General features: G+C 38.4%; 1 protein-coding gene across 1 annotated transcript; it reads left to right on the forward strand.

Annotated features, from left to right (window-relative positions):
* The first annotated feature begins 13713 nt into the window (after window positions 1–13713).
* XKR3 (XK related 3) lies at window positions 13714–54409 on the forward strand. The gene is made up of 3 exons (XM_062184643.1): window positions 13714–14048; window positions 19033–19283; window positions 53745–54409. The coding sequence occupies exons 1-3, from the start codon at window positions 13714–13716 to the stop codon at window positions 54407–54409; spliced, it is 1251 nt and encodes a 416-aa protein (XP_062040627.1).
* Window positions 54410–72089: the final 17680 nt, after the last annotated feature.

The raw sequence follows: 72089 nt of genomic DNA on the forward strand, positions 1-72089 counted from the left end.
AGTGAAGGGAGAGGCCTCTGTCCCCCTCCCCCCAATGTCTCGGACTTCTCAGGTCTTTGTCTTACCGTCCTCCGTTCCTGTGCTGGCAAGATTCTGTGGCTCTGGCTCCTCTCCCGCCGCTGCTGCTCGGCTCGTCTCGGTTGGTTTTCCACGCGGTGGGTTCCCTGTAAGTCCTCTGTGTCTCATCCACAAGATCCGGAAGCGTTTCCTCTGCAGTTTTTTTCTTGAGTCTTTTCCTGAGGCTACAGTAATTCCGCTTTTATGAAAGTTTATTTTCTCAAACTAAGGCACACGTCCTCACTATCCGCCATCTTGGCTCCGCCCCAAGTTACATCCCCTGGCACTCTTTTAACTCCATCATTTGGGGCAAGACCGATTGAGCATGTGCCGAATTGTACATCTCCTCCCTCTTATATTCCCAGTCTTATATTTAACAGGGATCACTTTTCAGTTAAATTTAAACACCTAAGAATAATTGTGTGTTAATTAAAGAGTTCAACCAGTGGTATTAAGTAGAACAAAAAAAAAATGCTACAAGGAATAAAGTAGTAAGTTGTTCCTTGATAGCCAGGACAAGGGCTGATCAAGTCACTGTTTCTCATAATGTGCATTTCACTTCAACAGGTTTCCTTTAAGGTGCTCAGTTAGTTGTCACCAATCAGGGACAACATATTATATTTGTCCCTTTGGGACTGGCTTATATCACTCAGCGTGATGCTTTCCAGATTCCTCCATCTTGTTGCAAATGACCGGATTCCATTTTTTTACTGCTGTGTAGTATTCTATGGAGTACATGTCCCATAATTTCCTTATCCAGTCTATTGTTGATGGGCGTTTGGGTTGATTCCAGTGCTTAGCTATTGTGAATTGTGTCGCAATAAATAGTAAAGTGCAGACAGCTTTTTTGTTTGCCAATAATTTCCTTTGGGTAAATTCCAAGGATTGGGATGGCTGGGTCATGTGGTAGGGCTATATTCAGGTTTCCGAGGAATCTTCAAACTCTCTTCCTTAGTGGCTTTAGCAGGCAAATCCCTTTCAACAAACAAAAAACTGGGACCAGATGGCTTCAACCAGCCATTTGAAGAAGAACTATTTCCAGCTCTCTCAAGCTACTCAAAAACAGTTGTAAGGAATGGATAATCCTCTCAAAGACCAATATCCTTGCTGACCATAGATGTAAAACACACAGAAAATCAGCTAATCAAATCCAACAACACATGAGAAAGATTATTCACTCAGACCAAGAGAGATTTAATTCCTGGCATGCAGAGATGATTCAACATTTACAAATCAATCTATGTGATACATGAAATGAACAAATTAAAGAGGGGCAGATGCTGTGCTTACTAGGTTAATCCTACACCTGTGGCACTGGCATCCCATGTGGGCACTGGTTCTAGTCTTGGTTGCTCTTCCAGTCCAGCTCTCTGCTGTGGCCCAGGATAGTGGTGGAGGATGGCTCAGATTCTTAGGCCCCTGCACCAGCATGGGTGACTGGGAGGAAGCACCTGGCTCCTGGCTTTGGATCGCCACAGCCCCTGTTGTAGCCATTTGGAGAGCGAAGCAAGGGAAGGAAAACCTTTCTCTGTCTCTCTCTCTTCACTGTCTGTAACTCTACTTGTCAAATACATGAACAAAAAATAAATATACTTTCCTTATAAAAATGTAATCAAACTGGATAAAGACAGAGCATTCCTCAACACAGTCAAAGCAATCTATAATAAACCTATTTCCAGCACTTTATTGAATCTGGATATTGTTGAAACAATTTCTAGTAAGGTCCAGAACCAGACTAGCATGCCCACTTTTATAACTGCTACTCAATATAGTTCTGAAACTTTTACCTAGAGCCATTAGAATGACAAGAAAAAGTATAAAGGGATACAAATTGGAAAGGAGGAAGTCAAATTATTCCTCAGTGCATATGACACGATTCTATATATTGTAGAACTTAAAGACTCCATTAAGAGACTATTGGAACTTATAAGAATGTTTGGTAAAGTGGCAGGATATAAAATCAACACAAAATCCATAGCCTTTTATTGATTATGCCATGATTGAGAAAGAAGTTCTAAATTCAATCCCATTCACAATAGCTACAAAACTATTAAAAGCCTTGAATAAATTTAACCAAAGTGGTCAAATTATGAAACATTAGAAAGAAAGAAAAGACACAAAACGTGGACATCTTCCATGTTTGTGAATTGAAGAATTAATATCTCTTTTTTTTGACAGGCAGAGTGGACAGTGAGAGAGAGACAGAGAGAAAGGTCTTCCTTTGCCGTTGGTTCACCCTCCAATGGCCGCCGTGGTAGGCGCGCTGCAGCCGGCGCACCGCACTGATCTGATGGCAGGAGCCAGGTGCTTATCCTGGTATCCCTTGGGGTGCAGTGCCCAAGGACTTGGGCCATCCTCCACTGCACTCCCTGGCCACAGCAGAGAGCTGGCCTGGAAGAGGGGCAACTGGGAGAGGATTGGTGCCCCGACCGGGACTAGAACCTGGTGTGCTGGTGCTGCAAGGCAGAGGATTAGCCTAGTGAGCCGCGGCGCCAGCGAATTAATATCTTAAAATATCCATACTACCAGAAGCAATTTACAGATTCAGGGTGATCCCAATCAAAACACTAATGATACTCTTCTCAGATCTACACAAAATGATGCTAAAATTCAGGCAGAAATACAGCATACCCCACATAGATAGTAAAATTGTATACAACAAAATCAAAGCCATAGGCATCACAGTACCAGATTTTAAGACATACTACAGTGCAGTTATAATAAAAACAGCCTAGTACTGGCACAAAAATAGACATGTAGACTGATAGGACAGAATAGAAACACTAGAAGTGAATCTACACTTCAAGACCAATTTTTGACAAATATCTAAAAATCAGTCTCTGGAGAAATTATAGTCTATTCAATAATAGTACAGGGAATTTTGGTTTTCCATGTGTAGAAGAGTGAAATAAGACTCCTGCCATACTCCTTACAGAAAAGTCAACTCAAAATGGGACAAGGATCTAAAACTAAGCACTGATTCTTTCAAATCAGGAGTGGTAAACTTCAGGAAAACTTGGCAAGACATTGGTAAAAATTAAAGGCTTCTTGTTAAAGATCCCAGAAGCATGGACAAGCAAAGCAAAAATAGACAAATGGAATTACATCAAGCTAAAAAACCTCTGCCACTGCAAAGGAAATAGTCAACAAAGTGAAGTGGCAACAAACAGAGTAGGAGAAAATATTTACAAACTATTCAACAGATAAAGCATTGATACCTAAAATCTATAAAGAGCTCAAGAATTCATTATCAAGAAAATCAGCAATCCAGGTAATAAATGGACAAAGGACTTGAATGAGCAGTTTCAAAACAAGAAGATCAAAAGGCAAATAGACACATGAAAAAATGCTGAGGATCATTATCCATCAGGGAAATGCAAATCAAAACCACAATGAGGTTTCCCTTCACCTCAGGTAGAATGGCTCTCAACTAACACACAGTAAACATTGGTGAGGATTTGAGGAAAATAGGTACCCTATTCCACTGCTGGTGGGAATGTAAACTAGTACAGGCATTATGGAATGGCAATGCCTCAGAAAGCTGAAAACAGATCTATCATATGACCCACAGCTCACTTCTGCAATTTAACCAAGTGCAATGAAATCAACCTTTGAGAGATATGTGCACCCCACATTTATTGCAGTTAAATTCACAGAAGCTGAGATATGGCATCAACTCAGATGTTCATCAACCATTGCCCGAATAAATATGGAATATTATGCAGCTATAAAAATGAATAAAATATTTTCTTTTGCAACAAAATCATGGCAACTGAAAACCATTATACTTAATGAAGTAAGCAGGTTCCACAAAGATAAATGCCATATGTTTCCCTTGTTCTGTCATAACTAATAAAGCACCAAAAATAATGTGTAGGAGGGAAATTGGCATTTTTAGATTCACTGATTATTTATAGCTCTTGTGTGTACTGTTGAGGAGAAGTATTTTTTTCTTCTCTTTGTGAAACTCATTGCTTAATATAGGGTTTATCTTTTGAGTATAAAGTAAATGGAAAGTAGACCATTGTAAAAATTAAGAGAGCAAACAAAACAGGAATTAAGCAGAAGTGTGGGATCAGTGGCTTGAGGGAGAGAAGAGTGGGAAATATTACTATGTTCCTAAATCTCTATATATGAATATATGAAATGTGTTTTCCTTAAATAAAAAAAATAAAATGTAATATATGGCTGCAAGTAACAGTACATTTTAATAGCATTTGTAATACTACATTTTGTTTAAACAAAACATATTCACCTTGAAGTCCAACCAATTTATTATTATTTCAATTATTATTTTATGGAAAAAGAATCTCTAGTTTTCCTAGATATCCTCCACGTACTAAGTTAGAATGTAATTCTCTCAGTTATTATTGTCATTACCAGAACTTTTGAAATTCTAAATTCTGAATGACATGTCTAACCTCTGTCTTGTAGTAGCAACTATGATGAGAGGAAAATAGGGTAAAACTGCTATAGTGTTCATTTTCTATTAAGTCTTGATTTTATGAATGTTTAACAGATGAAAAAAACTACTCTTTTACTCAATAACTATAATCTTTCTAATTTAGATATATTTTAAGATGTTTCATTATCTACTATAGTATTCTTTAAATGATCTCTTGGAAATGTTAAAGACTCTTTCTTCTGATATATTTCTGTAATTTTATATTAGTATAAATGTGGGGTATAGAAGGTTTAATAGGGTTATTCATTTCTTAACTTATGTTAACATACTACATAGAACTATACTTTATCTCCTAATTTAGAAGAAGACTAATCTATGATTGTTAGTAATCTTAAATCATGGTAATATCATTTATCAATATTACTCGCAAACTCTAAAATTATGGATTATTTTACTTTTTATTCTACTTTCATATTTTTGTTTTACTGGTAATAATTATTTTATAAAAATAATAATGATGTTTTATTGTTAAAATAAAAAAAGGACGTTGGTTAACAAGAGGTAAATATTCATGAATATTGTGTAATATAATAGATTATGAAACAGAAATCTTATTTTTAGAATTTGTTCCCTTTATTTTGTAATATATATCTGTGATACTTCAGGGTAGACTTTGATTTTTAAAGATTTATTTATTTGAAGCTCAGAGTTATACATAGAGAGGGAGAGATGGAAATTTCTTCCACTGATTGAATCATTCCTTAGATGGCTACAATGACCAGGGCTGGGCCACTCTGAAGCCAGGATCCAGGAGCTTCATCTGGGCCTCCCATATGGGGTGGCACTGACACTTTGACTGTTTTCTGCTGCTTTTTACAAGCAATTATCAGAGAGCTGCATCAAAAGTAGAGCAGACAGCAGGATCAAAAGTAGAGCTGGATCATATAGGAAGCTGGTGGCAGCAGGTGGCAGCATTACCCAAGGCTGTTAGATTAACTTAAATCTATTTTAATAGATTATTATTTCCATATTGTCATTATTTATCCTTTTCTGATTAATGTGACTTGGGAAAGCAGTCAAGCATGGTCTGTATGTGTGGGCCCTGGCTACTCAGTTGTGGGACCTGGAACAGCTTCTTGCACCTGGTTTCAGCCCAGGCCAGCCCTGGCCTCACCTCTATTTGGAGAGTAAACCAGATGAACATCTCTTTTTCTATTGCTCCCTCTCATTGGAGCTCCACTTTCAGAAACAAAGTAACTGTTGCACAAATTAAAAATAACTGTTATAACTGTTATAAAAGGAAACCATGAGCTTAAATAAAACACAAACAAAAATGTAATACATGAACAAAATGAGAATAACTACAAACAAAATATAATGTATTTTTAAAAATAATTGAAAAGTGTCAATGAGTTTAACTATAAATTTGATTAGGCTGAATCAGAAAACTTGAAACAGAAGGCAAGACTTGGGTTTTGTGATTAAGATACTTATTGAGACAAATGCATCCAATATTGAAGTATTTGATTTGAATCTCAGCTTTGCTCCTGATTCCAGTTTCCTGCTTTTGTGCATACTGGAATGCAGCAGGTGATGGCTCAAGTACTTGGGACCTTGCTACTCACAAATTGGCTTCAGTCTATCCCAGCTTGTATTTGGGTATGGGTCAGTAGAAGGGAATATGATACTGCATTCCAAATATGATGAATAAAAGCAAATAAAAGTTAATTAAAAACATATCATCAACTCAAAAACTAAAAGTGAATAAAACAGAGACCAAAATCTGATGAGACTTTTTTTTTCTTTGATGAGACACTTTCTTTCTATTTTATTTTATTTTATTTTATTTTATGTATTTTATTTTATTTTATTTTATTTTATTTTATTTTATTTTATTTTATTTTATTTTATTTTATTTTATTTTTTGACAGGCAAAGTAGACAGTGAGAGAGAGAGGGAGAGACAGAGAGAAAGGTCTTCCTTTGCCATTGGTTCACCCTCAATGGCAGCAGCGGCCAGTGCCCCGTGCTGATCCGAAGCCAGGAGCCAGGTACTTCCTCCTGGTCTCCCATGGGGTGCAGGGCCCAAGCATGTGGGCCATCCTCCACTGCACTCCCTGGCCACAGCAGAGAACTGGCCTGGAAGAGGGGCAACCGGGACAGAATCCGGCGCCCCGAACAGGACTAGAACCTGGTATGCTGGTGCTGTAGGCGGAAGATTAGCCTAGTGAGCCGCTGCACCGGTCCTTGATGAGACACTTTTTTTTTTTCTCTTTTTTAAATTTTATTGATTTTATTTTATTTTGTTTTATTTATGAATATAAATTTCCAAAGTACAGCTTATGGATTACAAAGACTTCTCTCCCCACAACTTCCCTCCCACCCGCAACCCTCCCCTTTCCCACTCACTCTGCCCTTCCATTCACATCAAGATTCATTTTCAATTCTCTTTATATACAGAAAATCAGTTTAGTATATATAAAGATTTCAACAGTTTGCCCTCACATAGCAACACAAAGTGAAAAACTACTGTTGGAGTACTATAGCATTAAATAACAGTGTACATCACATTAATGACAGAGATCCTGCATGATATTTTTTTAAAAAAAGATTGATTATTTTTCTATGTAATTTCCAATTTAACAACAAGGTTTTTTTTTATTTTCAATTATCTTTATATACAGAAGATCGCTTTAGTATATAGTAAGTAAAGATTTCATCAGTTTGAACCCACACAGAAATACAAAGTGTAAAAATACTGTTTCAGTACTAGCTATATCATTACTTCACATTGGACAACCTATTAAGGACAGATCCCACATGGGACGTAAGTACACAGTGACTCTTGATGTTGATTTAACAATTTAACACTCTTATTTAAGGTGTCAGTAATCTCCCTAGGCTCTAGCCATGAGTTGCTGAGGCTATGGAAGCCTTTAGGGTTCGCCGACTTTGATCCTATTCCAACAGGGCCATAGTCAAAGTGGAAGTTCTCTCCTCCCTTCAGAGAAAGGTACCTCCTACTTTGATGGCCCTGTTCCTTCCATTGGGATCACACTCGCTGAGATCCTTCATTTAGGTCTTCTTCTTCATCTTTTTTTTTCCCAGAGTGTCTTGGCTTTCCATGCCTAAAATACTCTCATAGGCTCTTCAGCCCAATCCAAATGCCTTAAGGGCTGATTCTGAGGCCAGAGTGCTATTTAGGACATCTGTCATTCTATGAGTCTGCTGTGTCTTCCCCTTTCCATGTTGGATCCTTCTCTCCCTTTTTTTTATCAGTTAGTATTAGCAGACATTAATCTTGTTTGTGTGATCTTAGATTTATCAGTGTGACCAGTTGTGAACTGAAATTGATCACCTGGACTGGTGAGATGGCATTGGTACATGCCACCTTGATGGGATTGTATTGGAATCCCCTGGAACTTTTCTAACTCCATCATTTGGGGCAAGTCCAATTGAGCATGTCCCCAAATGTACATCTTCTCCCTCTCTTTTTCCCATTCTTATATTTAACAGGGGTCACTTTTCAGTTAAGATTTAGACACCTAAGAAGAATTGTGTGTTAATTACAGAGTTCACAAAAAAATTCTCAAATAGATAAAGTATTACATTGTACCTCAACAGTCAGCACCATAGCTGATCAACTCACTATTTCTTATAGTGTCCATTACACTTCCACAGGTTTCCCTTTGGTGCTCAGTTAGTTGTTGCCGATCAGGGAAAACAAATGATATTTGTCTCTTTGGGACTGGCTTAATTCACTCAGCATGATGCTTTCCAGATTCCTCCATCCTGTTGCAAATGACCGGGCTTCATTGTTTTTGACTGCTGTATAGTATTCTATAGAGTACATGTCCCATAATTTCTTTATCCAGTCTACTGTTGATGGGCATTTGGGTTGGTTCCAGGTCTTAGCTATTGTGAATTGAGCTGCAATAAACATTAATGTGCAGCTGGCTTTTTTTGTTTGCCAATTTAATTTCCTTTGTGTAAATTCCAAGGAGTGGGATGGCAGAGTTGTATGGTAGGGTTATATTCAGGTTTCTGAGGAATCTCCAGACTGACTTCCATAGTGGCTTAACCAGTTTGCATTCCCACCAACAATGGGTTAGTGTCCCTTTTCCCCATATCCTCTCCAGCATCTGTTGTTGGTAAATTTCTGAATGTGATCCTTTCCAACCGGGGTGAGGTGAAACCTCATTGTGGTTTTGATTTGCATTTCCCTGATTGCTAGTGATCTTGACCATTTTTCATGTGTCTGTTGGCCATTTGGATTTCCACTTTGAAAAGATGTCTGTTGAGGTCTTTGGCCCATCTCTTAAGTCGCTTGTTTGTTTTAATGTTGTGGAGTTTCTTGATTTCTTTGTAGATTCTGGTGATCAATCCCTTATCTGTTGCATAGTGTGCAAATATTTTTTCCTATTCTGTCAGTTTTCTATTCACTTTCCTGACTGTTTCTTTTGCAGTACAGAAACTTCTCAATTTCATGCAATCCTAATAGTTAATTTTGGCTTTGACTGCCTGTGCTCCTGGGGTATTTTCCAAGAAGTCTTTACCTGTGCCTATATCTTGCAGGGTTTCTCCAATGCTCTCTAATAATTTGATGGTGTCGGGTCGAAGATATAAGTCTTAGTCCATGTTGAGTGAATTTTTGTGTTTTGGGTTTCTCCAGGGTTCTCTAATAATTTGATGTTTTGGGGTCATAGATTTAAGTCTTTAATCCATGTTGAGTGAATTTTTGTGTAAGGTTAAAGGTAGGGGTCTTGCTTGATGATTCTGCACATGGAAATCCAGTTTTCCCAGCACCATTTATTGAATAGACTGTCGTTACTCCAGGGATTGGTTTTGGATCCTTGATCGAATATGAGTTGGCTGTAGGTGTTTGGGTTGATTTCTGATATTTCTATTCTGTTCTATTGGTCTGTTCACCTGTTTCTGTATCAGTACCATGCTGTTTTGATAACTACTGCCCTGTAGTATGTCCTGAAATCTGGTATTGTGATGCCTCTGGCTTTGTTTTTGTTGTACAAGATTGCTTTAGCTATTCGAGGTCTCCTGTGTCTCCCTATGGATTTCAGCATCATTTTTTCCAGATCTGAGAATGCCTTTGGTAATTTGATTGGTATTGCATTGAATCTGTAAATTGCTTTTGGGAGAATGAACATTATGATGATGTTGATTCTTCTAATCCATGAGCATGGAAGATTTCTCCATTTTTTGGTATCCTCTTCTATTTCTTTCTTTAAGGCTTTGTAATTTTCATCATAGAGGTCTTTAATGCCCTTGTTTAAGTTTATTCCAAGGTATTTGATTGTTTTTGTAGCTATTGTGAATGGGATTGAACTTAGAAGTTCTTCCTCAGCCGTGGCATTGCCTGTGTATACAAAGGCTGTTGATTTTTGTGCATTGATTTTATATCCTGCTACTTTGCCAAACTCTTCGATGAGTTCCAGTAGGCTCTTAGTAGAGTTCTTTGGATCCTCTAAATAAAGAATCACATCATCTGCAAAGAGGGGTAGTTTGAGTTCTTCCTTCCCAATTTGTATCCCTTTAATTTCTTTTTCTTGCCTAATAGCTCTGGCTAAATCTTCCAGAACTATATTGAATATCAGTGGTGAGAGTGGGCATCCCTGTCTGGTACCAGATCTCAGTGGAAATGCTTCCAACTTTTCCCCGTTCAATAGGACACTGGCCATAGGTTTTTCATTAAATTGCTTTGATTGTATTAAGGAATGTTCCTTTTATACCCAGTTTGCTTAGGGTTTTCATCATGAAAGGGTGTTGCATTTTATCAAATGCTTTCTCAGCGTCTATTGAGATAATCATATGGTTTTTCTTCTGCAGTTTGTTAATGTGGTGTATCACGTTGATTGTTTTGCGAACATTGAACCATCCCTTCATACCAGGGATAAATCCTACTTGGTCTGTGTGGATAATCTTTCTAATGTGATGTTGAATTCTATTGGCCAGAATCTTATTGTGGATTTTTGCATCTATGTTCATCAGGGATATTGGTCTGTAATTCTCTTTCAATGCTGCATATTTTTCTGACTTAGGAATTAAGGTGATGCTGGCTTCATAGAAAGAATTTGGGAGGGTTCCCTCTTTTTCGATTGTTCTGAATAGTTTGAGGAGAATTGGGGTTAATTCTTCTTTAACTGTCTGGTAGAATTCAGCAGTGAATCCATCTGGTCCTGAGCTTTTCTTTGTTAGGAGGGCCTTTATTACTGTTTCAGTTTTTGTCTCTGTTATGGGTCTGTTTAGGTTTTCTATGTCTTCCTGGTTCAATTTAGGTAGGTTATATGTGTCCAGGAATCTATCCATTTCTGATAGATTTCCCTGTTTTCTGGCATACAAGTCCTTGTAGTAATTTCTGATGATTCTTTTTATTTCTGTGCTGTCTGTTTTGTTTCCTTTTTCATCTCTGATCCTATTGATTTGGGTCTTTTCTCTTCTTTTTTAGCTAGTTTGTCCAATGGGGTGTCAATTTTGTTTATTTTTTCAAAAAACCAGCTCCTCGTTTGGCTGATTTTTTGTAATTTTTTTTTTTTTGGATTCAATCCTGTTGATTTTCTCTGATTTTAATTATTTCTCTTCTACTAGGTTTGGGTCTTGGGTTACCTTTCCTTCCAGCGTGGGGGCTCAAATTCTGCGGCTGGGCTTTTGTAGCTGGGCTCGCTGTTTTCCCTACTCTCACGCCTCCCGTGTCTGCGGCGCGGCTCAGTTTGGGTCGGCACAGCTCAGCGCAGCTGGGCGCTGCTCGGCGCGGCTCGGCGCAGCTCGGTGCAGCAGTGGGCCACCTTGTTCTCCTCGTAGGTCCTCCATGTCACATCTACTAGATCCGGAGGAGTTTCCTCTGCAGTTCTTTCCTCTGAGTCTCTTCCTGAGGGTACAGTAACTCCACCCTTGTTAAACTTACTTTTCCCGAACTGTTGTGTGCACCCTCACTCTTCCACCATCTTGGCTCTGCCCCCTAATTCTCTACCTGAGCCAGTAAAACTTCATTGGTGTTACTGATCCAGTAAAATTGATTAATTGATTAAATTTTTATCATGCAAAATTAGAGGTTGATAATTGACCTATAAATTAAGACACATGTTATGGAATGCATGAACATACTTGAACCCTTACGTTTTTTGTTAATAATTAATCAATTAATGTTAGTTGTTCATGAATCAGGATGGAGACTTGGTCAAATATGGCATATGACAATTGGGGCCTCCAGGAAGTGATTATAATAAATTAAATTGATAAAGAGGAACTCTGATCAAATGACTTCAAATAGAAGAGAAGCTTGTTCTCCAGGTCTCTGCTATGCACCTCACCATAGAGTCATTCCTCCATTTCACCTTTGCCAGCATTCACAACAAATCACCCTGATGGGATTACTCTAGCTTGGTTTGTGAATTCCCACACTGCAAACTAAAATATTTTTTTTTCCTTCCCAAGAAATACCTATTAGGTATTTTACTTAATGTAAGAAGAATAACTATAACAGAAACTTGACTAACAACAATGCAAGTTAATATGCCCTTTCTCCTATAAAAAACCTGGATTTGTATCTTGACTTCCTGATTCCACCTTCCTGATAATGTGGGTACTAGGAGACCTACAAAGTGTAGGTATACTCAGTTCTGGTGATAATAGGGGAGTCAGTGAAAAATAATTAAATTGCAGATATATTTTGAAAGTAGAGCATGTAGAATTGGAGAATACATAGAAAAAATAAATTAAATTAAAACATCATCAAGTATGACTTCCTACTTTAAGGTCGTAGACAAGAAGTAATCACTATCATGTTAAAAGGAAAAAATGTGGAAAAAATGAGAATTCAGTTTATTTTGACTTAATATTTCCTATTAAACATGAGTATAAGTTATACATCGATACAAAATGTCTATGCTTTAGTGAGAGACCAAATGGGAGAAAGTGTGAGTTTAATGACTTAGCTTCATTTATTCTTTTTTTAACTCATATGATTTTCTTTTAATATATAACAAAAAATCTTATAAACTAAGAAAAATAATGTATTTCTTTACCCATTTTTGTTACTAATAATTTTACTTTTCAAATGAACCTCTTTTAATAACATATCACTTGGAGAGAAATGTATTTTTAAAAGATTTATTTATTTGTTTGAAAGTCAAAGTTACATAGAGAGAAGAGGCAGAGGGAGAGGGAGAGGGAGAGGGAGAGGGAGAGATAGAGAGAGAGAGAGAGAGAGAGAGAGAGAGAGAGAGAGAGAGAGAGAAGAGAGGTCCTCCATCCTTGATTCACTTCCCAACTGGCTTCAACAGCTAGAGCTGTGCTGTTCTGAAGCTAGGAGTCAGAAGCTGCCTCAGGGTCTCCCACACAGGTGCAGGGGCCCAAGGACTTGGGCCATCTTCTACTGTTTTCCCAGGCCATAGCAGAGAGCTGGATTGGAAGTGGAAATGTATCTTTTTGTTTTAGGGAATTTAATTTGAATTTGCATTTATAGTCACTTGATAGGTTTTCACTTCAGTAATCAGCACTTTGAGTTAGAATAAACACTTCTAAAATTTTTCTCCTGATATTCACTTGATATTGTGGATTTTAATTTTCCAACATCATTTTGTTTAGTATCATATCTCAAGCTTAGTGAGTTTTCAAAGAATGTCAGTATTATTTCTTCTGCATTTTCTGTAGATTGAAGCTAAATAAAATATTTTTTAGAAACTACATTTAGATCTACTAGTATTACTTTGGATTTTATTTCTACTAATAATATTCTACAGTATTAAATCAAAGAGGCATTTCAAATGCAAAATAACAAAAATTTAACAAATATGGGACATAAAAATCTCACTATTTTATATCCGTTTTTGTGATCCTGAATATCTAATGTATAATTTTGTAAGTATCAATATCAGTAGTCTCGTAACAGAGAGTATTCTAAATTGTTTGGAGAATGTCAGTAGCAAAAATTAGCTGAAAGGCACAAAAAGAGAAAATGTTATGACAAATGAGTATCTCATTAATATGAAAAAAATAAAATGATCATCTAAATCATTGTCTTTTTGATGATAACACTGTTTTCTGAGGAAATAACATATCCAATTAGATATGTTTCAATATATATTTAACCAAATGTAGAATTAAATTGTAACCAGTGATGGATATTTACCTGTTAACATTTTCCATGAATATTGAATTGTACAGTCTTCTTTCTTGCTATTTGGAATAAATACCAAACTTCATTGGATTAAATCATAAGAAGAATTTGAGATAACAATGCGAACAGAGTTTGAAGAGCCTGATGGAGAAATTACAAGTGGTGTTGCATCTTTAGAAAAAGTAATAATGCAGGGGTATAAACCCCACATAAACTTTCCATTTAGCATTTTATTCTCAACTGTTGTCTATTGTGGTGAAGCCGCCTCTGCTTTGTATATGTTTGAAATGTATCGAAAGAATAATGACAAATTCTGGATGTCATTTACCATTGGCATAATTATTGTGGGAGCAATTTTGGATCAAGTTGCCTTGATGTTTTTCAACAAAGACTCAACCAGAAGTAAGGCTGTGTTCCTTTTTTTGCACATTCTTCTTTTAGGACCTATTGTGAGGTAAGTGACACTAAGAAATGATTTCCTTTGCTCTTTATAAGAGATAAACATAAATAGAAGATTAATGAGATTAACATGTAAACAATTTTTGTTTCTCTAATTAAATGTTTCCTTTTTAGTTTTGTTATTTACATTCTTCCATAGCTTCAGTATGATTGTCATTGGTAATAAGATAATGGTAGGTTTTAAAAGTACAATAGGAACAATTATTTAATTATTTGTTTATCTTCTTTATATACTTTTTATTCAATTGAAAGGCAGAGTTACATCCTTGAAATAGTAGCTGAAATTTGGAGTACTAATATGAAGTTAAAAAATCACTTTATTTCATCTGTTAATAAGCTGTTTTTTTAAAAACTTTTATTTAATAAATATAAATTTCCAAAGTACAACTTTTGGATTATAGTGGCTTCCCCCCACCCCCAAAACCTCCCTCCCACCAGCAACTATCCCATATCCTGCTCCCTCTCACATTCCACTCACATCAAGATTCATTTTCAATTATCTTTATATACAGAAGATCAATTTAGTATATACTAAGTAAAGATTTCATCACTTTGCACCCACACAGAAACACAAAGTATAAAGTACTATTTGAGTACTAGTTATACCATTAATTCACATAGTACAACACATTAAGGACAAAGATCCTACATGAGGAGTAAGTACACAGTGACTCCTGTTGTTGATTTAACAATTGACACTCTTGTTTATGGCGTCAGTAATCACCCTAGGCTCTTGTCATGAGCTGCCAAGGCTACAGAAGCCTCTTGAGTTCACCAACTCCAATCTTATCTAGACAAGGCCGTAGTCGAAGTGGAAATTCTCTCCTCCCTTCAGAGAAAGGTACCTCCTTCTCTGATGGCCCGTTCTTTCTACTGGGCTCTCACTCACAGAGATCTTTCATTTACATCCTCTTTTTCTTTTTTTTCCAGAGTGTTTTGGCTTTCCATGCCTGAGAAACTCCTATGGGCTTTTAGCCAGGTCCAAATTCCTTAGGGGCTTATTCTGAGGCCAGAGTGCTGTTTAGGACATCTGCTATTTAATGAGTCTGCTGTGTATCCCACTTCCCCTGTTGGATTGATCTCTTCTTTTTAATTCTATCAGTCAGTGTTAGCAGACACTTGTCTTGTTTATGTGATCCCTTTGACACTTAACCCATCATTATGATCAATTATGAACATATCCTGATCACTTTAACTAGTGAGAAGGCATTGGTACATGCCACCTTGATGAGATTGAATTGGAATCCCTCGGCACATAACATGTGCTGAACTGTACATCTCCTACCTCTCTTATTCCCACTCATATTTAACAGGGATCACTTTTGAGTTAAACTGTAAACACCTAAGAATAATTGTGTGTTAATTAAAGAGTTCAACCACCAGTACTAAATAGCACAAAAAATACTAAAATTGATAAAGCAATATATTGTACATCAACAGTCAGGACAAGGGCTGATCAAGTCACTGTTTCTCATAGTGTGCCTTTCACTTTAACAGGTTTCCCTTTGGTGCTCAGTTAGTTGTCACCAATCAGGGAGAACATATGCTATTTGTCTCTTTGGGACTGGCTTAGATCACTCAGCATGATGTTTTCCAGATTCCTCCATTTTGTTGTCAATGACTGGATTTCATTATTTATTTATTTATTTTTTTGACAGGCAGAGTGGACAGTGAGAGAGAGAGACAGAGAGAAAGGTCTTCCTTTGCCGTTGGTTCACCCTCCAATGGCTGCCGCGGTAGCGCGCTGTGGCCGGCGCACCGTGCTGATCCGATGGCAGGAGCCAGGTGCTTATCCTGGTATCCCATGGGGTGCAGGGCCCAAGGACTTGGGCCATCCTCCACTGCACTCCCTGGCCACAGCAGAGAGCTGGCCTGGAAGAGGGGTAACCGGGACAGGATCGGTGCCCCGACCGGGACTAGAACCTGGTGTGCTGGCGCCGCAAGGCGGAGGATTAGCCTAGTGAGCCACAGCTCCGGCCTTGGATTTCATTATTTTTGACTGCTGTATTCTATGGAGTTCAAGTCCCATAATTTCTTTATCCAGTCTACTGTTGGTGGGCATTTGGGTTGGTTCCAGGTCTTAGCTATTGTGAATTGGACTGCAATAAACCTTAAGGTGCTGACAGCTCTTTTATTTGCCAAATTAATTTCCTTTGGGTAAATTCCAAGGAGTGGGATGGCTGGGTTGTATGGTAGGGTTATATTCAGGTTTCTGAGGAATCTCCAGACAGACTTCCATAGTGGCTTTCCCAGTTTGCATTCCCACCAACAGTGGGTTAGTGTCCCTTTTTCCCTACATCCTCGCCAGCATCTGTGGTTGGTAGATTTCTGAATGTGAGCCATTCTAACTGTGGAGAGGTAAAACATTGTAGATTTATATTTCCCTGATTGCTAGTGATCTTGAACATTTTTTCATGTGTCTGTTGGGCATTTGGATTTCCTCTTTAGAAAGATGTCTGTTGAGGTCCTTGGCCCATCTCTTAAGTTTTTTGTTTTGCTGTGGAGTTTCTTTCTTTTTTTTTTTTTAACTTTTATTCAATGAATATAAATTTCCAAAGTACAGCTTATGGATTACAATGGCTTCCCCACCCCCAAACTTCCCTCCCACCTGCAACCCTCCCCTTTTCCACTCCTCTCCCTTCCATTCACATCAAGACTCATTTTCAATGCTCTTTATATACAGAAGACCATTTTAGTATATATTAAGTAAAGATTTCATCAGTTTGCCCCCAAATAGTAACACAAAGTGAAAAATTCTGTTGGAGTACTAGATATAGCATTAAATCACTATGTACAGCACATTAAGGACAGAGATCCTACATGATATTTTTTAAAAATTGATTAATTTTCTATGCAATTTCTAATTTAAAACCAAGTTTTTTTTTTCATTTTCAATTATCTTTATATACAGAAGATTGATTCAGCATATACTAAGTAAGGATTTCATCAGTTTGTACCCACACATAAACACAAAGTGTAAAAATACTGTTTCAGTACTAGTTATAGCATTAATTTACATTGGATAACACATTAAGGACAGATCCCACATGAGATGAAAGTACACAATGACTCCTGTTTTTGATTTAACAATTTGACATTCTTGTTTATGGCGTCAGTAATCTCCCTAGGCTCTAGTCATGATTTTCCAATGCTATGGAAGCCTTTAGTGTTCACCAATTTTTATCTTATTTTGATAGGGTCATAGTCAAAGTGGAAGTTCTCTCCTGCCTTCAGAGAAAGGTACCTCGTTGTTTGATGGCCCTGTTCTTTCCACTGGGATCTCACTCACAGAGATCTTTCATTTAGGTATTCTTCTTTTTTTTTTCCCAGAGTGTCTTGGCTTTCCATGCCTAAAATACTCTCATAGGCTCTTGAGCCAGATCCGAATGCCTTAAGGGCTGATTCTGAGGCCAGAGTGCTATTAGGACATCTGCTATTCTATGGGTCTGATGTGTCTCCCACTTCCCATGTTGGATCCTTCTCTCCCTTTTTGATTCTACCAGTTAGTATTAGCAGACACTAGTTTTGTTTGTGTGATCCTTTAACTCTTAGACCTATCAGTGTGATCAATTGTGAACTGAAATTGATCACCTAGATTGGTGAGATGGCATTGGTACATGCCACCTTGATTGATTGGAATCCCCTGGCACATTTCTAACTCCGCCACTTGGGGCAAGTCCAATTGAGCATGTCCCAAATTGTACATCTCCTCCCTCTCTTATTCCCACTCTTATATTTAAGAGGGATCACTTTTCAGTTAAAATGTAAACACCTAATTATAATTGTGTGTTAACTACAGAGTTCAACCACCAGTACTAGAACAAAAAAAATACTAAAATGGATAAAGTATTACATTGTATATCAACAGTCATGACAAGAGCTGATCAAGTCACTGTTTCTCATAGTGTCCATTTCACCTCAACAGGTTTCCCTTTGGTGCTCAGTTGTCACTGATCAGGGAAAATAAATGCTATTTGTCCCTTTGGGACTGGCTTAATTCACTCAGCATGATGTTTTCCAGATTCCTCGATCTTGTTGCAAATGACCAGATTTCATTGTTTTTGACTGCTGTATAGTATTCTTATGAGTTCCTTGATCTCTTTGTAGATTCTGGTTATTAATGCTTTATCAGTTGCATAGTTTGCACATATTTTTTCCCATTCTGTTGGTTGCCTCTTCATTTTCCTGACTGCTTCTTTTGCAATACAGAAATTTCCCAATTTGATGCAATTCCAGTTGTTAATTTTGGTTTGACTGTCTGTGCCTCTGAGGTCTTTTCCAAGAATCTTTGCCGTTGCCAATATCTTTTAGGGTTTCTCCAATGTTCTCTAATAATTTGATGGTGTCACATCATAAATTTAGGTCTTTATTCCATGTTGAGTGGATTTTTGTGTAAGGTGTAAGGTAGGGGTCTTGCTTTATAAGTAAGCTGTTTTTATAGATTATTAATCTAAAAAGAGTTAATTTGAATTAATTCTACATTTAGATTTCAAGGATATATTGATAATTACAGAAAAATGAATACTGCAATATAAGGCCAATTTAAGTATCATTAATGGAAAAAATAAAATTCAGTGAAAAGGGATTTTTCAGAGTCACCTGAGATAATTTAGGTTTGATTCACTATTTATCCTACGTGGAGGAAAGGCTTACAGATAAATGACAAGAAAAAAGACAACCAAAGAACAACTAAGCAAAGCCACTGACAATTTTTGAAAACATAATCTGTGAGTAGTGAAAATAAATTCTGAAAAAGTTTATATAAAAAACAAATAATGGAAAAACATGCAAAATTTTAAGAGTTTTGCACAAAAATAAACTTATCTTCAACTTAAATAACCTCAGGAAAAAATGATATTAAAAGGTAAGTTTTTTTTATTCAAAGAAATTTAAAATCAATGCATATTTTTGTCACATAGAGAATTCTCATGAAATTTTTAAAAGAAATGTTAAAATTATATGTTTCTTTATTCTAACAGGTGTTTACAGATCATTGTAAGTTATCATAAACTGGCAAAGAAAATTAACCAAGAGAAGAAAGAGACTCAGTTTAATAATGGAAGAAATATAATGCTGGAAAAAGAGACAGTTCTCTCTATGTACAGTATCTTTATGCAGTGCAAAGCTTTCAAATGCATGGCAGTGATCCAGGCCTTTTTTGGTTCTGTTCCACAATTAATTGCCCAGTCATATATCACCTTCACTATAAGAGAATGGCCTATTGGTAGAGGTAAGTTGAATTATTTGATGTTGAAAGCCTTTCTTCTTCTTTTTTTTTTGACAGGCAGAGTGGACAGTGGGAGAGAGAGACAGAGAGAAAGGTCTTCCTTTTCCATTGGTTCACTCCCCAATGGCCGCTGCAGCTGGCGTACCACACTGATCCGAAGCCAGGAACCAGGTGCTTCTCCTGGTCTCCCATGGGGTGCAGTGCCCAAGCACTTGGACCATCCTCCACTGCACTCCCAGGTCATAGCAGAGAGCTGGACAGGAAGAGGAACAACTGGAACAGAATCCAGCGCCCCAACCAGGACTAGAACCCAGTGTGCTGGAACTGCAGGCGGAGGATTAGCCTATTGACCCATGGCGCCAGCTGAAAGCCATTCTTACAAGAGTAATTAGACAATAATAATATGAAAATACAATTTGGAATGTTTGCAATTGAGTCAATAGATGAATAAAATTTCCATGAAAATTAAATACGTATATATGGATTTAAAATAAGTACATAGTTGTGAACTCCATATGTAGACTTTGATTTTTAACTTTCAATTATTTTATTCATTTTTTGCTATTATTTTAAATTTTACTTTAAACTAATTCTTTCTATGGTATTAGAATTAGCATAATTATACAACAGATACAATAAATAATTTGCCTTAATTTGTGCAGTCATTTATCCTCTTTTTTGGAGACTTATTTTTTTTACTTACTAGAAAGGTAGAGTTACAGAGAAAGAGGGAGAGACACACATACACAGAGATATCTCCCAACAACTAGTGCATTCTCAAAATGGTAACACTGGCTCAGGTTGTGTCAAGCCAAAGCCAGGAACCTGGATATAATCTAAGTCTCCATACATAGGTGCAGGGGTCCAAAGCATGTGGGCCAACCTCTGTTGCTGGCCCTTTACTATTAGCAAGGAGCTGGATTGGAAGTGGAGCAGCTGGGTGTTGAACAGGTGGCAGCTTAACCCTGTATGCCACAATGCTGGCCCCCACCTATCCTATTAACAAACAATATTTTGGAGGGTATTTTTATTTTTGCTCATGGCAAAATGTTGATACCTACTTCTACTTGAAAATTATGAGTTTCATGAATTTCAAATTCTTCAAACACTATATAGCTTATGAAAACATTTAATACATATATGATCATTATATTCTGGCTTATATATTTAATGTTAAATGGTGTAGTAATGCATACTGTGATTTTATAGAATTCCTCCTAATGATGATAACTTATAGAAATATCTTTAGCTTCCTTTTAATTTTGAGAAGTTTAAATAACTTTTATCAATTTTATTTATTTATTAATCAGAAATCTTTGGTAGGATTCATAATTAGTAGAAAATTTTACTTACTTTCCAAAGATATATTGAATATTACATATAGTTTAAACATTTTTATTTATATAAGGTAAACAAATCTAATGTATTTCATATTATACAGAATTAGGAACATAGAGAGACTTCCTACCCTAATATCCCTCTTGCACACAATCCCACACTCCCTTATTTTTCTTATTTTTTCAATCTAATTTTTACAGTGATGTACTTTTAGTTTATTTTGCAATCATAAAGCTTAACCCTCCACTAAGTAAAGAATTCAACAAATGGTATGAAAAAGAAAAAAAGACACTGTTCCTCAACAGTAGAGATAAAGACCATAACAATAATCAAATCTCAATATTGAATTTAGTTGAAATACATTACATTATTTGTACACTATTAGTTACCACAGATCAAGGAAAACAAATGCTTTGTATTTTTAGGATTGGCTAATTCTACTAATAATATTTGTTTCCAGGTGCATATATTTTGGTGCAAAAGATAGTACTTCATTCATTTTTCATGACTGAGTGATATTCCATAGTATGTGTATATCACATTTCCTTCACCTAGTCAATGGCTAATGGACATCAAGGTTGATTCTATATTTTAGTTATTGTAAATTGAGCTGCAATAAACCTGGATAGAGATAACTTATCTGCCAATATAATTTCATTTGGGTTAATTCCTAGGATTGGAATGGCTGAGTCACATGGTGGCTCTATTTTCAGATTTTTGAAGAATCTTCATAGTTTCACATAACTGTATCAGTCTACATTACCAAAGTGGATTAGAGTGCCCTTTCCCTCACAGCCTCATCACATTTACTGTTTTTCATTTATTTCACCCCATTTAGACCGGGGTGAGGTAGAAACTTCATTGTGGTTTTGATTTGCAATTTCCTGATGGCAAGTGATCTTGAGAATTTTTTCGTGTGTGTGTGTCTGTTAGCCAATTAAATTTTCTCTCCTGAAAACTGCCTATTCAACAACTCCTTTGCCCATTTCTTAACTGGATTGTTTATTTTGTTGTTGTTCAGTTTCTTAACTCTGTAGATTCTGGATATTCATCCTTTATAAGTTGCAGGGTTTTGCAAATATTTCTCCCATTCTGTTTGTTGTCCCTTCACTTTGTTTACTTGGAGTATAGAAGCTTCTTTTTTTTATTTTTTAACTTTTATTTAATGAATATAAATTTCCAGTATACAGCTTATGGATTACAATGGCTTCCCCTTCCCATAACTTCCCTCCTACCCGCAACCCTCCCCTCTCCCGCTCCCTCTCCCCTTCCATTCACATCAAGATTCATTTTCAATTCTATTTATATACAGAAGATCAATTTAGTATAAAATACTTCAACAGTTTGCACCCACATAGAAACACAAAGTGAAACATACTGTTTGAGTACTAGTTATAGCATTAAATCAAAATGTACAGTACATCAAGGATAGAGATCCCACATCAGGAGCAAGCGCACAGTGGCTCCTGTTGTTGACCCAACAAATTGACACTCTAGTTTATGGCGCCAGTACCACCCTAGGCTGTCGTCATGAGTTGCCAAGGCTATGGAAGCCTTCCAAGTTCCCCGACTCTGATCATATTTAGACAAGGTCATAAAAGACAGGGTGAGGATAGTAACCAATGATCCTAAGAGTGGCCTTAACCAGGTCTGAACAATTATACAGCATTAAGTGGGGAAGAGGACCATCAGTACACACAGGTTGGGAGTAGAGCCATTGGTGGTAGAGTAGAGGTTATGATTACAAAGGAATGAGGCTCAAGTGCACTAGACAGGGTCTAGAACAAAGGACAGAGTCATTATTAGAGGAGCTAAGAAAGGTGCTGTCTAAGCTACAAGTAATTTTTCTGATTGAGAGGCAAATAGAACCTGATAGAAGGGGCTTCATAATAATCTGTTGGGTTTTAGGCCTTGTAAGTTAAGAGGCCCAGACCTATCTATCTCTTCACATGGGGTATATCCTAAGGGAGGTGTGAACCTCCTAGGGGAAGGCACTCTGTTGACTTTCATTACTTGGCTGGCCTGGGAGGAGAGCTGGCCAGGTAAAGGCAGGGGGCATCTCTAACAAGAAATTTACAGTTCTGCCTGCAATGTTGCTGACCCTACTTCACCATACCCTCAGCTGCAGTGGTCACTTTGGAAGTTGGGCTGAGTGAAGGGCTTTTCAGCTTGGAGCCAATAAGATCTGTGGCTCTGACCTGGGCATCCTTCGATTCCAGGGCAGGTCCATTTCCAGTGATCCAACTCTTGGCAGAGCTGCCAGGGTTCTTCACAAGCTGACTTCTGCTGAAGCCCAGGCTTACCACATTGAAAGCCACTGCAGTGGACTGGCCTGTTGGGTCTGCTTGAGGGCAGATCACTGCACAGATCAGCCATTAATAGGCCTGCCACCCATTGCTTCTGATGCCTAGCTTTCTTTTCCTCCTGGTTTGTGTTAAAGCAGACCAGAGGATGCAAGTCAAGGGAGTGCCCGTGTCCCATCTTTAATCTTCGGTGGCCTGAACTACAAGTCTATAGTCACAGGCATGTTCTGTAGTAGTTTTTCTAAGGTAGACAATGCCCATGAGGAAAATTATATTCTCACTTTAAAACTTTTTTCCCTTTGGTCTGAAAGGGAGGTTTTTTTTTTCTACTTACTGTATACTTCGCTGATGGCGATGTGAATCTAGCTATGAGATTATTAGTTAAGTTCTTATTTTGGCTATGCTATTACAGAAAAATGTCAGCCATCTCTTATAAGGTCTAAAGATTAAATTGTGCGTCCCACAGATTCCTTCATAATAGAATTAGTTCCCTACCTTGAAGAGAATAGAGAAGTGAAAGAACAAGTTGGGCTTAGAATAGAGAAATGAGGGAGCAAGTCCTAGATCACTTGCTGACAATAGCAATATTACATGAATACTTAGCAAACCGTTTCAACCCTTAGATAAGAACTTAATAAAACATTTACCGGAAGGTCCAATGCCTTCTATAAATTTTAAGAATCATGTATTTGAAAACACGTCTTAAATATCTAACATGGTGTAGTTTGTTTAACCAGTAAACTTAAGCACAACCATCTAAAATGCTTTTAGTTTCTTTCTACCAACAAGTTTAAAACATATGATACACAGATTCAGGTCATACAAATTAAAATGTATCTTTGATTGATTTTAGCAGCTTAAATTTATGGACAATCTTATCTAAAAGCCATTTAAAATAAAACTCTTAATAAAATTTCCCCATGTGGACATACAATATGTACACACATATAACATAGCATAATAGACCAATATCAAAATCCAAAATATCTGGTTGAAATAAGATTCCTTAAAATCATGACATAACATAGACCAAATCTGATCATTGTAACAAGGTGATTATTCAAGTCTTTGAAAATAAGCACATAGTTAAATAACCCATAGCTCTTCATCTCCTCCCTCTCTTTTTCCACTCTTAGATTTAACAGGGATCACTAATCAGTTAAAATTTCAACACCTAAGAATAATTGTGTGTTAATTACTGAGTTCAACCAATAGTACTAGAACCACAACAACAACAACAAATAGTAAAAAGGATAAAGTATTACATTGTACATCTAAAGTCAGGACAGGAGCTGATCAGTTCACTGTTGCTTATAGTGTCCATTTCACTTAACAGGTTTCCCCTTTGGCGCTCAGTTGTCACCGATCAGGGAAAACAAATGATATTTGTCTCTTTGGGACTGGCTTAATTCACTCAGCATGATGTTTTCCAGATTGCTCCATCTTGTTGCAAATGACTGGGTTTCGTTGTTTCTTACTGCTGTATAGTATTCTATGGAGTACATGTCCCATAATTTCTTTATCCAGTCTACTGTTGGTGGGCATTTGGGTTGGTTCCAGGTCTTAGCTATTGTGAATTGAGCTGCAATAAACATTAATGTGCAGATGGCTTTTTTATTTGCCAAATTAATTTCCTTTGTGTAAATTCCAAGGAGTGGAATGGCTGGGTTGTATGGTAGGGTTATGTTCAGGTTTCTGAGGAATCTCCAGACAGACTTCCATAGTGGCTTAACCAGTTTGCATTCCCACCAACAGTGAGTTAGTGTCCCTTTTTCCCCACATCCTCTCCAGCATCTGTTGTTGGTCGATTTCTGAATGTGAGCCATTCTAACCGGGGTGAGAAGGAACCTCATTGTGGTTTTGATTTGCATTTCTCTGCTTGCTAGTGATCTTGAACATTTTTTCATGTGTCTGTTGGCCATTTGGATTTCCTCTTTCGAAAAATGTCTATTGAGGTCCTTGGCCCATCTCTTAAGTGGGTTGTTTGTTTTGTTGTTGTGGATTTTCTTGATTTCTTTGTAGATTCTGGTTATCAATCCTTTATCTGTAGTATAGTTTGCGAATATTTTTTCCCATTCTGTTGGTTGCCTCTTCACTTTCCTGACTGTTTCTTTTGAAGTACAGAAACTTCTCAATTTGATACAATCCCAAATGTTAATTTTGGTTTTGACTGCCTGTGCTGTTGGAGTATTTTCCAGGAAGTCTTTGCCTGTGCCTATATCTTGCAGGGTTTCTCCAATGCTCTCTAATAATTTGATGGTTTCGGGTCGTAGATTTAAGTCTTTAATCCATGTTGAGTGAATTTTTGTGTAAGGTGATAGGTATGGGTCTTGCTTCAAGCTTCTGCACGTGGAAATCCAATTTTCCCAGCACCATTTATTGAATAGACTGTCCTTATTCCAGGGATTAGATTTGGATAGTGGTCAAATATAAGTTGGTTGTAGATGTTTGGATTGATTTCTGGTGTTTCTATTCTGTTCCATTGGTCTATCCATCTGTTTCTGTACCAGTACCATGCTGTTTTAATAACAACGGCCCAGTGGTATGTCCTAAAATCAGGTATTGTGATGCCTCTGGCTTTGTTTTTACTGTACAAGATTGCTTTAGCAATTCGAGGTCTTCTGTGTCTCTATATGAATTTCAGCATCATTTTTTCCAGATCTGAGAAGAAGGTCTTCGGGATCTTGATGGGTATTGCATTGAATGTATAAATTGCTTTTGGGAGAATAGACATTTTGATGATATTGATTCTTCCAATCCATGAGCATGGAAGATTTCTCCATTTTTTGGTATCCTCTTCTATTTCTTTCTGTAAGGTTTTGTAGTTTTCATCGTAGAGATCTTTAACGTCTTTGGTTAAGTTTATTCCAAGGTATTTGATTGTTTTTGTAGCTATTGTGAATGGGATTGATTTGAGAAGTTCTTCCTCAGCCGTGGCATTTCCTGTGTATACAAAGGCTGTTGATTTTTGTGCATTGATTTTATATCCTGCTACTTTGCCAAACTCTTCGATGAGTTCCAGCAGTCTCTTAGTAGAGTTCTTTGGGTCCCCTAAATAAAGAATCATATCATCTGCAAAGAGGGATAGTTTGAGTTCTTCCTTCCCAATTTGTATCCCTTTAATTTCTTTTTCTTGCCTAATATCTCTGGCCAAAACTTCCAGAACTATATTGAATAGCAGTGGTGAGAGTGGGCATCCCTGTCTGGTACCAGATTTCAGTGGAAATGCTTCCAACTTTTCCCCATTCAATAGGATGTTGGCCGTGGGTTTTTCATATATTGCTTTGATTGTATTAAGGAATGTTCCTTCCATACCCAGTTTGCTTAGAGTTTTCATCATGAAAGGGTGTTGTATTTTATCAAATGCTTTCTCTGCGTCTATTGAGAGAATCATATGGTTTTTCTTCTGCAGTCTGTTAATGTAGTGTATTATGTTGATTGTTTTGCGAATGTTGAACCATCCCTGCATACCGGGGATGAATCCCACTTGGTCTGGGTGGACGATCTTTCTGATGTTTTGTTGCATTCTATTGGCCAGAATTTTATTGAGTATTTTTGCATCTATGTTTATCAGGGATATTGGTCTGTAATTCTCTTTCAATGCTGCATCTTTTTCTTTCTTATGAATTAAGGTGATGGTGGCTTCATAGAAAGAATTTGGGAGGATTCCCTCTTTTTCGATTGCTCTGAATAGTTTGAGAAGAATTGGAGTTAGTTCTTCTCTAAATGTCCGGTAGAACTCAGCAGTGAATCCATCTGGCCCTGGGCTTTTCTTTGTTGGGAGGGCCTTTATTACTATTTCAATTTCTGTGTCAGTTATTGGTCTGTTTAGGTTTTCTATGTCTTCCTGGCTCAATTTAGGGAGGTTGTATGTGTCCAAGAATCTGACCATTTCTGATAGATTTCCCTGTTTGCTGGCATACAAGTCCTTGTAGTAATTTCTGATGATTCTTTTTATTTCTGTGGCGTCTGTTGTTACGTTTCCCATTTCATCTCTGATCCTATTGATTTGGGTCTTTTCTCTTCTTTTTTTTAGTTAGTTGGGCCAATGGGGTGTCAATTTTGTTTATTTTTTCAAAAAACCAGCTCCTCGTTTGGCTGATTTTTTGTAATGTTTTTTTGGATTCAATCCTGTTGATTTCTTCTCTGATTTTAATTATTTCTCTTCTCCTACTGGGTTTGGGTTTGGTTTGCTGCAGATTTTCTAGATCCTTGAGATGACTTGAAAGCTCATCTATTTGGTGCCTCTCCAATTTCTTGATGTAGGCACCTATTGATATAAACTTTCCTCTTAACACTGCTTTTGTTGTATCCCATAGGTTTTGGTATGTTGTGCTGTTATCCTCATTTACTTCCAGAAAATTTTTGATTTCTCTTTTAATTTCTTCTATGACCCATTGTTCATTCAGGAGCATGTTGTTCAATCTCCATGTGTTTGCACGTGCTCTAGGGATTCCTGAGTTGCCAATTTCCAATTTCATTCCTTTGTGGTCTGAGAAGCTGCATGGTATGATTCTAATTCTTTTGAATTTGCTGAGACTTGCTTTATGGCCTAGTATGTGGTCAATCCTAGAGAGGGTTCCATGTACTGCTGAGAAGAATGTAAAGTCCTTAGATGTAGGATGAAATGTTCTGTAGATATCTGTTAGATCCATTTGGGCTATAGTGTCGTTTAAATCTACTGTCTCCTTGTTGATCTTCTGTCCTGTTGATCTGTCTATCTCTGAGAGTGGAGTATTGAAGTCCCCCAGTACTATTGTATTGGGGTCTAAGTCTCCCTTTAAGTCCCTTAACAAGTCTTTTAAATGAGCTGGTGCCCTGTAATTAGGTGCATATACGTTGATAATCGTTATATCTTCCTGTTGAATGGATCCCTTAATCATTAAATAGTGCCCCTCTTTGTCTCTCCTAACAGTTTTTGTGGTAAAGTTTATGTTGTCCGATATTAAGATGGCTACGCCCGCTCTCTTTTCATTTCTGTTGGCGTGGTATATCTTTTTCCAGCCTTTCACTCTCAGCCTGTATGGATCATTGTTGGATAGATGGGTATCTTGTAAGCAGCAAAAGGATGGGTTTTGTTCCTTAACCCAATCAGCCAATCGGTGTCTTTTAACTGGACAGTTCAAGCCATTAACATTCAATGTGACTATTGAGAAGGAGTAACTTTGCCCTGCCATTAGCCAAAGATACTTTCTAATATATGGTTTGAGATTCCTGTGATTTTTTGGTGTGAGGTTTCCTTCCTTTACCTTCCTTCATATTGGTTACCGTGTTTCTGTGTTTCTGTATGTAACACATCTTTAAGCATCTTTTGCAGGGCTGGACGAGTGGCGACAAATTCTTTCAATGTCTGTTTGCTGTGAAAGGTCTTTATTTCACCTTCATTCATAAATGAGAGCTTTGCAGGATATAATATTCTGGGCTGGCAGTTTTTCTCTCTTAGCACCTGGGCTATGTCTCGCCATTCTCTCCTAGCTTGTAGGGTTTCTGAAGAGAAGTCAGCTGTGAGTCTAATTGGAGATCCTCTGAGAGTAATCTGGCGTTTCTCTCTTGCACATTTTAGGATCTTTTCTTTGTGTTTCACTGTGGTGAGTTTGATTACGACGTGTCGTGGTGAGGATCTCTTTTGGTCATGTTTATTAGGGGTTATGAGCTTCCTGTACTAGGATGTCTCTGTCTTTCTCCAAACCTGGGAAATTTTCTGCTAGTATCTCACTAAAAAGGCCTGCTAATCCTTTCTCTCTCTCCATGCCTTCAGGTACTCCTAGAACTCGAATGTTGGGTTTTTTAAGAGTATCCTGTAGATTCCTGACAGTATTTTTTAGATTTCTGATTTCTTCTTCTTTTCTTTGATTTGATTGTTTCCTTTCCTGTTCTCTGTCTTCTAAGTCTGATATTCTCTCTTCTGCTTCGCCCATTCTGTTTTTAAGACTCTCTAATGTGTTTGTCATTTGATCTATTGAATTCTTCATTTCATTAAGATTTCTCGTCACTATCACCATTTCTTGTTCCACTAGTTGTTTCATTTCATTTTGATTCCTCCTTAATATTTCATTTTCACGAGTGAGAGTTTCTACCTTGTCCATTATGGATTTCTGTAGTTCAAGAATTTGTTTTTGAGAACTTCTTAATGTTCTTATCAATTTTTTGAGATCTGCTTCTTGTATTTCTTCAATCTCCTCATCTTCATAATCTTGAATTGGGGTCTCTTTTTCATTTGGGGGTGTCATAGTGTCTTCCTTGTTCTTGTTAGCTTGGTTTTTGCATTTGTTGTTTGGCATGTTGGAGTTATTTGGTTTCTTCACTGTGGTGTTTTTTCTTGTTACACTATGGCTCTATATTAAGTGGACTGTCTGCTTTCAGTGGTGCCTTAGAGGCTTGAGATGAGCGTGGACTGAGAGCTGTGTTTGGTTCCTCAGGGCTGAGGGTGTGTCAAAGATGACACTCCCAGGTTAGGTGTGGTAAATCTCTCTCTTTTTTGATTCAAAAGGGAAGTAATTCCGCACAGCTGAACGTAATTGGAGGTAGTTATCAGGCAAATGATATACCCACAGGAGCCAGAGATCGGAAGCTGTTTCCCATGGAACACACAGGCAATCTCTGCTGCCCTCAGTGTGGGCTCCAATTCTCCTGCAATCTCCCACTGGGTTGCCAAGTTAGATGCTAATCTCCTGTTATTTCACCCCTCCCCCCAGAGTCAGATTTTTCTGCTAGGCTCAGGGCTGGTGCAGACCTGAGGTCGCCCTGCTTATGACGTATGTCCAAAATGGCGCCTGCTCTGTCTTGCTCGCCTTTGAGAGGTGAGCAGAGAGAGAGAAACTTGTGTCCGTATCGGTCGCTTTTTTTATTTTTTTCCTCTCTCTCTTCTAGTTAGCCTGGTGAACTTTTCCCCACGGAGTTTCAAGCCTCGTTCCCTCTAGCCTCCTCTTTCCGCTTGCCCGCTGGTATCTCAGGCTATTGAGGTTCGGCTCAACTCGCGTTCCAGCGCTGGTGTGTTGAGTCTGTTGCTGGTGTCCCGAACTTGGGCTCTCACGCTCTCCACGCAGGTCCACTGTGAATTACTAGTTCCGGAAGAGTTTCCTATGCTGTTTCATCCCCTACTCTTCCTTGACCCTGCAGTATCTCCACTTATATTCACCTGTCTCTCTCTCCGGACTAATAGTTTGCTCTCTGCCTATTCCGCCATCTTGCCGCTCTCTCAGAAGCTTCTTAATTTGATATAATCCCATTTGCTTATTTTTGCTTTGACTGCCTATGCTTCTGAGGTCTTTCCAGTCTTTCCCTATGGCAAATTCTTGAAGAGTTTTTTTTTAGTAATTTGATGTTATTAGGTATTTGATATGATTTGATTTGATTTGATTTGATTTGATTTGATTTGGGTCTTTGATCCATTTTGAGTAGATTTTTGTGTAACATATAAGGTAGGAGTCTTGCTTCATACTTTTGCATTCAGAGATTCAGTTTTTTCAGGAACATCTGTTGAAGAGACCATACTTTCTCTAGGAATTGATTTTATCTCCTTTGTCAAAAAATATTTGGTTGTAGATGTGTGGATTGATTTCTGGGATTTCTATTCTAGTCCATTTTTCTGAACATCTATTTTTGTGCCAATGTCAGGCTTTTTTTTTTTTTTTTGCCAAGTTGTATATCATGAAATCTGGAATTGTGTTACCTCTATTTTATTTTGTTTTTTAAAATTGATTTAGATAGTCAAGATCTCTTGTGTTTTGTATTTCCTTGTGAATTTTAGCATCACTTCTTCTAACTCTGAGAATAACGTTGTTGGTGTTTTTATTGGAATCACTAAATCTATAAATTACTTTGAGTAGTATGGACATTTTGATGATTTTAATTCTTAAATTCCATAAAGATGGAAGGTTTTTTTCATTTTTGTGTCTTATTTTTCTTTAATTTTATATAGTTTTCACTGTAGATATTCACCTAGTTGATCAAATTTATTCCAAGATATTTAAATTTTTTGTACAGTCTGTGAATGGTATTGATCTCACAAGTTCTTTCTCAGGCAAGGTATTATCTGAATATACAAAGGCTATTGAGTTTTTTTAGGTAATTTTATATCCTGCAACTTTATTGAACTTTTTAATGAGTTCCCATAGTATTTTAGTGGAGTCATTTTGTTATCTTATAGATAGGATCTTGTCATCTGTAAACAGGGATAATTTGACTTTATTTTCTGATTTGTATAATTTTGATTTATTTTTCTTACCTAATGGTTCTGGCTAAAACTTCCAGGACTTATTGAGTAGGAATTGTTGAAATTGGCATTCTTTTCTGGTTCCAGATGTCAGTGGAAATATGTCCAGCTTTTTACCGTTCAATAAGGTGCTGGCTTTGGGTTTCCTGTGTATTGCCTTGGTTGTTATAAGGAATGCTCCTTTGTACCCAATTTATTTAAAGTTTTTATCATTAAATGATGTTTATTTTATCAAATAATTTCTCTGCATCTATTGAGATAACTATGTGGTGTTTTCAAATTGACAATGTGATGTGTCACATCTAGGGATCTGCATAATTTTAATTAAATTTGAAAATTTATATAAGTGGATCAAATTTCACACATATAAAATACAGCTTTTTAAAAAAAGATTAATTATTTATTTATTTGAGAAGCAGAGTTCTAGAGAGTGAGAGGGAGACAGGGAGAGAGAAAGGTCTTCCATCCTCTGGTTCACTCCCCAATTGGCTACAATGGCTGGAGCTGAGCCAATTCAAATCCAGGAAATAGGAGCTACCTTCAGGTCTTATCATGTGGGAATAGGGGCCTAAACACTTGGGCCATCCTCTACCACTTCCCCAGGCCATAGCAGAGAGCTGGATCAGAAGTGGAGGACTAGAACCAGCACCCATATGTGGTGCTAGTGCCACATGTGGAGGATTAACCTACTGTATCACAGTGCCAGCTCCCATATAGTTTTAAGAATATAATACACTTCCCACCCCATCCTCTCTCACTCCATCACTCTCACTTTTCCTCTCCAGCTTCTCTTGTTTTTCTTTTTAATTTTTGTGACAATATACTTTTTTTCCTTTGAGAACAAGTTTATCATTAATTGTAGAAGCACCTTAGGAAATAAGCAATGACATTGGACACTTAGGCTTATCTAAAACTTATGATATATAAGAATATCATCTACTAAATACAGAAATAAAGTAAGTCTTTAAGAACAAGTTTTACTATTAGCTCTCATAATACAATTCTTTGAGGACAGAGGTACTGCATGGAAAGTTAGTGCACAGTAACTCTTGTTGTTTAACAATTAACACTCTTATGTATGACATCAGTGATCACTTAGGTTCTTGACATGAGCTGTCTAGGCTATGGAAGACTTCTGTATCCACAATCTCCTTCAGTATTTAGAGTAGGCTATAAGCAAAGTGGAAGTTCTCTCCTCCCTTCAGAGAAAACTATATCCATATATATATATACACATATATATATGTATATTTCTATATGTATATTCTATCTATCTATATATATATCCTTCTATTCTATATAAAAGTATATCCTTCTATAATGACTACTTTTTTCCATAAGAGTCTCTCCCAGAGATCCTTCATGAAGGACATTTTTCCTCCAATGTCTTGGCTTTCTATGCTTGCAGTGCTCTTGGTGGGCTTTTCAGCCAGAACAGAATGCATTATTTAGGGCTGATTCTGAGATCAGAGTGCTACTTTAAGCATTGTTTCTCTAAGAGCTGACTGTGAGGACTGCTTCTCATGTTGGAGTTTCATGCCCTTTGAATCCTATTATTATTACCAAACACTTAATCATATTTGTATGATCTCTTTAACACTTAATACTATCTATATGGTCACCTTAACATTTAATTGTATCAATATGACCACTTAACACTTGAAAAGCTTTTTTAAAATTTTTATTTCATGAATGCATTTTTCATAGGTAGAACTTTAGAAATATAGTGGTTCTTTCCCCCATACCCATCCTCCCACCCTGATTCCCATCAGACCTCCATTTCCCTTTCTCATCTACTTCTTCATTATGGTTCATTTTTAGTTTGATTATACAGAGAGAGGACAAACTCCATGTTAAGTACAGATTTCAAAACTTTGCACCCACCCCTGCACACACACAGAGCATATTGAGTACAATTTGAGAACAAAATTTGCAGTAGTTTCTCATAGGACAGTTCATTAAGGATGGAGTTTCTACATGGGGAGTAAGGACTTCTATTGTTCTATTAATAATGAAGACTCTTATTTATGACATCGGTGATCACCCATGGCTCTTGCTATGGGCTGCCAAGGTTAAAAAGCCTTTTGGAGGCTTCCATAGCCTTGGCAACTCATGACTAGAGCCTAGGGAGATTACTGACACCATAAACAAGAGTGTCAAATTGTTAAGTCAACAACAGGAGTCCCTGTGTACTTACTCCTCATGTGGGATCTGTCCTTAATGTGTTGTCCAATGTGAAGTAATGCTATAACTAGTACTGAAACAGTATTTTTATACCTTGTGTTTCTGTGTGGGTGCAAAGTGATGAAATCTTTACTTAGTATATACTGAATCAATCTTCTGTATATAAAGATAATTGAAAATAAATCTTGATGTGAATGGAATGGGAGAGGGAGTGGGAGATGGGAGGGGCGTGAATGGGAGGGAAGTTATGGGGGGGAAGCCATTGTAATCCATAAACTGTACTTTGGAAATTTATATTTACTAAATTAAAAAAAATAAATCTAGAGAAAAAAAAGCCTTTTGGGACCATAGACTATAAGTATTTGGAAATGACCTAAACAAAGTGGAAGTCTCTCCTCCATTCAGAGAAAAATACATCCTTCACTTATGACCCCTTTTTTCCCCTGAAGGCTCACAGATCCTTCTTATAGGATAATTTTTTGCCACAGAATCTTGGCTTTCCATGCCTGAAATGCTCTCACAGGCCTTTCAGCCAGACCAGGATGCCTTAAGGGTTGATTCTGAGGTCAGAGCATTATTTATAGGAAATTTCATTCTAGGAATCTGCTGTGTGGACTTCTTCCCATATGGACATTCTCTCATTTTTAATTCTATTATTGTTAGCAGGGACTTGATTTCATTTATATGATCATTTTTTACACTAACACCTATCTATATGTTGACTTTAACATTTAATATGGTCATTTTAACAGTTAAGATGACTTTTATAGTACCGACTCTGATGGGTTTGGAGTCCCATGACAAGTTTTTAGGCTGTACCCTTAGATACAAGTCTGTAGGACTGTATGTAGAACTATACAGCTTTCCAGTTATAGACTCTCTCTCTTATTGTCCCTCTTTTTTTTTACTGGGATATTTTTCCCATTCAGTTAGTTTACATATGATTAACTCTTATGTTATATAAAGAGTTCAACATATAGTATGAAGGAGAGAAAAATAAAGGAAAGAAAAGGATATACAAAATAAAAAAGTAACAATAACAAAGTGTCCCTTGACAGTCAGGACAAGGCCTATTTAAGATATTGATTCTAAAAGTGTCAATTTCACTTCTATAACTTTCATTTTAGGAATGCTATTCTCACAAATCAGGGAGAACATATGACATTTGTCTCCTTGCGATTTTGGTGTAAGGTGTAAGGTGTAAGGTAGAGGTCTTGCTTCATACTGCTACATGTGGAAATCTGGTTTTCCCAGCACCATTTGTTGAAGAGGCTTTCCCTGTTCCAGGGCTTGGTTTTAGCTCGTTGGTCAAATATAAGTTGGCTGTAGATGTGTGGATTGATTTCTGGTGTTTTCCATTCTGTTCCATTGGTCTATTCCATCTGTTTATGTACCAAAACCAGGGTGTTTAGATTTTAACTGCTTGGTAGTATGTCTTGAATTCTGTTATTGTGATACCTCAAGCTTTGTTTTTGTTGTACAAGATTGCTTTAGTTATTCGAGGTCTCCTGTTCCTAAATATGAATTTTTTTGACAGGCTGAGTTAGATAGTGAGAGAGAGAGAGAAAGAGAAAGAAAGACAGAGAGAAAGGTCTTCCTTTTCCATTGGTTCACCCCCCAGATGGCCGCTGTGGCCGGCGCACTGCACTGATCCTAAATCAGGAGCCAGGTGCTTCCTCCTGGTCTCCCATGTGGGTGCAGGGCCCAAGCACTTGGGCCATCCTCCACAGCCCTCCCGGGTCACAGCTGAGAGCTGGACTGGAAGAGGAGCAACTGGGACAGAATCCAGTGCCCCAGCTGGGACTAGAACCCAGGGTGCCAGAACCGCAGATGGAGGATTAGCCTAGTGAGCTGTGGTACCTGCCCTAAATATGAATTTCATCATCATTTTTTCCAGATCTGAAAAAATGTCTTTAGTATTTTGATTGATATAGCATTGAATCTGTCAATGCTTTTGGATGTATGGACATTTTGATGATATTGATTCTTCCAATCCATGAAATGGCAGATTTTCCATTTTCTTGTATTATTTCTTTCTTTGATGTTTGAAATTCTCATCATAGAGATCTTTGACAGCCCATGTAAACTTTAATCCAAGATACTTTATATTATTTGTCATTGTTGTGAATGCATTGATCTTAGAAATTCTTTCTCAGCCATGGCATTGTCTGTGTATACAAAGGCTGTTAATTTATTTGTATTGTACCCTAGTATTTCCAAACTCTTTTTCTTTTTTTTTCTATTTTTTTTTTATTTTTGACAGGCAGAGTGGACAATGAGAGAGAGACAGAGATAAGGTCTTCCTTTTGCCGTTGGTTCACCCTCCAATGGCCGCCGCGGTAGCGCGCTGCGGCCGGCGCACCATGCTGATCCGATGGCAGGAGCCAGGTGCTTATCCTGGTCTCCCATGGGGTGCAGAGCCCAAACACTTGGGCCATCCTCCACTGCCCTCCCGGGCCACAGCAGAGAGCTGGCCTGGAAGAGGGGTAACCGGGACAGGATCGGTGCCCCGACCGGGACTAGAACCTGGTGTGCCGGCGCCGCAAGGCGGAGGATTAGCCTGTTGAGCCACGGCGCCGGCCTAAACTCTTTTTCTTAAATAATTATTTATTTTAAAGTCAGAGTTACACACATAGAAAAGAGGCAGAGAGAGAGAGAGAAGTATTCCATTCTCTGGTTCACTCCCTAGATGGCATCAATGGCTGGAACTGCAACAATCCAAAGCCAGAAGCCAGGAGTTTCTCTAGATCTCAAATGTGTGTGCAAGGGCCCAAGATCTTGGCCATTTTGTACTTCTTTTCCAGGCCATAATAGAAAGCTGGACAGAAAGTGGAGCATCTGAGACTTGAATTGGCACCCATATAAGATGCCAGCACTGCTAGTGACTACTTTACTCACTATGCCACACTGCCAGCCCTAACTCTTCTATGAGTTCCAATAGTTTCTTAGTGTCTTTTGCATCCCCTATATACAGAATCATGTCATCTGCAAATAGTGATAGTTTGACTTATTCCTTTGCAATTTGTATCTCTTGATTTCTTTTTCTTGCCTAAGGGCTCTGGCTAAAAATTCCAGGACTGTATTTAATACCATTGGTGAGAATGGATACCCCAGTCTGGTACTGGATTTCAGTGGAGATGCCTCCAATTTTTCCCCATTCGATATGATGCAGGAATGGCTTTGCAAAAAATTATCTTGATTGTATTGAGGAAAGTTCCTCAGTACCCAGTTTGCTTAGAGTTTCATCATGAAAGGGTGTTGTATTTTATTGAATGCTTTCTCTGCTTCTATTGATAGAATCATATGGTTTTTCTTCTGCAGTCTGTTAATGTGGTGTATCACATTGATTGATTTGTGAACATTGAACCATCCCTGCATATCCGGGATAAATTCCACTTGGTCAGGGTGGATGATCTTTCTCACGTGTTGTATTCTATTGGCCAGAATTTTATTGAAGATTTTTGTGTCTATGTTCATCAAGGAAATTGGTCTGTAATTCTGTTTCTCTGCTGCATCTTTTTCAGGTTTAGGAATTAAGCTGATGCTGGCTTCATAGAAAGAATTTTGGAGGATTTCCTTTCTTTCAATTGTTTTGAATAGCTTGAGAAGAATTAGAGTTAGTTTTTCTTTAAATGTCTGGTAGAATTCAGCAGTGAATCCATATGCTCCTGGGATCTTCTTTGTTGGAAGGACTTTTATTACTGATTCAATTTCTGACTTGGTTATTGGTCTGTTTAGGTTTTCTATATCTTCATGATTTGATATGATCTTCTTTCTTTTTCTTGGTTATTTTGTCAATGGTGTGTCAATTTTTTTTCAAAATACCAGTTTTTTGTTTTGCTGATCTATTTTGTTTTTTGTTTGTTTGTTTTAAATTGTTGATTTCTTCATTACTTTTAATTATTTGTTTTCTTCTTCTGTTTTAGGTTTGTTTTGCTGCTGTTTATTTAGATCCTTGAGGTGCAAAGATAGTCATTTATTTGGAATCTTTCCAGTTTCTTGATGTAGACAGCAATTGCTTTAAACTTTCTCTTAACACTTCTTTTGCAGTATCCTCCAAATTTTGGTATGTTGTATGGTTGTTTTCATTTGTTTTCAGATTTTTTTTATTTCTCTTTTGATTTATTCTATGACCCACTGCTCATTCAGAAACATATTGCTCATTCTCCATATGTGTGCATATGATGTAGATTCCTGAGTTGTTGATTTCCAGTTTCATTGCATTGTAGTCTGAGAAGATGTATGGTATGATTTTGATTTTTTGAATTTGCTGACTCCCTTTATTGCCTAGTATATGATCAATCCTAGAGAAAGTTCCATGCACTGGGGAGAAACATGTCTAAGCTGTTGCTGTAGGGTGGAATATTCTGTAGATATCTGCTGGGTCTATTTGGTCTGTGGAGTCAATTAGTACTATTGTTTCTTTGTTGATTTTCTGTCTGGTTTATCTGTCTATTGCTGAAAGTGGGGTATTGAAGTCCCCTGTTACTATTGTATTTGAGTTTATATTTCCCTTTAAATCCCTTACTACTCCTTTTCAAATAGCCAGCTGTCTAGTAATTAGATGCATATATATATATAATTATACATGAAGATTTGACTATATATATATTTGACTATATATTTATTTGACTATATATATAGTCAAATCTTCATGTATAATTATATATATAATATATAATATAGTATATCATGTATAATTGAACCTTTAATTATTAGAGACCTTCTTTATCTCTTTCAATAGTTTTTTGTTAAATCATATTTTTTTCTGATATTAGGATGGCCATACCAGCTCTTTTTTGGTTTCTGTTAACATGGAATATCTTTTTCCATGCTTTCACTTTCAGTCTGCATGCATCTTTGTTGATAGGTGTAGGTGTGTTTCTTGCAGTCAGCAGATAGATTTTTTTTTTAAAATTCATTTAGATAATCTGTGTCTTTTAACTAGGGAGTGGAAATGATTTACATTCAGTGTGACTATTGTTAAATACTGTGTTTTCTCTGTCATGTTTCCTTAAGTATTAATTTATGTTACTTTTTATTTCATTCATACTCATGTTTGATCATTTTCTCTGTTCATTTCTTTTGCAGTGAAGTTTCTGTTTCTGTGTGTAATATATCCTTGAGCAAGTGTATTAGTGTTAGATATGAAGATACAAATTCTTTCAATTTTGTTTGTTGTGGAAAATCCTTATTTCTCCTTCATTCATAAATGATAGTTTTTGTGGGTTCATTAATCTGGGTTTATCATTTTTTCTGTTAGGATTTGGAATATATCTTGCCATTGTCTCCTTGCCTGTGGGGTTCGCAATGAGAAGTCCAGGATGAGTCTAATTGGATTACCTCTGAAAGTGATTTGTTGTTTCTCTCTGGCACATTGTAAGATCTGTTCTTTGTGTTTTACTGAGTGGAGTGTTGTCACAATGTGTCATGGTAAATTTATTTTCTGGTCATGTATGTTGGGAGTTCTCTGTATTTCTTGTACTTATATGTCTCTTTCAATCTGCCTATTGAGAAAGTTTTCTGATATAATTACTTTAAGAAGTCCTAATCTGTTTTCTCTTTCCATACCTTCTGGAACTGCTAGGATCCATATGTTGGATTCCTTCATAGAATCTTTAAATCTCTGACCATGATTATTAGTTTACTAATTTCTTCTTCTTGTGTTTGTGCTGACTGTATTATTTCTGTGAGTTTGTCTTCAAGTTGTGATATGTGCTCTTCTATTTCATCTAATCTATTTCTGAGAGGATACATGGCATTTTTATCTGGTCAATTGAAGTTTTCATTTCCAATATTTCATTTTGGCTTCTCTTTAGAATCTCAGTTTCTTAGGAGTGCTTTTCATTCAGATCTTGAATTTGTTTCTGATTACTTCTAGGTAATCTTATTATTAATTTTCTGAATTCTTTTTTGGTACAGTCTCAATTTCTTCTTCAGTTTCCATTATTGAAGATTTAGATTGATCCACTGGCAAGTTGAAAGGTTTTTCATTATTCTTGTTCTGGATTTTTCTTTTGTTCTTTAGTATTTCTCTTTGGTTTCTGATTGGTTTTATTTTGAATTGATTTCCCTCTGCTATGAGCGGCTATGTACCTGTGTCAGTTGCCAGTGTAAGCATGCAGCTTCATCTCCTGGAGCTTTGTTATATCTGGGTCCTTATGGAGGCAGGTGCCAGGGATTTGGTGTACTAAGCTTTGGCTTCTGAGGCTGGGCTCCCTGCTCCTTTGTTCCTAAAATGAGCTTGGGTTTATAGTATTTAGTTTTATTTGTTGTTGTACAACCTGCATGGTGAGGGGAGGTTACTCTGAATTGTTGTGGTCCTTGTTCCCAAGTGCTGTGTGTTGTGAGGTGGCCCCCACATGATGGATTTTTACTTGGGAGGCAAAAGTGGTAGCCCACTGCCTGCACTCAAAAATGTAGATAATCAATATGGAGAGGATGGTGGCATGTTTGTCCTCTCTGTCCATCCCCCAGAATTTCTCCTTCTTCCCACTTAGTGCTCTGAGCACTGTTCACCAGACTTTGCCACTCATCAGTGTCTGTATCTTTGTTGACTAGCAACCTCTTACCTCATTTGCTGAGAGAGTGGTGACTATCTCCTTGCTGGGTCTCTGCACCATTCCTTCTCAGCACTTCAGGCTCCTCTCTACTTCCTACAGTGTGGACCTGAGCAATCTCTGGTGGACTCCAGGGCCACTCCACATGATCTATTCATGATTCCACCCCATGCTTGTATCCCCTCTACTCTTTGATTATTTGTTTTTCCCTGCATGACTCAGAGCATCCCACCACTATACGGTCATCTTTCACTTTTTTCTTTTCTTTTTTCCCCCTTTATTCTCATTGCTTCTCCACCCGTACTTATGGGCATTTGGCATCTCATGTCAAATTTTTAATTGTACATTTAGAAGTAAGTCCATAGGGATGTATGCAGAACTATATACAGCTTTACAGTTACAAGTTTCATACATTTAATAATTACTACTTTAGGAACATGGTGACTCTTCTCACTGTGCCCACCCTCCCACCCACAGATAAGAGGTGGCTCTTATCTCCTCCCTATCTTATTCTCACTCTTACTTTTTACTAAGATCTATTTTCAATTAATTTTGTACACCTGTGATTAATTCTGTGTTAAGTAAAGAGTTCCAATATATAAAATAAAAAATAACTCTTCCTCAACAGTCAGTACAAGGAGTGTTCAAGGTAATTTCTTCTCAATGTGTCAAATTCACTTCTATAGATTGCATTTTAGGTGCACTGTTAGTTATCATTGATGAGAGAGAACATATTGTGTTTGCCCCTTTGGGACTGTCTTATTTCACTAAGTATAATGTTTTCCAGGTTAATCCAACTTGTTGCAGATTACCAGATTCCATTTTTTATTACTGTGTAGTATCCCATGATATAAATATCCCATAATTTCTATCCAGTGTTTAGTTGACAGGAATTTGGGTTGATCCCATGTCTCAGCTATTGTGAATTGAGCCACAATAAACATGGAAGTGCAGATTACTCTTTCATATGCTGATTTCATTTCCTTTGGATAAATTCCCAAGAGTGTGATGGCTGGGAAACATGGTAGGTCTATATTAAGATTTCTGAGGAATCTCCATATTCTCTACCATAATGGCTTTACAAGTTTACATTCCTACCAACAGTGGATTAGGGTACCTTTTCTCCCACATCTTCACCGGAATTTGTTGTTTATTGATTTCTGTATGCAAGCCATTCTATGGGGTTGAGGTGAAACTATATTGTGGTTTTGGTTTGCATTTCCCAGACCTAGTAATCCTGAGTATTTTTTCATGTGTCTGTTGGCCATTTGGATTTCCTCCTTTGAAAAATATCTGTTTAGGGACTGTGTTTTGTCATAGTGGGTAAAACTACTTCCTGTAGTGTCGGCATCCCATATGGGTGTCAGTTTGAGTCCCAGCTGCTCCACTTCTGATCCAGCTCTTGCTTAGGCCTGGGAAAACAGTAGAAGATGGCCCAAGTCCTTGGGCCCTTATACTCATGTGGGAGACATGGAAGAAGCTCCTGGCTTTGGATCAGAACAGTTCCAGCCATTGTGGCCAATTAGAGAGTGAACCAGCAAATGAACGACCTCTCCCTCTCTCTTTGCCTCTCCTCTTTCTGTGGAACTCAAAATTTCAAGTAAATAATTAAATCTTTAAAGAAAAAAAGAAAAATATCTGTTTTTGTCTTTGGCTCACTTCTTAACTGAATTGTTAATTTCATTTATGTTGAGTTTCAACCAATTTTCTCTCTCAGTGGTTTTGCATGTTTGAAACATTCCTACATACCATGGACGAATTCCAGGTAAATGATATTTCTGACATGTTTGAATCAACTAGCTAGTATTTTGTTGAGAGTTTTTATATCAGTGTCCATAGATATGTATCTTTATTGGTGAGCTGTGTTTCTTGTAGGCAATAATTAGAAGAATCTTATTTTTTTTCAATCCATTCAGTCATTCTGTTTCTTGTAATTGTAGAATTTAGCCCTTTTACATTCAAGGTTACTGTTGGTTATTAATGACATGGTCCTGCCACTTTCCATAAATATTATGATTGATTTTTATTTCCTTTACACTTTTACTAGATTTTCTGCCTTCACATTCTTTCATAATTATAATTTTCTGTGTGTTCTATGTCTTATCATTTGTAAGGATGTATAGTGGTGACAAATTCAATTTTTTGTTACAGAAGGTATTTATTTTACTTTCATTAGTAAATGAGAGCTTTGCAGGGTACAGCATTCTGGATTGAATTTCTTGTCTTTCGGCACTTGGACTATGTCTATAAGTCCATCCCATCTGTAATATTTCTGATGAGAAATCATTTGTAACTCCATTTCAGATCCTCTTAAGGTATTTTGGCATGTTTCTCATGCACTATTTAGAATATTTTCCATATATTTTACTGTTGAAACTTTGAGAATAATGTTTCATGCAGAGAATCTTTTCTGGTCATCTCTATTGATTCTGTTTTTCTTGTATATGGATATCCCTTTCTTTCTCCAAATTGGGGTAGTTTTCTGTTATTATTTCACTGAATAGGCCTTATAATCATTCTTTCCATTCACTCCTTTAGGAACTCCTGCAACCTGTATGCTGAGTCATTTGATAATATCCCAATAGACTTGAAAGCTAATTTTTTTGCTTTTTAAAATATATATATATTATTTTATTTATCTTTTATTTAATGAATATAAATTTTCAAAGTACAGCTTATAGATAACAATGGCTCCCCCCCACCATAACTTCACTTCCACCTGAAACCCTCTCCTTTCCCACTCGCTCTCCCCTTCCATTCACATCAAGATTCATTTTCAGTTCTCTTTATATACAGAAAATCAGTTTAGTATATAAAAAGATTACAACAGTTTGCCCTCACATAGCAACCCAAAGTGAAAAAATACTGTTGGAGTACTAGTTATAGCATTAAATAACAGTGTACATCACATTAATGACATAGATCCTGCATGATAATTTTTTTTAAAAAAGTTTGATTATTTTTCTATGTAATTTCCAATTTAACACCAAGTTTTTTGTTTTGTTTTGTTTTTTTCATTTTCAATTATCTTTATATACAGAAGATCACTTTAGTATATACTAAGTAAAAATTTCATCAGTTTGCACCCACACAGAAACACAAAGTGTAAAAATATTGTTTCAGTACTAGCTATATCATTACTTCACATTGGACAACACATTAAGGACAGATCCCACATGGGACGTAAGTAGACAGTGACTCCTGATGTTGATTTAACAATTTAACACTCTTGTTTATGGCGTCAGTAATATCCCGAGGCTCTAGTCATGGGTTGATGAGGCTATGGAAGCCTTTAGGGTTCGCCAACTTGGATCCTATCCGACAGGGCCATAGTCAAAGTGGAAGTTCTCTCCTCCCTTCAGAGAAAGGTACCTCCTTCTTTGATGGCCCTGTTCTTTCCACTGGGATCATAAGCGCTGAGATCCTTCATTTAGGTCTTCTTCTTCTTCTTCTTCTTCTTCTTCTTCTTCTTCTTCTTCTTCTTCTTCTTCTTCTTCTTCTTCTTCTTCTTCTTCTTTTTTCCAGAGTGTCTTGGATTTCCATGCCTAAAATACTCTCATAGGCTCTTCAGCCCAATCCAAATGCCTTAAGGGCTGATTCTGAGACCAGAGTGCTATTAGCACATCTGCCATTCTATGAGTCTTCTGTGTCTCCCTCTTCCCATGTTGGATCATTCTCTCCCTTTTTGGTTTTATCAGTTAGTATTAGCAGACACTAGTCTTATTTGTGTGATCCCTTTGACTCTTAAATCTATCAGTGTGATCAATTGTGAACTGAAATTGATCACTTGGAATAGTGAGATGGCATTGGTACATGTCACCTTGATGGTATTGTATTGGAATCCCCTGGCACGATTCTAACTCCATTGTTTGGGGCAAGTTCGATTTTGCATGTTCCCAATTGTACATCTCTTCCCTCTCTTTTTCTCATTCTTATATTTAACCGGGATCACTTTTCAGTTAAGATTTAAACACCTAAGAATAATGGTGTGTTAATTACAGAGTTCAACTGCTAGTACTAGAATAAAAAAATACTAAAATGTATAAAGTATTACATTGTACATCAACAGTCAGCACAAGATCTGATCAAGTCACTATTTCTCATAGCTTCCATTACAATTCCACAGGTTTCCCTGTGGTGCTGTTAGTTGTCGCCGATCAGGGAAAACAAATGATATTTGTCTCTTTGGGACTGGCTTAATTCACTTAGCATGATGCTTTCCAGATCACTACATCTTGTTGCAAATGACTGGGTTTCATTGTTTTTGCCTGCTGTATAGTATTCTATAGAGTACATGTCCCATAATTTCTTTATCCAGTCTACTGTTGATGGGCTTTTGGGTTGGTTCCAGGTCTTAGCTATTGTGAATTGAGCTGCAATAAACATTAATGTGCAGATGGCTTTTTTATTTGCCAAATTAATTTCCTTTGTGTAAATTCCAAGGAGTGGGATGGCTGGGTTGTATGGTAGGGTTATGTTCAGGTTTCTGAAGAATCTCCAGACTGACTTCCATAGTGGCTTAACCAGTTTGCATTCCCACCAACAGCGGGTTAGTGTCCCTTTTTCCCCACATCCTCTTCAGCATCTGTTGTTGGTAGATTTCTGAATGTGAACCATTCTCACTAGGGTGAGGTGTAACCTCATTGTGGTTTTGATTTGCATTTCTCTGCTTGCTAGTGATCTTGAACATTTTTTCATGTGTCTGTTGGCCATTTGTTTTTCCACTTTGGAAAGATGTCTCTTGAGCTCTTTGACCCATCTCTTAAATGGGTTGTTTATTTTGATGTTGTGGAGTTTCTTGATTTCTTTGTAGATTCTGGTTATGAACTCTTTATCTGTTGTGTAGTTTGCAAATATTTTTTTCCGATTCTGTCGGTTTCATATTCACTTTCCTGATTGTTTCTTTTGCAGTACAGAAACTTCTCAGTTTGATGCCATCCCAATAGTTATTTTTGGCTTTGACTGCCTGTGCTCCTGGGGTATTTTCCAAGAAGTCTTTACCTGTGCCTATATCTTACAGGGTTTCTAAATGCTCTCTAATAATTTGATGGTGTTGAGTCGAAGATATAAGTCTTAGTCCATGTTGAGTGAATTTTTGTGTAAGGTGAAAGGTAGGGATCTGCTTCATGCATCTGCATGAGAAAATCCAGTTTTCCCAGCACCATTTATTGAATAGACTGTCCTTACTCCAGGGATTAATTTTGGATCCTTGATCAAATATGAGTTGGCTGTAGATGTTTGCGTTCATTTCTGGTGTTTCTATTCTCTCCCATTGGTCTATTCACCTGTATCTGTACCAGTACCATGATGTTTTGATAACTACTGTCCTGTAGTATGTCCTGAAATCTGGTATTGTGATGCATCTGGCTTTGTTTTTGTTGTACAAGATTGCTTTGGCTATTCGAGTTGTTCTGTGTCTCCATATGAATTTCAACATCATTTTTTCCAGATCTGAGAAGAAGGTCTTTGGTATTTTGATTGGTATTGCATTGAATCTGTAAATTGCTTTTGGGAGAATGGACAATATGATGATGTTGATTCTTCCAATCCATGAGCATGGAAGATTTTTCCATTTTTTGGTATCCTCTCTATTTCTTTCTCTAAGGCTTTGTAATTTTCATCGTGGAGATCTTTAATGTCCTTGGTTAAGATTATTCCAAGGTATTTGAATGTTTTTGTAGCTATTGTGAATGGGATTGATTTTAGAAGTTCTTCCTCAGCCGTGGCATTGCCTGTGTATACAAAGGCTGTTGATTTTTCTGCATTGATTTTATATCCTGCTACTTTGCCAAACTCTTTGATGAGTTCCAGTAGTCTCTTAGTAGAGTTCTTTGGGTCCCCTAAATAAAGAATCATATCATCTGCAAAGTGGGCTAGTTTGAGTTCTTCCTTCCCAATTTGTATCCCTTTAATTTTTTTTTCTTGCCTAATAGCTCTGACTAAAACTTCGATAGCTATATTGAATATCAGTGGTGAGAGTGGGCATCCCTGTCTGGTACCAGATCTCAGTGGAAATGCTTCCAACATTTCCCCATTCAATAGGATTCTGGCTGTTCATTTTTTATAAATTGCTTTGATTGTATTGAGGAATGTTTCTTTTATACCCAGTTTGCTTAGGGTTTTCATCATGAAAGGGTGTTGTATTTTATCTAATGATTTCTCAGCGTCTATTGAGAGAATCATATGGTTTTTCTTCTGCAGTCTGTTAATGTGGTGTGTCACGTTGATTATTTTGCAAACATTGAACCATCCCTGCATACCAGGGATAAGTCCCACTTGGTCTGGGTGGATGATCTTTCTAATGTGATGTTGCATTCTATTGGCCAGAATTTTATTGAGGATTTTTGCATCTATGTTCATCAGGGATATTGGTCTGCAATTCTCTTTCAGTGCTTCATCTTTTTCTTTGTTAGGAATTAAGGTGATGCTGGCTTAATAGAAAGAATTTGTGAGCATTCCCTCTTTTTCGATTGCTCTGAATAGTTTGAGGAGAATTGGAGTTAATTCTCTGAATGTCTGGTAGAACTCAGCAGTGAATCCATCTGGTCCTGGGCTTTTCTTTGTTGATAAGGCCTTTATTACTGTTTCAATTTCTGTCTCCTTTATGGGTCTGTTTAGGTTTTCTGTCTTCCTGGTTCAATTTAAGTAGGTTATATGTGTTCAGGAATCTATCCATTTTTGATAGATTTCCCTGTTTTCTGGCATACAAGCCCTTGTAGTAATTTCTAATGATTCTTTTTATTTCTGTGGTGTCTATTGTTACGTTTCTTTTTCATCTCTGATTATCTTGATTTGGGTCTTTTCTCTTCTTTTTTTAGGTAGTTTGGCCAATGGGCTATCAATTTTGCTTATTTTTTTCAAAAAACCAGCTCGTTCTTAGGCTTATTTTTTGTAATGCTTTTTCCGATTCATTCCTGTTGATTTCTTCTTTGATTTTAATTATTTCTCTTCTCCTACTAGCTTTAGGTCTGGTTTGCTGCTGATTTTCTAGATCCTTGAGATGACTTGAAAGCTCATCTATTTGGTGCCTTTCCAATTTCTTCATGTAGGCAACTATTGATATAAACTTTCCTCTTAACACTGCTTTTGTTGTATCCCATAGGTTTTGGTATGTTGTGCTGTTATCCTCATTTACTTCCAGAAAATTTTTGATTTCTTTTTTAATTTCTTCTAGACCCATTGTTCATTCAGGAGCATGTTGTTCAGTCTCCGTGTGTTTGCATATGCTCTAGGGATTCCCGAGTTGCTAATTTCCAACTTCATTCCTTTGTGGTCTGTGAAGCTGCATGGTATGATTCTAATTCTCTTGAATTTGCTGAGACTCGCTTTATGGCCTAGTATGTGGTCAATCCTAGAGAAGGTTCCATGTACTGCTGAGAAGAATGTAAAGTCCTTAGATGTAGGATGAAATGTTCTGTAGATATCTGTTAGGTCCTTTTGAGCTATAGTGTCATTTAAATCTAATGTCTCCTTGTTGATCTTCTGTCCTGTTGATCTGTGTATTTCTGAGAATATTGAAGTCCCCCAGTACTATTGTGTTGGGGTCTAAGTCTCCCTTTAATTCCCTTAACAAGTCTTTTAAATAAGCTGGTGCCCTGTAATTAGGTGCATATACGTTGATAATCGTTATATCTTCCTGTTGAATGGATCCCTTAATCATTATATAGTGCCCCTCTTTGTCTCTCCTAACAGTTTTTGTGGTAAAGTTTATGCTGTCCGATATTAAGATGGCTACACCTGCTCTTTTTTCATTTCTGTTGGCATGGTATATCTTTTTCCAGCCTTTCACCTTCAGTCTGTGTGCATCTTTGTTAGAAAGATGAGTTTCTTGTAAGCAGCATAAAGATGGGTTTTGTTCCTTAACCCCATCAGCCAATATTTGTGCTTTAACTGGTTTGTTCAGGCCTTTAACGTTTAATGTGACTATTGGTAAGTAGTCACTTTGCATTACCATTTTTGGCTTTCCTGTGATCTTTTGCTGTGAGGTTTCCTTCCTTTACCTTCTTTCATATTGATGACCGTGTTTCTGTGTTTCTGAGTGCAACACATCTTTAAGCATCTTTCTAGGGCTGCATGAGTGGCGATAAATTCTTTCAGTTTCTGTTTGCTGTGAAAGGTCTTTCTTTCACCTTCGTTCAAAAATGAGAGCTTTACAGGATATAATATTCTGGGCTGGCAGTTTTTCTCTCTTAGTACCTGGGCTATAATTCACCATTCCCTCCTAGCTGTAGGGTTTTGATGAGAAGTGAGCTGTGAATCTAATTGGAGATCCTCTGAGAGTAATCTGGCATTTCTCTCTTGGACATTTTAGAATCTTTTCTTTATGTTTCACTGTGGTGAGTTTAATTACAATGTGTCATGGTGAGGGTCTCTTTTGGTCTTGTTTATTAGGGGTTCTATGAGCTTCCTGTACTAGGATGTCTCTGTCCTTCTCCAAACCTGGGAAACTTTCTGCTCGTATCTCACTAAAAAGGCCTTCTAATCCTTTCTCTCTCTCCATGCCTTCAGGAACTCCTAGGACCCAAATGTTCGGTTTTTTAATAGTATCCTGTAGATTCCCGACAATATTTTTTAGATTTCTTATTTCCACTTCTTTTCTTTGATTTGACTGTTTCCTTTCCTGTTCTCTGTCTTCTAAGTCCTATATTCTCTCATCTGCTTCACCCATTCTGTTTTTAATGCTCTCTAATGTGTTTGTCATTTGTTCTAATGAATTCTTCATTTCATTATGATTTCTTGTCACTATCACAGTTTCTTGTTCTACTAGTTGTTTCATTTCATTTTGATTCCTCCTTAATATTTCATTTTCATGAGAGGGATTTTCTGTCTTGTCCATTAAGGATTTCTGTAGTTCAAGAATTTGTTTTTGAGAGCTTCTTAATGATCTTACCAATTTTTTGAGATCTGCTTCTTGCATTTCTTGTATCTATCATCTTCATAATCTTGAATTGGGGTGTCTTTTTCATTTAGGGTCATCATAGTGTCTTCCTTGCTCTTTTTACCTTGCTTTTACGTTTGTTTGGCATCTTGGAGGTGTTCCTTGTTTCCTTCGCTGTGGTGTTTTATCTCATTATACTTTGACTCTATAGTATTTGGACTGCCTGATTTTGATGGATCCTTAGAGGCTTTACTGTGTGTGGCCAAGGAGCTCTGTTTGGTTCTTCAGGGTTAAGAGTGTGCCCAATGTGACTCATCCAGATTGTTCTCTGGCTTGCTATCTTGCTCTCTCTCTCTCTTTCTCTCTCTCTCTCTTTTTTAGACTCATTTGGGAAGAAATTCCACACATTCACCGGGTTGCCTAGGTTATGGAGTTTGTTTTACATATGTAAAATGGTGCCTGCTCTTTGTAAGGGAGTGGTGATAGGCTAGTGACCCTGCTGGTTCCCTCTATTTATTCGCTTTTTTTTCTCTCCTCCAGTCAGCCTGGTACACTTCCCCCCTGTGTGACTTCAGACCACGCTCTAACCTTCCCGGCCAATGTCTGGGGTTACCTCTCCTTCCAGCGCCAGGTCTCAAATTTTGTGGTTGGGCTTCTTTGGCTGGGCTGGCTGGGTTCCCCACTCCTGCGGCTCCTCTCTCATGGCTCTAGTCAAGCGGCACAGCTTGGTGCGGCAGTGGGCCACCTTGCTCTGCCATAGGTCTTCTGTGTCACATCCACTAGATCCGGAAGAGTCTCCTCTGCAGTTTTTTTTTTATGAGTCTCTTCCTGGGGTACAGTAACTCCACTTTTGTTAAACTATCTTTCCCAGACTGCTGGTGCATGCTCTCACTCTCCGCCATCTTGGCTCTGCCCCTTTTTTTGCTTTTTGGCTTGAGATATTTCTGAAGGTTTATCTTCTATTTCAGATGTTTTTCCTTCTGTCTCATAAAATCTGGTGTGGAAAATCTACACTATTTTTTGTTTGACACATTGAATTATCCATTTTTAATATTTTTTGTTTGATGTCTCTTCAATAATGCTGCCTCATGGGAAAAATGCTCATCATGTCATTTATAGTTTTCTTTAATTCATCAATTTGCTTCTTGCTGCTTTTGAATAATCTTTTGATCATTATTTTGAGTTTCTTTTAAAGCATTTTATCATTCTTTTTATCATCACAGTTTACCATTGAAGTGTTGTGTTCCTTTGCAGAGTTTCATTATCTTCCTTGTTGATGTTTCTCATATTTCTACATTTATTTTTAGGCATTTGTTGAAGTACAGGTTTTTGTTGTCCTATGATGGCTTTATCTTTGAAATATGCTTATGTTGCTTAATAAAATATTTGCTCATTCAATAAATATTCAGAGGTGTGTGCTGGGTGGTACCTTGGATCTCTATTCAGTGCTTTGTTATGGTGTTAGAGTCCACGGTGGTACCCATGTAGGTCATGGCAGATCTTTATTATCATCTGGGGGAGGGTATGATCACATTCGCTAGTATGATTATTATCTTATCTCCTCTCTGCCAAGATTATCAGTATCCAGGCTGAGCCCACAGTGGTTACATATCTCACCCATGCATTCACAGGAACTACAAAAAGGACCTGGGCAGTCCCCTTGTGTGAGCATAGGACCTTCTACAATGACCCACTCCAGAGACTCTGGGGACTCAAAGCCTCTGAAGCCAGAAACAGTGATTTCTCAAGAGCCCCAGCTAGACTCCAGGCCCTTTCATATGGTCATAGCATTCCTACAGTTATATCACACAAGGCTTCACAGTCACAAGAGAAGAGCAAATCCACTCTCAGACCTGATAGGCTACTCCATCTATGGAGAGAACCAAATGTTACTAGAGCCAGCTGCCTGTCAGTATTCTGCCTTGGCACTTTAAGTAACAAGCACCAGGTATATAGAGGTGAGAGTTGGGGAGCTACTTGATAACCCTCCAGGCCAGACTCAAAGTCAATGGGACTGTGTATTTAACCCTCATACACAATCCCGAAATCACACATATACAAGTGTGGAAGGATTTATTCACCTTTTAAAATGCTGCTTCTGGCCAGTGCCGTGGCTCACTAGGCTAATCCTCTGCTTGCAGCGCTGGCACACAGGGTTCTAGTCTCAGTCATGGTGTCGGATTCTGTCCTGGTCACTCCTCTTCCTGTCTAGCTCCCTGCTGTGGCCTGGGGCATGCAGTGGAGGATGGCCCAAGTGCTTAGGCCCTGCACCTGCATGGAAGACCAGGAGAATCACCTCACTCCTGGCTTTGGATCAGCGTGGTGCTCCGGCCGCAGTGCACCAGCTGCAGTGGCCACTGCGGAGTGAACCAATGGAAAAGGAAGGCCTTTCTCTCTGTCTCTTTCTCTGTCCACTCTGCCTGTCAAAAAGAAAAAAAGAAAAAAAAAGATGCTGCTTCTTTTCTGATGTTCTCTGGTAGCCCTTGTTGAGGGGTGAGAAGTAGGTAATGTGCTCTCATTTCATAGGTTTAGGTGGACACCCTACTCCCTGCTAACACTCCAGGCTGGATTCAGTCCATGTTGTTACAAGGTTCTCTTCCAGGCGATATCACCAATGACATGGGCTACTGCAGTCTGCTCCCATATCTTAAAAAGATGGTGTCTTGTCCTCATGTTGATTCTAATACTGGTAGAAGCAGAACAGCAGAGTGCTGCACTTTTGCTGACAAATATGGTGCTCTACAGGAGGGAAAGAAGCAAGGCCATTTCTTGCTGTAAGCCTTTCAGTTGCCCATCTGAAGTCAAAGTTGATTGAATGTGGAATTACCTCTCAGCTAAAACTGTAAGTGGTGGGGCATTCCATTATTTATTCTTACGTTGTTGTACTATGGTGGCAATTCACAGTTGGTAGTTGGCTTTGCCACACAACTGGCTGCAATGGTGTCTCTTCTCTCTCTTGGCAACTCAAGAATTTTCCTCAAGGAGTCTTATTGTTCCTTTGGTTTTTCACCAAAAATTTCTCTCATTCAGATCTTTGGTAATGTGATTCTTCATATGTGCTTTTCATATTTCATAGTAGCTGAAGTTAGTGTGTTTACACATTATTTGGTCATCTACATTGTAATCTTTAGTTGACTTATTTTTATTATTAAAACTTTATATTAGAAATGTATATCCTCTTTATTCTTATAGTTTTTAAATTTATATACACAATTAGTTTAGAATTTTTAAAGATCTGCTTTAATTCCTTTATTCATTTTTTGTTTGTACTTCAGAAACTTTAATTTGTTGTTTAATTTTACTTTCCTAAATGCAATATAGGTCATTTATTTTAATCACTGTTCATAAATATACTAAAGAATGCTAATAGTTTTGGGGTTTCTTTTTTATTTTTAAAGTTAACAATGTTTGGCTATGGTTCTTTTTTTTTTTTCTTGACAGGTAGAGTTACAGACAGTGAGAGAGAGAAAGGTCTTCCTTCCGTTGGTTCACTTCCTTAATGGCCACTAAGGCCGGTGCTACACTGATTCAAAGCCAGGATCTGGGTGCTTCCTCCTGGTCTCCCATTGGGGTGCAGGGACCCAAGCACTTGGACCAACCTCCACTGCCCTCCCAGGCCACAGCAGAGAGCTGGACTAGAAGAGAAGTAACCATGACTAGTTCCCAGTGCCCCAACCAGGACTAGAACCCGGGGTGTTGGCGCCACAGGCAGAGGATTAGCCAAGTGAGCCATGGCACCAGCCAGTTTTGGAGTTTCTCTATTTCTCAAAGTATAAATGAGAAATTCTTTTATTTTTGCATTTTAATTTATATGAGGAAAGACTATTTGGTCTCTTTTTCAGTTTAACTTTATATTCAAGAATAACATATGGTTATTTGTTTTAAAAATTTATGTATTTTTGTTTGAAAGTAAGAGTTACATAGTGAGAGAAGGAGATGCAGAGAGAGAGAGAGAGCATTCATCTGCTGATTCACTCCTCAGTTAGCTGCAATGGCTGTAGCTGTGCTAATCCAAACCCAGGAGTCTGGAGCTTTATTCAGGTCTCCCACACAGGTTCAGAGGCCTAAGGACTTGGGCCATCTTCCATTGCTCTCCTGGCCATAGCAGAGAGCTGGATCAGAAGTGGAGCAGCTGGGATTTGAACCAGTGCCCATATGGGATGCCAGCACTGCAGAAAGTAGCTTTACCGGCCCCCTTACATATGGTATTTTAATATGACAATTTTGTATTTGAAAGAGTTGTTACTCTTTCTTCCAAATGAACTTAGTGTAGTTATTTATTCAACTTATTTAAGTCTTTTTATCCTGTGTGTGTGTGTGTGTGTGTTTTGCCTAATTTGGATAAGAATGAAGTTGAAATAAAATATGCTATTTATGCAAAATTTTATTTATCAAAATACTCTTGAAAATTATGTATTTTAATTTGTGGAATATTTTATTCCTCTTCTCCAATATTTCTATCAGTAACACTTGTCAACTATTTCTAGAATTTAACTCCAGAACTAATTTTTATTTCCTGCTAAAATATTAAACATTTCTATGTTATATTACCCTTCTGTCGGATGCTCTCTCCTTCTAGTAAGTGATCCAAAAAGAACATAGTTTAAGGCAAAATGCACATGATTTTATTATTTTAAATTTTAACATTTCTAATATTGTACTATTTGTATACTATCATATTTGAATTTAATCAACTTGATTTATGGCATTTTTCACTTGGAGGTTAATGTGCATATGTGTGTGTATACGTGTAGATATACATGTACTATCTCTTTACAGTATGTTTTTTCAGGTAAAATTTGTTTTATATAATATTTACTATGCCTCTGATTTTAGAATATTAATAACACATATCAAAGTGAATGACTTTCCGATCTATAAATGAGAGGAAGATATGGAGAGTTTTTAAAATAACTGCTTTAAAATAGAATATCATTATAACTTAACAAAACCAGTCTTTAACATTTTTGTGTTTATTTTTAATAGCACTGTTGATGACATTTTCTCTGATATCAGTTACTTATGGGGCCATTCTCTGCAATATACTGACCATCCAGATCAAGTACGACAATACTAATTTTCAGTTACATCCAGTACATTTCATGTGCATCATGTTATGGCGTAGTTTGGAGATTACCTCGCGAGTAGTGACTTTGGTACTTTTTACCACATCTCTAAAACTAAAAAGTGTGCCATTTTTATTAATCATATATTTCATATCATTTTCGGCACCATGGCTGGAGTTTTGGAGAAGTAGATCTCATCTTCCCAGCAACAGGAAAAAGAGATTCTATCCAATATGTACACTTATCGTGATCACTCTACTATATGCAGCAATTGACTTCTCCTGCTGGTCAGCAGTGAAACTGCAGTTATCACATGAGGAAATAATTGACAAAAGACAGAAATGGATTCATAGAACCCTACATTACATCTTTCGGTTCCTAGAAAATGTGATAATGGTATTAGTATTCAGGTACTTTGGAAGAAAAACTTTACTGAATTGTTGTGACTCATTAATTGCTGTGCTACTCATCTTAACTTACCTGCTATCCATTGGTTTTATGCTCCTCTTCTATCAGTATTTGCATCCAGGGTCATCAGACAAAGCATTACCACAGCATTCTGAAAATCAGCCTGAAGCAATGTGATTTTATGTAAGCATATAGATTAAAATAATCTAAAATAGTTTTTAGAAAGCTGAGAATTTGTCTCCCTTGGAAAAGGAGTGGGTATTTTTTGTTCAAGAAAGTAAATGCTATTCACAATCCAGAAAAAGAAGAAAGACTTCCACAGAGCCACAAGCAAAGAGCTGAACAGAATTTTATTAAGACATTCATATTAGTAAGAAAATATCTTACTATATGTTTTTAGTATACAGCAAAATGTTGCAAACAGTTGCCAATAAAATTGCTTTTTCTCTTGTAACTGAACAGGACTTTGAATTCTGTCACTGCTTCAATATAAATAACTCCTAGTTTTTATATTTTCAGTTGCTCTACAGAAATTGCTTTTAAAAATCCATTTCTCGCCAAAAATTTTGCAGGACCTATAATCATAGCCTAGTCCATTTCCCCTTCAGGTACCTTTAAATCCTGTGTCTTTAATTTGGCCACACATATTTGTAATCTAGCTGTAATCAAATTTCAAAATGAGCATTGGTGATGGCAGTTGGTCTAGAAATAACACTCTGAATAAGACTTGCAAATTTCCCAGCAGAGTGCTTGGGTTCTATATCTATTCCTAAGTATTCCCTACTAATACAAACACTTGGAATTAGTGTTTATAGTACAAGTAATTTGGTTCTCTCAATTATGTTGGAAATATTAATTGAATTCCTTGCTTCCAATGTGGTCTCATTCTAGCCCAGGTCCATGTAAACATTTATGGAATACCAGTGAATGGGAATTCTCTATCTGTCCATCTGCCCCACAAAGAATTGAATTTTTGAACACTATAGATTTCATCATGTATTTATAACAAAAACCTTACAAAGAAGTATTATGAAAAGGATCATTAATTGTCTTTTGCTTTTAATTTTGACTACCAAAAAGCAACACCATATTGATATATCATAAAACACTGAAATTTATCATTAGAAATAATCATTTTGGAATGAGTTAACATGCTAATTTACATCTGCACCAGCAGTGTACAAGTTTCCTTTATTGCTACATCCATCTCAAATCTTACCTTTTGTCCTTGCCAATACTTAACCATTTTTGAGAATAACTGTTCTTTCAGATATGGAGAGAATCCTCATAAAGTACTAATGTGCATTTACCTGATGCCTGATGATGTTAATCATTTTTTATTTTTTTAAGATATTGTTTTATTTTTTAACTTGTATTTAATAAATATAATTTCCAAAGTACAACTTTTGGATTATAGTGGAATTTACCCCATAACCTCCCTCCCACCCATAATCCTCCCATCTCCTGCTCCCTCTCCCATTCCATTCACATCAAGATTCATTTTCAATTACCTTTATATACTGTACTAAGTAAAGATTTCAACAGTTTGCACCCACACAGAAACAGAAAGTGTAAAGTACTCTTTCAGTACTTGTTATACTATCAATTCACATACTACAACACATTAAGGACAGAGATCCCACATGGGGAGTAAGTACACAGTGACTCCTGTTGTTGATTTAACTATTGACACTATTGTTTATGGCGTCAGTAATCACCCTAGGCTCTTGTTATGAGCTGTCAAGGCTATGGAAGCCTCTTGAGTTCACAAACTCTGATCTTATTTAGACAAGGCCATAGTCAAATGGAAGTTCTCTCCTCCCTTCAGAGAAAGGTACCTCCTTCTTTGATGGTCCGTTCTTTCTGCTGGGATCTCACTCACAGAGATCTTTCATTTAGGTCCTTTTTTGCCACAGTGTCTAGGCTTTCAATGCCTGAAATACTTTTAATGGGCTTTTTAGCCATACCTGAATGCCTTATGGGCTGATTTTGAGGGCAGAGTGCTGTTTAGGACATCTGCCATTCTATGAGTCTGCTGAGTGTCCCGCTTCCCATGTTGGATTGTTCTCTCCTTTTTAATTTTTTCAGTTAGTATTAACAGAGACTTGTCTTATTTATGTGATCCCTTAGACACTTAATCCTATCTTTTTGATCAATTATGAGCTGAAACTGATCACTTTGACTAGTGAGATGGCATTGGTACATGCCACCTTGATGGGATTGAACTAGAATACCCTGGCACGTTTCTTTCTCTACCATTAAGGGTAAGTCCAAGTAAGCATGTGCCAAACTGTTCATCTCCTCCCTCTCTTATTCCCATGCCTATATTTAATGGAGATCACTTTTCAGTTAAATTTAAACAACTAAGAATTATTGTGTGTTAATTATAGAGTTCAAACAATAGTACTATAGAACAAAAAATACTAAAAGGAATAAAATAGTTGTTCCTTGACAGTCAGGACAAGAGCTAATGGAGTCACCATTTCTCATAGTGTCCTTTTCACTACTATAGGTTTCATTTTAGGTGCTCAGTTATGCATCACTGATCAGGGAGAACATGTGATATTTGTCTCTTTGGGACTGGCTTATATCAGCATGATATTTTCCAGATTCCTCCCCATTGTTGCAAATGACCGGTTTTCATTTACATATCCCATAATTTCTTTATCCAGTCTACTGTTGATGGGCATTGGGGCTGGTTCCAGGTCTTAGCTATTGTGAATTGAGCTGTAATAAACATTAATGTGCAGATGGCTTTTTTGTTTACCAATTGAATTTCTTTTGGGTAAATTCCAAGGAGTGGGGTGGCTGGGTTGTATGGTAGGGTTATGTTCAGGTTTCTGAGGAATCTCCAGACTGACTTCCATAGTGGCTTAACCAGTTTGCATTCCCACCAACAGTGGGTTAGTGTCCCTTTTTCCCACATCTTCTGCAGCATCTGTTGTTGGTAGATTTCTGAATGTGAGCCATTCTCACTGGGGTGAGATGGAACCTCATTGCGGTTTTGATTTGCATTTCTCCGATTGCTAGTGATCTTAAACATTTTTTCATGTGTCTGTTGGCCATTTGGATTTCGTCTTTCGAAAAATGTCTCTTGAGGTCTTTGGCCCATCTCTTAAGTGGGTTGTTTTTTTTTTTTTTTTTTTTGATGTTGTGGAATTTCTTTTTTTTTTGACAGGCAGAGTGGATAGTGAGAAAGAGACAGAGAGAAAGGTCTTCCTTTTGCTATTGGTTCACCCTCCAATGGCCACTGCGGCTGGCGCACCGCGCTGATCCGATGGCAGGAGCCAGGTGCTTCTCCTGGTCTCCCATGGGGTGCAGGGCCCAAGGACTTGGATCATCCTCCACTGCACTCCCGGGCCATAGCAGAGAGCTGGCCTAGAAGAGGGGCAACTGGGACAGAATCCGGTGTCCCGACCGGAACTAGAACCCAGTGTGCCGGTGCCGCTAGGCAGAGGATTAGCCTGTTGAGCCACTGCGCCGGCCTATAATCTTTCCTCTTAAGACTGCTTTTGCTGTATCCCATAAGATTTGATATGTTGTGTTGTTATCTTCATTTACTTCCAGAAAGTTTTTTATTTCTCTTTTAATTTCTTCTATGACCCACTGTTCATTCAGGAGCATGTTGTTCAATCTCCATGTGTTTGCATATGCTCTAGGAATTCCTGAGTTGCGATTTTCCAGCTTCATTACATTATGGTCTGAGAAGATTCATAGTATGATTTCAGTTCTTTTAAATTTGCTGAGCCTTGCGCTATGGCCTAGAATGTGGTAAATCCTAGAGAAGGTTCCATGTACCGCTGAGAAGAATGTGTATTTGTTAAGTGTAGGATGAAATATCTATAGATATCTGTTGGACCCATGTGGTTCATAGTATTGATTAAATCTGCTGTTTCCTTGTTGATCTTCTGTCCGGTTGATCTGTCTATTTCTCAGAGTGGAGTATTAAAGTACTATTGTATTGGAGTGTAAGTCTCCCTTTAAGTCCCATAACATATCTTTTAAATAAACTGGTGCCCTGTAATTAGGTGCATATACATTTATAATAGTTACATCTTGCTGTTGAATTGATCTCTTAATCATTATATAGTGTCCCTCTTTGTCTCTCTTAACAGTTTTTGTGTTAAAGTTTATTTTGTCTGATATTAATATGGCTACACCTGCTTTTTTTGGTTTCTTTTGTTGTGGAATATCTTTTTCCAACCTTTCACTTTCAGTCTGCATGCATCTTTGTTGGAATGTTGTGTTTCTTGTAAGCAACAAACAAATGTGTTTTGTTTTTTAATCCATTCAGCCAGTGTGTCTTTTAACAGGTGAGTTGAGGCCATTTATATTCAATGTGACTATTGATAAGTAGTTACTTTGTCCTGCCATTTTTTCAAAGATATTTCTAATATATAATTTGAACTTTCTATGATCCTTTACTGGGAGACTTTCTTCCTTAACCTTCTTTAAATTGATAACCATGTTTCTGCATGTAACACATCTTTAACATCTTTTCAGAGCTGGACAAGTGGTAAGAAATTATTTTAATTTCTGTTTGCTATGAAAGGTTTTTTTTTTTGACAGGCAGAGTGGACAGTGAGAGAGAAACAGAAAGAAAGGTCTTCCTTTTCCAATGATTCACCCCTTAATGGCAACTGCAGCCGGCGTGCTGCAGCTGGTGTACTGCAGTGATCCAAAGCCAGGAGCCAGGTGCTTCCTCCTGGTCTCCCATGCAAGTGCAGGGCCCAAGGACTTGGGCCATCTTCCACTGCATTCCTGGGCCACAGCAGAGAGCTGGACTGGAAGAGGAGCAACCGGGACAGAATCTGGTGCTGGTCCCAACTGGGACTAGAACCCGGGGTGCTGGCATTTAGGAGGAGGATTAGCCTATTGAGCCATGGTGCTAACCTCTATGAAAGATCTTTTATTTCACCTTCATTCACAAATGAGAGCTTTCCATTGTCTACTATTCTGGGTTGGCAGTTTTCTCTTAGGACTTGGGCTATATCTTGCCTTTCCCTCCTAGCCTGTAGGGTTTCTGATAAGAAATCTGCTGTGAGTCTAATTGGAGATTCTCTAAGAGTAATCTGGCATTTCTTTCTTATACATTTTTAAATATTCTATTTCTGTTTCACTGTGGTGAGTTTGATTACAGTGTGTCATGGTGATGATCTCTTCTGGTCATGTTTATTGGGAGTTCTGTGTGCTTCTTGCACTTGGATGTCTCTTTCTTTCTACAAACCCAGGAACTTTTCTGCTAGTATCTCACTAAAAAGGCCTTCTAATCCTTTCTCTTTCTCCATGCCTTCAGGAACTCCTAGAACCTGAATGTTCAGTTTTTTAATAGTATCCTGCGGATTCCCAACAATATTTTTTAGATTCCTAGTTTTCTCTTCTTTTCTTTGGTTTGACTATATACTTTCCTGTGATCTGTCTTCTTTTTTTTAAAAAAAATTTTTATTTAATAAAAATAAATTCCCAACGTACAGTTTGTGGATTACAATGACTTCCCCTCACCACAATTTCCCTCCCCCTCATACCCCTCCCATGTCCTGCTCCCTCTCCATTCCATTCACATCAAGATCCATTTTCAATTATCTTTATATACAGAAGATTGATTTAGTATATATTAAGTAAAGATTTCGTCAGTTTGGACCCACACAGAAACACAAAGTGTAGAACACTGTTTCAGTTCTAGTTATAGCATTACTTCACATTGGACCCTAATTTAAGGACAGATCCCACATGAGAGGTAAGTACACAGTGACTCCTGTTGTTGACTTAACAATTTGACACTCTTGTTTATGGCATCAGTAATCTCCCTAGGCTCTAGTCATGAGTTTCCAAGGCTATGGAAGCCTTTTGAGTTTGCCGACTCCGATCTTATTCCGATAGGGTCATAGTCAAGGTGGAAGTTCTCTCCTTCCTTCAGAAAAAAGTACCTCTTTCTCTGATGGCCCGGTTCTTTCCACTGGGATCTCAATCATAGAGATCTTTCATTTAGGTCTTCTTCTTCTTCTTCTTTTATTTTGTTTTGCCACAGTGTCTTGGCTTTCCATGCCTACCATGCTCTCATGGGCTCTTCATCCATATCCAAATGCCTTAAGGGCTGATACTGAGGCCAGAGTGTTGTTTAGGACAACTGCCATTCTATGAGTCTGCTGTGTATCCGGCTTCCCATGTTGGATCCTTCTCTCCCTTTTTGATTCTATCAGTTAGTATTTGCAGAAACTAGTCTTGTTTGTGTGATCCCTTTGACTCTTAGACCTATCAATGTGATCATTTTTGAACTAAAATTGATCACTTGGACTAGTGAGATGGCATCTGTATATACCACCTTGATGGGATTGTATTGGAATCCCCTGGCACATTTCTAACTCCACCATTTGGGTCAAGTCCAATTGAGCATGTCCCAAATTGTACATCTCCTCTGTCTCTTATTTCCACTCTTATATTTAACAGGAATCACTTTTCAGTTAAGCTTTAATCACCTAAGAATGATTGTGTGTTAATTACAGAGTTCAGCCAATAGTACTAGAACAAAACAGAGAAAAAATACTAAAATGGATGAAGTATTACATTGTACATCAGCAGTCAGCACAAGAGCTGACCAAGTCACTGTTCCTCATAGTGTCCATTTCACTTCAACAGGTTTCCCCTTTGGAGCCTAGTTAGTTGTTGACAATCAGGGAGAATATATGATATTTGTCTCTTTGGGACTGGCTTAATTCAATAAGCATGATGTTTTCCAGATTGCTCCATCTTGTTGCAAATGACTGGGTTACATTGGTTTCATTGTTTCTTACTGCTGTATAGTATTCTATGGAGTACATGTCCCATAATTTCTTTATCCAGTCTACTGTTATGGGCATTTGGGTTGGTTCCAGGTCTTAGCTATTGTGAATTGAGCTGCAATAAACATTAAGGTGCAGATGGCTTTTTTGTTTGCCAATTTAATTTCCTTTGGGCGTGCCAATTATTAGAGAGCATTGGAGAAACCTTGCAAGATATTGGGACCGGCAAAGACTTCCTGGAAAAGACCCTGCAGGCTCAGGCAGTCAATGCAAAATTAACTATTGGGATTGCATCAAATTGAGAAGTTTCTGTACTGCAAAAGAAACAGTCAGGAGAGTGAAGAGGCAACCGACAGAATGGGAAAAAATATTTGCAAACTACGCTACAGATAAAGGGTTGATAACCAGAATCTCTAAAGAACTCAAGAAACTCAACAACATCAAAACAAACAAGCCACTTAAGAGATGGGCAAAAGACCTCAAGAGACTTCTTTCCAAAGTGGAAATCCAAATGCCCAACAGACACATGAAGAAATGTTCAAGATCACTAACAATCAGGGAAATGCAAATCAAAACCCCAGTGAGAATGGCCCACATTCAGAAATCTACCCACAACAGATGCTGGAGAGGATGTGGGGGAAAAGGGACACTAACCCACTGTTGGTGGGAATGCAAACTGGGAAAGCCACTATGGAAGTCAGTCTGGAGATTCCTCAGAAACCTGAATATAACCCTACCATTCAACCCAGCCATCCCACCCCTTGGAATTTACCCAAAGAAATTTTTTTTTAATGTTTTGAATAGGTTTTTGAATTTTAAGTCTTTTAAATGGTTTTAAGTCTTTAATCCATGTTGAGTGAATTTTTGTGTAAGGTGAAAGGTAGGGGTCTTGCTTCAAGCTTCTGCACATGGAAATCCAGTTTTCCCAGCACCATTTATTGAATAGACTGTCCTTACTGCAGGGATTGGTTTTGGATCCTTGATCGAATATGAGTTGGCTGTAGATGTTTGGATTGATTTCTGGTGTTTCTATTCTCTCCCATTGGTCTATTCATCTGTATCTGTACCAGTACCATGATGTTTTGATAACTACTGTCCTGTAGTATGTCCTGAAATCTGGTATTGTGATGCCTCTGGCTTTGTTTTTACTGTACAAGATTGCTTTAGCAATTCGAGGTTTCCTGTGTCTCCATATGAATTTCAGCATCATTTTTTCCAGATCTGAGAAGAATGTCTTTGGTATCTTGATTGGAATTGCATTGAATCTGTAAATTGCTTTTGGGAGAATAGACATTTTGATGATATTGATTCTTCCAATCCATGAGCATGGAAGATTTCTCCATTTTTTGGTATCCTCTTCTATTTCTTTCTTTAAGGTTTTGTAGTTTTCATCGTAGAGGTCTTTAACATCCTTGGTTAAGTGTATTCCAAGGTATTTGATTGTTTTTGTAGCTATTGAGAATGGGATTGATCTTAGAAGTTCTTCCTTAGCCGTGGCATTGCCTGTGTAGACAAAGGCTGTTGATTTTTGTGCATTGATTTTATATCCTGCTACTTTGCCAAACTCTTCGATGAGTTCCAGTAGTCTCTTAGTAGAGTTCTTTGGGTCCCCTAAATAAAGAATCATATCATCTGCAAAGAGGGATAGTTTGAGTTCGTCCTTCCCAATTTGTATCCCTTTAATTTCTTTTTCTTGCCTAATAGCTCTTGTTAAATCTTCCAGAACTATATTGAATAGCAATGGTAAGAGTGGGCATCCCTGTCTGGTACCAGATCTCAGTGGAATTGCTTCCAGTGTTTCCCCATTCAATAGGATGTTGGCCGTGGGTTTTTCATAAATTGCTTTGATTGTATTGAGGAATGTTCCTTTTATACCCAGTTTGCTTAGGGTTTTCATCATGAAAGGGTGTTGCATTTTATCAAATGCTTTCTCAGCGTCTATTGAGAGAATCATATGGTTTTTCTTCTGCAGTTTGTTAATGTGGTGTGTCATGTTGATTGTTTTGCGGACATTGAACCATCCCTGCATACCAGGGATAAATCCCACTTGGTCTGAGTGGATGATCTTTCTGATGTGTTGTTGTATTCTATTGGCTAGAATCTTATTGTGGATTTTTGCATCTATGTTCATCAGGGATATTGGTCTGTAATTCTCTTTCAATGCTGCATCTTTTTCTTTCTTAGGAATTAAGGTGATGCTGGCTTAATAGAAAGAATTTGTGAGCATTCCATCTTTTTCAATTGTTCTGAATAGTTTGAGAAGAGATGGAGTTAATTCTTCTTTAACTGTCTGGTAGAATTCAGCAGTGAATCCATCTGGCCCTGGGCTTTTCTTTGTTGATAAGGCCTTTATTACTGTTTCAATTTCTGTCTCAGTTATGGGTCTGTTTAGGTTTTCTATGTCTTCCTGGTTCAATTTAGGTAGGTTATATGTGTTCAGGAATCTATCCATTTCTTATAGATTTTCCTGCTTGTTGGCATACAACTCTTTGTAATAATTTCTGATGATTCTTTTTATTTCTGTGGTGTTTGTTGTTACATTTCCTTTTTCATCTCTGATTTTATTGATTTGGGTCTTTTCTTTTTTAGTTAGTTGCACCAATTGTGTGTCATTTTTATTTATTTTTTCAAAAAATCAGCTCATTGCTTGGCTGATTTTTTGCAATTTTTTTTTTTGGATTCAATCCTGTTGATTTCTTCTTTGATTTTAATTATTTCTCTTCTCCTACTTCTTTGGTTCTGGTTTGCTGCAGTTTTTCTAGATCCTTGAGATGCACTGAAAGCTCATTTATTTGGTGCCTTTCCAATTTCTTGATATAGGCACCTATTGATATAAATTTTCCTCTCAACACTACTTTTGCCATATCCCATAAGTTTTGATATGTTGTGTTGTTATCCTCATTTACTTCCAGGAAATTTTTGATTTCTCTTTTAATTTCTTCTATGACCCATTGTTCATTCAGAAGCATGTTGTTCAATCTCTATGTGTTTGCATACTTTCTGGGGATTCCTGAGTTGCTAATTTCCACCTTCATTCCGCTGTGGCCTGAGAAGCTGCATGGTATGATTCTAATTCTTTTGAATTTGCTGAGACTTGCTTTATGGCCTACTATGTGGTCAATCCTAGAGAAGGTTCCATGCACTGCTGAGAAGAATGTAAAATCTTTAGATGTATGATTGAAAGTTCTGTAGATATCTGTCAGATCCATTTGGGCAATAGTATTGATTAAATCTGCTGTTTCTTTGTTGATATTCTGTTCAGGTGATCTTTCTATTTCTGAGAGTGGAGTATTGAATTCTCCCAGTACTATTGTATTGAGGTCTAAGTCTCCCTTTAAGTCCCTTAACAAGTCTTTTAAATAAACTGGTGCCCTGTATTTAGGCGCATATTCATTTATAATAGTTACATCTTCCTGTTGAATGGATCCCTTAATCATTATATAGTGCCCCTCTTTGTCTCTCTTAACAGATTTTGTGTTAAAGTTTATTTTGTCTGATATTAATATGGCTACACCTGCTTTTTTTGGTTTCTGTTGTTGTGGAATATCTTTTTCCAACCTTTCACTTTCAGTCTCTATGCTTCTATGTTGGAAAGATGTGTTTCTTGTAAGCAGCAAATAGATGGCTTTTGTTCCTTAATCCACTCATCCAGTCTTTGCCTTTTAAGTTTAGATTTCAATCCATTAATATTCAATGTGACTATGGATAGGTAGTAACTTTGCCCTGCCATTTCCCAAAGATATTTTCTAGTATATGCTTTGAGTTCTATGGTCTTTTATGGTATGTTTTCTTTCTTTACCTTCTTTCATATTGATGGCCGTGTTTCTGTGTTTCTGTGTGTAACACATCTTTAAGCATCTTTTGCAGGGCAGGACGAGTGGCAACAAATTCTTTCAATTTCTGTTTGCTGTGAAAGGTCTTTATTTCACCTTCATTCACAAATGAGAGCTTTGCAGGATATAATATTCTGGGCTCTCTTAGCACCTGGGCTATGTCTCGCCATTCCCTCCTGGCCTGTAGGGTTTCTGTTGAGAAGTCAGCTGTGAGTCTAATTGGGGATCCTCTGAGTGTAATCTGGCATTTCTCTCTTGCACATTTTAGGATCTTTTCTTTATGTTTCACTGTGGTGAGTTTGATTACGACATGTCATGGTGAGGATCTCTTTTGGTCTTGTTTATTAGGGGTTCTATGAGCTTCCTGTACTTGGATGTCTCTGTTCTTCTCCAAACCCAGAAAGTTCTCTGCTAGTATCTCGCTAAAAAGGCCTTCTAATCCTTTCTCTCTCTCCATGCCTTCAGGTACTCCTAGGACCCGGATGTTCATTTTTTTAATAGTATCCTGTAGATTCCCAACAATATTTTTTAGATTTCTAATTTCCTCTTCTTTTCTTTGGTTTGACTGTATGCTTTCCTGTGCTCTGTCTTCTAAGTCTGATATTCTCTCTTCTGTTTCACTGACTCTGTTTTTAAGGCTCTCTAATGTGTTTGTCATTTGATCTATTGAGTTCTTCATTTCATTTTTATTTCTCTTCATTATCACACTTTCCTGCTCTACTAGTTTCTGCGTATCATTTTGTTTCCTACTTAAGATTTCATTTTCACGAGAGAGATTTTCTATCTTGTCCAATAAGGATTTCTGTAGTTCAAGAATTTACTTTTGAAAACTTCTAAATGTTTTTATCATAAATTTTTTGAAATCCGTATCTTGCATTTCTTCTATCTCATCATCTTCATAATCTTGGCCTGGGGTGTTTTGTTCATTTGGGGGCATCATAATGTGTTCGTTGATCTTGTTCCCATGGTTTCTGTGTTTATTGCTTGGCATTTTGGAGGAATTCTTTGAATTATTTCCTTGCAGTGTTTTTTTTTTTCCTTGTTATACTATGACTGTGTTAAGTGGGCTGTCTGCTATTGGAGTAGCCTTGGTGGCCTGAGATGTGTGAGGGCAGAGAGCTCTGCTTAGCTCTTCAGGGTTAGGTGTGGTAGATCTCTCTCTCTCTTTCTTTTTATTTATTTATTTCTTTATTTTCAGGAGGGAAGTAATACCACACGGCTGAGCAGAATTGATGGTAGTTAGTTTCCAATCTCTGGCTTCTGTGTGTATAGGAATCGTCTGCCTTTTTGTTTTTTCCCCACAGATCACCCAAAGTATCTGTGCTGCGCTCAGTGTGGATTAGGTTTCTCCTTCAGTTTCCCACCGGGTTGCTAAGGTTACCGAATTGTAGCCTCTCTGGAGAGTAGTCACGTGACCTCCACGAGCACTCTCACCCCACCGTCTATTTTTTTTCCCACACCTCAGTTCATTATTTCTACCCTTTTATTAAATCCTAACCTCCTGGCATTTCACCTCCCCCTCCCCACCAGAGTCAGGATTTTCTGTTGTCGGGGCCAGTGGCCCTGGCCCGACATCGAGATGCAGCAGGCTGAGGCTGTCCCTTATCTAATCCTGTTTCCTGCGCTTATTGTCCTGATGGCCGAAGGCACAAGATTTTTCATCCCACATTCCTGCAGGCAGGATGTGACTTCTGATGAAGATCTATGATGTTCTTTGCTCTATCTGCAGAGCTTGTACCCTGACCATTGCTACTTTGTAAACTTGCTCTGTTCCTGTGCTATGCATGATTGCACACAATGAATGTTATCTGTATGGGGTCTGGGGTATATAACCTTGTCTTTCTGTGTGCTCGGGGCTGGAGACTGAAGGGTGTCCTTAGGAAGACTGCCTCCAGTCCCTCATCACCGGGCCCCCTACTTTGGCTTGGAACGCGACGAGGCAATAAACGTGGTGATGAATTGACTGAGTGCTGCGTGTCTCCGTGTGGTTTGTTGGGTGGCCTCCGACAGCTGGTGCCATGACTCGGATTCATCTCATCCACAGGTAAGCCTCTGTAAGAGGGAAGGCTGCGGCAGTAGCAGGCCGTAGGGATTAAAAGGGAGGCACATAAGCACGAGTAGGGCGTGGCAGACTAGGGCTTGCCCGGGGAGCCTCTCCTATAGCCATGGGAAATATACAGTCACACCAGACTATAAAAAGGATAATAAAGGCCTTGTTAAAAAGCGCCGGGACGCCGGTTGCAGGACAAAATATTTCTGACTTTATTGACATTGTAAGGAGCCATACGCCTTGGTTTACTGAGGAATGCCTCCTCACACATAGAAAGTGGAGAGAGCTGGGAATACATCTTAAGGGAAAGAAGCTCTCACCAGAGGCATGGCGCTTGTGGCGATGCATTGATCAGGCTTTTGAAAGTGATCAGGAGGAGGTGGTACAGTGTTTGCTAGCAGCATCTGAATGCATGGAAAAGGAGAGCAGGGCTAATAGCCAAAGAGGAGACAGTGCGGCTGAGGAGGTTACCAACCAAACTAGGCATAGGAGGCCCACAGTGGTGCCCTCAGCCCCACCAGAACCTGAGCCCCCAGAACCTTTGTGGGGGGACGGGCCACCTCCGGGTTATCCCTCTGATGGCGAGGCCACGTCCTCCTCTTCCTCCTCCTCTTCCTCGAGTGAGACAGAAGTTGACACAGATATGTCTTTAGTTGGACCAGACAGGGGCAGAGACAGAGCTAAAAGGATTGGAGAGAGGAGACGCAAACAGCCTACAGGCCAGCCCAGAGTACTTCAGCTATTGCCTAAGGAACAGCCCCATCCTTCCTTAAGAATAAGACCAGAGTGGGGGTTTCATGCTCGTGCGGCAAGTCAGGAGAGGAAAAGAAAGAAACATGCTAGACGGTGGAAGGAATTTAAGGACCCAAAGGCAGTCTTCCCAGTCACAGAGGATGCCAATGGGGATAGAGGCTGGGCCCCCATAGACTTTTCACAGCTCAAGGAACTTCAAAAGGCAGTCACCATGTATGGACCACAGGCCCCATTTACTTATCAAGTTCTAGACATGCTTGCCAGCCAGGGACTTACACCTAATGATTGGCGTAATCTGACACGTGCTGTTCTCGCCGGAGGGAATACCTCCTCTGGCAGGCGGGGTTCCAGGAGCTGGCTAGAAGCAAAGCTGCTGAAAATGCCCATTCTGATGGGGCCCGTAGGCATTGGACTGAGGCCATGATTTTGGGCATTGGTAATTTTAATACTGATGCAGTGCAGGTTAGGTAACCAGTGGAACTTCTACAACAAATTAAGGACTGTGGTATGCGGGCATGGAAGGTGATACCTAAAAAAGGGGAAATTCGGTACAGTCTTACAAAAATTCTTCAAGGACCCAATGAACCTTATGTGGACTTTGTAAACAGGTTTTATGAGGCTGCTGGGAACTTGTTCGCAAATGCTGAGGAAGCAGCTCCTCTATTACGCAGATTGGCCTATGAAAATGCGAACAAGCATTGCCGTGAGGCGCTGCGACCCTGGCAGCACAAAGATGTAACAACTTTCATGAAAATTTGCAGAGATGTGCAGGATGATGTCGCAGCTGGAGTATACTCGACGCGGCTCGAGACTCAATATGAGCGTGCCGGGCGTGCCAGTAATCGGGCTGGTACCTGTTTCAACTGTGGCAAAGTTGGGCATTTCAAGAGAGAATGCCTGGCTCCTAGAAGCCGAGCTTCTAGCAATCAGCCAGGGTTGTGTCCTCGATGTGGCAAAGGTAATCATTGGGCCAGTGATTGTTACTCAAAAAAGGATAAACAAGGAAAGTCCCTATCTGAAAGAAGGACTCAAAAAAACTTCCAAAGGGCCCTTGCTGCCAGGGCCCGACCCAAGGCATCACTGGAATGCAGGCAGCCACAATTTCAGACACTCAGCGATTCCGAGTAATGGTGGGGGAGGTGATGGCCACTTCCCCAGTAATTTTGGCACCCGCCATGGGTCCGCAGGCGATTCCACTCAACAAAGACAACTTCCCATCTCAAATTGGAGCGGGCATCCTTTTAGGAAAAGCAACACAGTCACAAAAGGGGATCCAAATTGTTCCTGGCCTAATCACTACTCCTGCTAGTAAGTTTTTCCTTCTCGCCAGCGCCCAGCGCAGGCCCATTGTAATCAATGATGGAGATACCATTGCACAATTTCTCTGGTGGCCGAGCCCTAAGGATAACAGAGGGCAACAAGGGCATTTAGCCGCTCTTTCTATGACCTTAGATCACAGGCCATTTTATGTTTTAACAATTAAAGGCAAACAAATTAGAGGGTTGTTGGACACGGGAGCTGATGTGTCTGTCATAGCTAATACAGACTGGCCACGAAAATGGCCTCAACAAGAATCAGAGGGTAATTTAGTAGGACTAGGTATTGCTGTGACACCGGCTCGCAGTTCCGCTGTCCTTACTTGGACAGATGAGGAGGGGCATACTGGGCAATTTCAGCCGTATGTATGTGATGTGCCTGTGACCCTCTGGGGGAGGGATGTATTAACATTACTACAGGTTAAGTTAACCAATGAGTCTAACGTAGCATGGAACATCATGGAAAAGGCAGGTTACAGACCAGGGAAGGGGCTAGGAAAATATGAACAAGGAATCACCCAACCCATCCCGGCGACTGGGCAAATGGATCGTTGTGGTCTGGGTTTTCCCCGGGGGCCATTGTGAGACCGCAAGCTTTGACAATAACCTGGATAGGTAAAGACCCTATATGGGTTCCTCAATGGCCCCTTTCGAAAGAGAAGTTGCTTGCGGTCCATGCTCTGGTTACAGAACAGTTGGAGAGAGGACACATTCAACCGTCCACATCACCTTGGAATACACCTATATTTGTTATAAAGAAAAAGTCCGGGAAATTTCGCTTACTACACGACCTCAGAGCCATTAACAAACAAATGCAGCCTATGGGAGCTCTACAGCCAGGGCTTCCGCTGGTTACTGCTTTGCCTAAGGATTGGGTCCTTATAGTTCTGGATATCAAGGACTGTTTTTTCTCTATACCACTTGCCAAGGTAGACTGACAACGGTTCGCCTTTTCCGTCCCTTCCACAAACAATGCAGCCCCTTTTGACCGGTATGAATGGAAGGTGCTCCCCCAAGGTATGGCAAATAGCCCCACTCTTTGTCAGCTGTATGTTCATGCTGCTATAGCACCTACACACAGGGCTTTCCCTGCGTTCCAAATTCTTCACTATATGGATGATATCTTATTGGCGGCTCCCACAGATAAAGATGCTAAACTCATGTTTATTCATTTAAGCAAAAATTTAGCCAAATGGGATCTCCACATAGCTCCAGAAAAAATACAAGAAGGGGACACTCTCCAATATTTAGGACTCAAGATTGAGGGTAACAGAGTTAGCCCTTTGGATTGCCATATTACTTACTCAGAGTTTATGACACTTAACGAATTACAAAAGTTATGTGGTTCCATCAACTGGATTTGGCCCTATGTGCAGTTACCCACCTCCACACTGAGTCCCTTGTTTAACTTACTTAAGGGTGACCCTGACCTAACCTCCCTGCGTAAGCTAACTCCAGAGAGCTTGCAGGCAATAAAGATGGTAGAGAAGGCCTTAAAACAAACTGAGGCTCAAAGAAGAGATCTAACAAAGCAACTTCTAATTCTTATCTACATAGTAAAAGACCATCCTTATGCAGTCCTGTGGCAGGGAGCCATCTTAAGCTTTGTTTACCCTTCCCATAGTCAGCCTCGCAATATATTGCAGCTCTCTCAATCCTTGGGCTCCTTGGCCCTGACCGCCGTAGAACGCTCTGTGCAGTGTTTAGGTATGTATCCCATTGGCATTATTCTCCCGTTGGCTAAAGAAGTCATAGAGCTTTGGTGTCAAGAGAATTGGGAGTGGGCATACCTGGCCGCCACGCTAAATCTCAATATCGATAATCACTATCCCTCTAATCCAATTCTTACATTTTGTGAGGAGACCCCACTTCAATTTCATAGAAAGGTAACTAACAGCCCCCTCGCTAGCGCATTAACAGTTTATACTGATGGCGCTGCGGGTGGTTCAGGTGCTGCGATCAGTGACAAAGGAGTGTTAAAAACAGTAACGGACTCCGACTCTCCTCAACATGCAGAATTAGCAATCGTGGCAAAAGTCTTGTGTACTTATGATGAACCTCTTAATATTGTCAGTGATAGTTACTATGTGGTGCAAGCCGTTCGTCGCCTCGATCATCCTGCTGTCATAGCCCCTCAATCTACAGTATTCCAGTACTTAACTACCATTCAGGCTGCCTTACGACAAAGGCAACAACTAGTGCACATTGCCCACATCCTGGGCCACACCAACCTCCCGGGGCCCATGGCTGAGGGTAACCGACAAGCTGATGCTTTATCCAGGTTTTCATTGATATGCTCCACCTTTTTAGCAGCGCAAAATTTTCACCAGCAGTGGCATGTTAATGCACGCACTCTGTGCAAGCGTTATGGCCTTTCCAGGCATGAAGCTTTTCAAATTACCCGAGCCTGCCCGTTGTGCATTACCTCTACCCCTAGACCATCAGAAGGCGTCAACCCCAGAGGGCTTTATGCTAATGATGTCTGGCAAATGGATGTGACTCATTTCCCTCCCTTTGGGCGACAATCCTGTCTTCACGTGACAGTAGATACTTTTTCTCGTGTCATCATGGCAACGGCGGCAGCCAAGGAAAATGCGGTTGCCGTTCAAGACCATTTACTTCACTGTTTTGCTAATTGGGGCATTCCCCGCACCCTAAAAACAGACAATGGCCCAGCATACACCTCACAAGCTTTTGCTGACTACTTGGCCCTTTTTTCTATCCGTCACGTCACGGGGATCCCTTACAACCCCCAAGGACAGGGCATTATAGAACAGGCCAATGGTATTTTAAAAGCTACTCTTATAAAGCAAAAAGGGGGAATAGGGAAGCAGTTCCGCTCCCCTAAAACTCATCTTGCCATAGCTCTCTTCACTCTCAATTTTTTAACGCTCAAGACCTCAGGCTTAACCGCCGCAGAATTGCATGCTTCTGGAACAACCTCAGGAAACACAGGTTTTGGTAATATAAGCGGTCAAAAATCTCCTGTGCCAGCTGCAAGTTCTGGGAGTACTACGCCCACCGCTCCGGAATTAGTTATGTGGAAGGACGTAGTGATGGGCCAATGGAAGGGCCCAGATCCTGTCCTCTGGAAGGAGCGCGGTGCGGTCCTAGTCGTGCCCTCTG

Source organism: Lepus europaeus, chromosome Y, assembly GCF_033115175.1.
Source record: "Lepus europaeus isolate LE1 chromosome Y, mLepTim1.pri, whole genome shotgun sequence".
Lineage (NCBI taxonomy): Eukaryota > Metazoa > Chordata > Mammalia > Lagomorpha > Leporidae > Lepus > Lepus europaeus.

Bases quoted from the DNA above. Each gene is read 5' to 3' on its own strand.
- XKR3 (XM_062184643.1), top strand. From the start codon at position 13,714: ATGCGAACAGAGTTTGAAGAGCCTGATGGAGAAATTACAAGTGGTGTT. The intron at 14,049-19,032 runs GTAAGTGACACT...TTATTCTAACAG, and splicing joins CTTTTAGGACCTATTGTGAG to GTGTTTACAGATCATTGTAA. The intron at 19,284-53,744 runs GTAAGTTGAATT...TATTTTTAATAG, and splicing joins AGAATGGCCTATTGGTAGAG to CACTGTTGATGACATTTTCT.